At 51.2% G+C, this 69,563-nt stretch overlaps 3 protein-coding genes across 7 annotated transcripts; 1 reads left to right on the top strand and 2 right to left on the bottom strand.

Annotated features, from left to right (window-relative positions):
- Positions 1-14,386: 14,386 nt before the first annotated feature.
- On the bottom strand, positions 14,387-25,728 carry TMEM249 (transmembrane protein 249). The gene is given in 7 exon segments (XM_081012860.1): positions 14,387-14,604; positions 16,822-16,907; positions 20,456-20,631; positions 20,633-20,646; positions 23,372-23,469; positions 24,888-25,070; positions 25,673-25,728. Coding segments are annotated over 6 exon segments (657 nt in total). The 5' UTR covers positions 25,015-25,070; positions 25,673-25,728; the 3' UTR covers positions 14,387-14,448.
- A 757-nt stretch (positions 25,729-26,485) lies between these two features.
- FBXL6 (F-box and leucine rich repeat protein 6) lies at positions 26,486-37,036 on the bottom strand. 5 transcript variants are annotated; one of them, XM_081012634.1, is made up of 10 exons: positions 36,994-37,036; positions 34,295-34,866; positions 33,864-34,019; positions 33,612-33,675; positions 32,903-33,034; positions 32,644-32,751; positions 30,638-30,751; positions 28,935-29,166; positions 27,873-28,122; positions 26,486-26,963 (listed from the first exon to the last, which is right to left on the bottom strand). In XM_081012634.1, the coding sequence occupies exons 2-10, from the start codon at positions 34,840-34,842 to the stop codon at positions 26,795-26,797; spliced, it is 1,773 nt and encodes a 590-aa protein (XP_080868760.1). In that variant the 5' UTR covers positions 34,843-34,866; positions 36,994-37,036; the 3' UTR covers positions 26,486-26,794. The 5 variants fall into 5 exon arrangements, with proteins under 5 accessions (XP_080868760.1, XP_080868761.1, XP_080868759.1 ...); XM_081012635.1 differs by lacking the exon at positions 36,994-37,036 and adding an exon at positions 36,353-36,710; XM_081012633.1 differs by lacking the exon at positions 36,994-37,036 and adding an exon at positions 36,100-36,264.
- Positions 37,037-38,954: 1,918 nt separating this feature from the next.
- Positions 38,955-67,732, top strand: SLC52A2 (solute carrier family 52 member 2). Its single transcript, XM_081014520.1, has 12 exons — positions 38,955-39,022; positions 39,337-39,478; positions 43,415-43,571; positions 44,189-44,274; positions 46,294-46,432; positions 48,520-49,381; positions 50,540-50,663; positions 51,002-51,210; positions 52,446-52,471; positions 62,003-63,020; positions 64,391-64,514; positions 66,296-67,732. Coding segments are annotated over exons 3-12 (2,802 nt in total). The 5' UTR covers positions 38,955-39,022; positions 39,337-39,478; positions 43,415-43,570; the 3' UTR covers positions 66,509-67,732.
- The last annotated feature ends 1,831 nt before the right edge of the window (positions 67,733-69,563 follow it).

Raw genomic sequence — 69,563 nt, 5'->3', positions numbered from 1 at the left:
CCGACCCCTGGCAGGGGACGTCAGGACTGGGGACAAGATGGCGGGGTAGGAGCAGGAACGGGGGTCCAGAAGCCAGGAGTCAGAAAGCCAAGAGTCTGAGGGTCAGAGAGCCGGGAGTCAAGAAGCCAAGGGTCCGAGGGTCAGGAAGCAAGGAGTCGTGAAGATGAGGGTCCAAGGATCAAGAAGCAAGAAGCCAAACACAGCAAGGCAGGAAACGTGTTGCTGTGGCAAAGAGCCGAAGGGAAAATGCTGACCTTATATCCTTTCCCGGCTCTTGCCACCAGGTGCTGTGAGTTACTAATTGACCTCACCTGTGAGGCTGTGCCTTGCCTCTTCCGAACAAACTTAGGAAGGCCCCAGTCCTGCAAAGTCCTATTGGTCACAGGGCCTGCCTCCTGCACACACACCTGACACACATGCTGGCCCAAGCGCAAGGCTCCACACGCTCAGCTGTGCTTCCTGCATTGCAGGGGGTTGGACTAGATGGCCCTTGGGTGTCCCTTCTAACTGTAAAATTCCATTCTATGGTTTTCCCGAGGGGCCACTAGAGGGCTCAAAGGTGGGCAACTTTCCCCCTCCTCCCCCCAACGCTCCCTGCCTCTCTCCTCCCCACAGCAGAAGGTGTGGCCAAGGCAGTGGACAATGCAGCAGCAGCCAAAGGAATAAACTTTCTGCACCCTCCCCAGACACCCACCCCAACCCACAATTGCTAAAGAAGTTGAATGGACTCAATTGCTAAAGAAGTTGAAGTGGACTCTCCTTCCAGAGGTCAGTTTTGTCATGGATGTTTTAGCTGCGATGCCTGTATTGTAGAGGGTTGGGATGGATGGCATTCAGGGTGCCCTCCTACGCTTCTGAGATTTTAAGAGAGCCCCCCTCCACCTCTTGGAACCTGCCCAGCCTGGCTTCCTGCCTGCCTGCCTTCCCTTTTCCACCGCAGGATTTCCAGAGTCCTCTTCCCCAGCTCCAGGTGGCATCGTTGCAGCCTGCCTGGCTTTGCCAGCTTTGCAGTTCTGCATGCGAACCAGGGCAGGCGGTTGGGGGGGGTGCGCCCCGATGGCAGGGCCTGTCCCACTCTGCCTCGTCACACATCAGATGTTGCTTTCGTTAATCAGTTTAATTGCTCCGGCTCCCCCCTCCTGCTGTGCTGTCTGCTCACTTTCTCCCCACACCTGCTTGGGGCATCCCTATTGCACCGGAGGAACACGCCAGTCCGTGCACCATTCTGCCTGCACGCACAAACACATATTTCGCGTCCCTGCAGCGCACGTATGGGGTTCGGGATCTGCCGCAAGATTTGGCTTCCAGGGAAACTTAGCTTTTCGTTTGCGAAAACAGGGAGCAAGTTTCTGATGCTTATGATCGTGGAGAAAATACTGACAAAACCTTGGTGAGGAAGGGAGCGACAAGATACAGAGCAATGCTGAGATCACAGGGCCCTGCCTCCTGTCCTCTGATCTATCTCCATTGATTGGTTGGTTGGTTGGTTGGTTGGTTGATTGACTGATTGATTGGGTTTACCTGCATGCTGCTTTCCCACAATGATCTGTGCCCAAAGTGCCTTACAGCAAACATTCAAAACATTAAAATGCAGTGCATTGGAAATACAAATAAAACATTGGTAAATTCAGAAATTGCAAAATTCAACAACTTGGCAAACACAGAATAAATTCAATATTATGATAAATAAATAAAGATAGGGTTAAGTACGGTTGTTGTTGTTTAGCCGTTTAGTCATGTCCGACTCTTCGTGACCCCCTGGACCAGAGCACGCCAGGCACTCCGGTCTTCCACTGCCTCCCGCAGTTTGGTCAAACTCATGCTGGTAGCTTCAAGAACACTGTCCCACCATCTCGTCCTCTGTCGTCCCCTTCTCCTTGTGCCCTCCATCTTTCCCAACATCAGGGTCTTTTCCAGGGAGTCTTCTCTTCTCCTGAGGTGGCCAAAGTCTTGGAGCCTCAGCTTCAGGATCTGTCCTTCCAGTGAGCACTCAGGGCTGATTTCCTTCAGAATGGATAGGTTTGATCTTCTTGCAGTCCATGGGACTCTCAAGGGTCTCCTCCAGCACCAGAATTCAAAAGCATCCATTCTTTGGAGATCAGCCTTCTTGATGGTCCAGCTCTCACTTCCATACATCACTGCTGGGAAAACCATAGCTTTAAAGCAAGTCAAGAGTTATCAATTATGGTGTCCAGTTCTGGGCACCACAATTTAAGAAAGACGTTGACAAGCTGGAAGGTGTGCAGAGGAGGGCGACCAAGATGATCAAGGGTCTGGAAACCAAGCCTGATGAGGAACGGTTGAAGGAGCTGGGTACGTTTAGCCTGGGAAGGAAGAGACTGAGAGGAGATATGAGAGCCATCATCAAATAACTTAAGAGCTGTCACATGGAAGATGGAGCAAGCTTGTTTTCTCCTCCTTTGGAGGGTAGGACTCAAACCAATGGCTTCAAGTTGCAGGAAAGAAGATTCCGACTAAACATCAGGAAGAACTTTGTAACCATAAGAACAGTTCAACAGCAGAATGGACTTCCTGCTGGACTCTCCTTCCTTGGAGGTTTTTAAGCAGAGGTTGGAAAGCCATCAGCCATGGATGTTTTAGTTGAGATCCTTGGATTGCAGAGGGTTGGGCTAGATGTTCTTTGGCGGTCCCTTCCAACTCTACAATTCTATGATTCTATGATTAGAAGAGCCTTCTGAGTCAGATCAAAGGCCGGTTACCTAGTCCAGTCTCCCATTTTCCACAATGATCAGCCACTATTGCAAATGCAGTCGACTCTCAACTTACGGTCCAGGGATAGCACATAAAGCCAAAAATTTGGGCGCTCTCCCAAGGTGAGTGCAATGGCAGGTAAGATTGGTAATGATACCCCCTGCAGTCCCACCCTCTTTCTTTCTTTCTTTTTTCCCCCAACCAAGTGCAAAGAGCTGAATTTGCACAAATTAAATGTGTGTAAGTTGCGAGCCTACTGTAATTTGAAAATGTTAAGCTTGGGCGGAAAATGAGGCATGAAAATTGTGAGCTTTTCGTATGGTGCTTTTATGCTGCACAAACCCCCTTGAGTGATGGGCCAACGAAGGCAGCAGAATTGGGGAGAGCAAAAAGAACAGCCCTTACCCTGTAGGACCTGTGGGCTGAGGGCAGCAGAAGGTAGCCGGACTCCTTACTAGAAAAGTCTGGAGGTGAGACTTTTCCAACACAGCTTGAAAAAAGAAAAGTATAAAGAAAATGAAGATTTACAGCAGGTGTGGGGAACTTTTGGCCCTCCAGAGGTTGCTAAACTACAACTCCCATCATCTCTGGACATGGACCATGCTTGCTGATGTCAATAGGCAGGGAGTTCCAGAGTGCATGTGCTGCCACACTAAAATATTGGTTTCTTACAAATTACCTGCAGCAGAGCCGGTTCTAAGTGGTCAAGGAGGTGCATGTGGGGAGTAGCAATGGGGAAACATCAATAAACAGAAAATAAGAGAATGCCGTGTGGGCGGCCCTGCACAAATCCACCAGGAATGGACTATTATTGCGTCAATGACAAGTTGCAGGAAATAGACCTGCAAAAAACAACAACCCATCAGATTGGAACGGGAGGCAGTTTTGCAGCTTTCCAGAATGGCTGTAGCCCCCACCCCCTTCACCTCATCACCAGAGAGGACCCAAAGCTGATTTTAAAAGGTGTGTGTGATCAGAGAGCACTGCAAATGCAAGCAAGCAAGGAAAGGATACGGTTCTTAGTGCATCTGATGGAGTCAGCAGCCTGCCACAGCGAACGAACGAACAGGAGAGTCTCTTAGGTGCAACCCTGCATTTTTATTCTCCGTTCTCTGCGATGGATTAACCCTGGGCTGGAACATTTCAGAAAGGCCGCTGCAACTACGGGGTGGGGGTGGGGGGAAGCCGGGCCAGCTGGCTCACAGTCCCCACCCCCACCCCTGGTCCATGACATGCCTGTGCCCCCGAAATGGAAGACCACCCTCCTCTGAGCAAAAGCTCTGGCTTCCAAATGCCAAGGACACACACACACACACACACTGCCTGTCCCAGCGGCAACAGCAGCTCAGGTTGCCAGCAGGCAGGAAGAAGAGACCACCCTCTGCAAAATCAGCTGCTGGGAGGCCAGAGGAGGTGCTGAGTGCCAGCACCTTCTCCCAGGTCAGGAGATGTCCCACCGAGGGCGGAGTCAGCTGGGCTCCCACCAGAGCTGCAGCTACTGGAGAGAGTGGCTCAGGCAGGGCCAACTTGGTCTTAGTTCAGCAGAGGCGGCAGAGGATGTGTGGGAATGTTGTGTGCATCCTATGGGGCGAATGCAGGCTTCGCGGACCTCTCCGCAAGCAGCGGGAGCCCAGCGCTGGGCTCCCGCTGCTTGCGGAGAGTTGCCTGCATGCTGAAGCCCGCGCGCGCTGAGCTCAGCGCGTCCAGGCTTCGCGGACCTCTCTGCAAGCAGTGGGAGCCAGTGCTGGGCTCCCACGGCTTGCAGAGAGCTGCCTGTTTGGGGCTGGGGTCGGGGGAAGCTCGGGCTTCCCCCGCCCCAACCCCGCGCCTGGGGGGGAAATAATTCCCCCCCCTTTATTTCCCCCCCAAAAAACTAGGTGCGCCTTATGGGACAGTGCGTCCTATAGGGCGAAAAATACGGTAGTTCACAGTTTAGCAGAGTAACATTCCCCTTTTTAAACTCACAGCGGATGCGTTTGCTCAGGCTCACTAAAGCCTCTATAATAACTGTTCTGGTAATTTCCCCTTATTCCCTCATAAAAGATAAGGCACGACACAGTCTTCTATAAAAGTATAAAAAGAGTTTACTCACACATCATTCTGTTCACAATAGGATCCCAGAAGGCAGACTTAGCTTAGAAAAGTAACATACACTTGGAAACTATTTCATAAGGAGACAGTCCCTTTGTCCTGTCTTGGCTGGAGCCAAGAGAGCATCTTTGGCTAAGCAGATGTTGCTTCTTCGACGCATATAGTCAAAAGAGAGAGAGATGGCTGCCCTGTCCTGTGCTTTTGTCGTTACCTGCACAGGTGAGGCCACGCCCACCTCTAGTCACATGCAGAGGAAGTCTGTCCCAGCCCAGAAGGAAACAGGAAGCTTACCTGCTGGCTGGACAAACATTCCTCCCCATGTGTAAATACGTTCACTCTAGGAATGTTGTACTTGACTGCTCTTGTGTTTCACATCCCACAGGATGGAGAGGGCCCTGTGGCCAGGTGTGCCCAGGGACACTGACCCCCTGTTCCCACTGGCCTGTCCTCCTGCCCTCAGCCTCCCCCGGAGGTTGCCAGGACTCTGCCAGGCTGGTTCCCTCTGAGGGCAAGCTCAGCTCCTGGCTGAGCCATTCTGTGCTGGAAGTAAATCTCTTCCAAATGTTTCCAGATTGAAAGGCCACGTGGTGACCATCTGTCAAAGGAGAATACCAAACTTCCAGAGCAGACTTTGTTTTAATTTTTGCTTGCGCAACAGGTCAGATGCCCTCTTCCTGCCCCACGAAGCCAGAGGCTCTCTTCTGCCTTGGTCAAACCCCACCTGGAGTCGGGTTTACTGCTCTGGGCACCACAGCTGGAGAAGGATATCGCCACCTGGAAGGTGTGCAGAGAAGGGAGACCAAGGGTCATGTAGCCCAACTCGCCGCAATGCAGGAATCTCAACCAAAGCATCCTTGAAAGATGGCCGTCCAACCTCTGCTTGAAAATGTCCAAGGAAGGAGAGTCCACCACCTTCCCAGGAAGTCTGATCCACCACCCAGTAGCTCTTACCAGCTACTCACAATTTGAATCCATGAATTCACGTTCCTGCCCTCTGGAGCAGGAGGGAGCAAGCAGGCTCCATCTTCCATGTGGCAGCCCTTGAGATAATTGGGGACCCTGCCCCCCCGCCCGCCTCCCTTCTGGCCCTTTGGTGGGGGCGTCCTGCAAGGGTCAGGGCAGAGGTTTGAGCTCACCTGGAGGCAGACCTGGGGGAAACACCTCCCCCCCCCAAAAAAAAGACATTGAGATGGCTCTAGTTACAGCTAGGTAGCCGTGTTGGTCTGCCGTAGTCGAAACAAAATTAAAAAAAAATCCTTCCAGTAGCACCTTAGAGACCAAAAAAGTTTGTTACTGGGACATGGGTGGCACTGTGGTCTAAACCACTGAGCCTAGGACTTGCCGATCAGAAGGCCGCGGTTCGAATCCCCACGACGGGGGTGAGCTCCTGTTGCTCAGTCCCAGCTCCTGCCAACCTAGCAGTTTGAAAACACATCAAAGTGCAAGTAGGTAAATAGGTACCACTCTGCCGGGAAGGTAAATAGCATTTCCGTGCGCTGCTCTGGTTCGCCAGAAGCGGCTTAGTCATGCTGGCCATGTGACCTGGAAGATGTACGCCGGCTCCCTTGGCCAATAAAGCGAGATGAGCACCGCAACACCAGAGTAGTCTGCAACTGGACCAAATGGTCAGGGGACCCTCTACCTTTTAAGGTGCTACTGGAAGGATTTTTTTTATTGAGATGGCTGTCACCTGGAAAATGGAGCAAGCTTGTTTTCTCCTGCTCTGGAGCTCAGGACTCGAACCAGCGGCTTCAGGTTACAAGAGATTCCGACTAAGCCTCAGGAGGAACTTTCTGGTGGCAAGAGCTGTTGGGCAGTGGAACAGCCTCCCACGAGAGGACTCACTCTCCTTCCCTGGAGCAGAGGTTGGACGGCCACCTGTCCCGGATGCTTTAGCTGAGATTCCTGCATTGAAGGGGGGGTTGGACTAGATGATCCTCGGGGTCCCTTCCAACGTTACAATTCTATCCTTCTTAGGGAGACCCCGGCACGCCTGGCTGGGGGAGAGCCAGAGGGTTGGGCGCTAGGACCCAAAGCAGTTCTCCTGCCCCCCCCCCCCCCCGCGCGCCTTTGTGCTCCGCTCCTTGTCACTGGCCGCAAATGAAGCGGTAAATAAAGAAACAGATCAGCTTCTTCCCCCCCCCCCTCGGGGGAGGCCGCAGGCAGCCGCCCGCCCAGCGGGGGGGGGTGGAGGGAGAGGGGGAGAGAAGGAGAGTTCATTAGTTGTGGATGGAGTCTGTTTCATTGTTCACTCTATAAAAGCAATTAAAGGAGGTCGCCTCGCACAGCCGTGGAGCTGAACGGCGGGGGGGGGGGGGGGCTCCATTACATGGCCTGCCACACCAGCACGGCTGCTGCTGCAGTGGGAGGAGTGGGCTGGGGGGGGGAGCCGGGAGTGGGGGCTCATCATGACATCCCTGTTGGAGCGCCTTGCTTCCCAACTTCAGGAGGGGCGCGTGGGGAGAGCCGCCAGGTTACTAGTCCCTGTGGCTTTCCTCTGGGTTTGCAGGGAGCCTGACAGAGCTCGGAGGGAGAGGGGTGAAGGCTCACAGACCAGCCCACCCGCGTTGCTGGCTGGCACCCACAGTCGGGCCCGCTTTCCTGGGTGCCGGGCAACCTGTGGGTGCTGGAGAACTGGGGGTGGGCTGGTGGGCTGGCTCAGGAAATGCTAAGAGGGGTTTTGGAGTCGCTGGAAGTGAGAGCGCCTTCTTGAAAGGGCCAGTCGCTGCCTCTCAGCCTCATCTACCTTGCAGGGTCGTTGTGTTGATGAAATGGGGAGAGCCGCGCACTGCAGATGGCGACAGCAGTCACGAAATTAAAAGACGCCTGCTCCTTGGGAGAAAGGCGATGGCAAACCTAGACAGCGTCTTAAAAAGCAGAGACATCACCTTGCCAACAAAGGTCCGTCTAGTTCAAGCTCTGGTTATCCCTGTAGTGATGTATGGAAGTAAGAGCTGGACCATAAAGAAGGCTGATCGCCGAAGAATGGATGCTTTTGAATTCTGGTGCTGGAGGAGACTCTGGAGAGTCCCATGGACTGCAAGAAGATCAAACCTCTCCATTCTGAAGGAAATCAGCCCGGAGTGCTCACTGGAAGGACACATCCTGAAGCTGAGGCTCCAAGACTTTGGCCACCTCATGAGAAGAGAAGATTCCCTGGAAAAGACCCTGATGTTGGGAAAGATGGAGGGCACAAGGAGAAGGGGACGACAGAGGACGAGGTGGTTGGACAGTGCTCTTGAAGCTACCAGCATGAGTTGGACCAAACTGTGGGAGGCAGTGGAAGACAGGAGTGCCTGGCGTGCTCTGGTCCAGGGGGTCACGAAGAGTCGGACATGACTAAATGACTAAACAACAATAACACACGTCACCGGGAGCTCCTTGGGGGAAATGGCAGGGATTGACTGCAATCAATAAAACAATGCAAAACAACAACAACATCTGGTGCCCTCCATATGCTTTGGACTACAGCGTCCGTCATCTCCAAATTTCCTCACGAGCAGGCCCATATGCCAACCAGGCACCTGTGAGCCACTTGCAGAGGTCTTCCCTGGCGTCCACAGGGTATGCCTTCCTGCCCCCTCCCTCCCCAGCTGAAATTAGGCTTGAAATAAGCATCCAGGTGTTACCTGTAGGGGAAGGTTTGGGGGGGCACACAGTGCTCACACCTGTCTCCTCGTGTTTGCAAACGTGTCCAGGGCCCCAAAAGGTTGGAATGCCCTGCAGCGCCACACACCCCTCCGAGATGCAGGAAAAGGACATTGCAAGCGGGGGAAACTGGGAGAAGATGCTTTGCTCCCTCTGTCACAATCAGTCCCTTTTTTGAGGGGGTACACAGGACCAGCACCTCCTCTTTTGTTGCTAAAAATGTGACACTTAATGTAACAACTTCATGGTGTGAGGACCAGCACATGTTTTTCTAGGAAAAAAGCACTGCTCACAATACTAGATTCCAGGTTCACTCAGGGCAACTGATTGAGTGCATGGCAGATTTTATACAAATAACTTTTATCTGATCACATTCAGTGCTCCAAGTTGTGGCAACTGCAACCGAAGGGGTTTTTTTTTTATTATTAAAAAAAGTGTTAGCAAAGCGTACCACTTTGTTCCTGCTGTTGAGTCTGTTTGAAGGTCAAATGTCCTCCCCGCCCCCGCCCCCCCCCCCGGCCTTTGAACTTCTAGCTCTGAAATGGTGAACAAAAACCCTGTGGTTTTTAATTCAGCATTTCAGAGTTGCAAATTCCGGGAACTTTCTGTTCAAGGATCTTTAGCCGTGAATTAATAATCCCGAAGACAAGCTAAATGGACCCTCCATGGTTCAAGATAGTCTACCTCTGGACAGTAGTTGCAGGGAGACAAACAAGGGAGGGGAGGTTTGCTGACTTCATGCCCTGTGGACTTTCCAAGGGCATCTCCTTGGCCACTGGGGGAAAACAAGATGCTGGAGCAGGCGGCCTGCTGGTCTGGTGCAAATGCCAAACTCTCCTGTTGTTTGGATGTCCTGGGAGCTCCGGGCAAGATGGATCCTCCTGGAAGAGGCTTCTGTTGATAATGTTTTGCACACAGGCAAGAATTGCTTCCAACTCATTCCCCTGTGATATGGGACGCGGGTGGCACTGTGGGTTAAACCACAGAGCCTAGGACTTGCCGATCAGAAGTTCGGTGGTTCGAATCCCCGCGATGGGGTGAGCTCCCGTTGCTCGGTCTCTGCTCCTGCCAACCTAGCAGTTCAAAAGCACGTCAAAGTGCAAGTAGATAAATAGGTACCGCTCCAGCGGGAAGGTAAACGGCGTTTCCATGCGCTGCTCTGGTTCGCCAGAAGCAGCTTGGTCATGCTGGCCACATGACCCGGAAGCTGTACGCCGGCTCCCTCAGCCAATAAAGTGAGATGGCTCTCCTACGCTTTCACAGTCAGAGGCTTTCAAATGCTTTCAAATGTCTCTTGCTGGAAACCACAGGAGCGGAGAGTTGCTCTCGCGCTCAGGTCCTGCTTGCTGGTTCCCCGGAAGAGGAATCTTAGGTTTTTATGAATCACAGAAACAGAGAATTGGAAGAGTCGGAAGGGGCCCCAAGGAGGGAGAAAGGCCCTCGTGCTCGAATCCTGCTTGCTGGTTGTGGGATGTGAAACACAAGAGCAGTCAAGTACAACACTCCTAGAGTGAACATGTTTACACATGGGGAGGAATATTTGTCCAGCCAGCAGGTCAACTTCCTGTTTCCTTCTGGGCTGGGACAGACTTCCTCTGCATGGGACTAGAGGTGGGCGTGGCCTCACCTGTGCAGGTAACGACAAAAGCACAGGGCAGGGCAGCCATCTCTCTCTCTTTGACTACATGCATCAAAGAAACAACATCTGCTTAGCCAAAGATGCTCTCTTGGCCTCCAGCCAAGAGAGGACAAAGGGCTGTCTCCTTATGAGATAGTTTCCAGGTGTATGTTACTTTTCTAAGCTAAGTCTGCCTTCTGGGATCCGATTGTGAACAGAATGATGTGTGAGTAAACCTTTTTATACTTTTATAGGCGACTGTGTCGTGTCTTATCTTTTATGGAGAGAATAAGGAAAAAATACCAGAACAGTTATTAGAGAGGCTTTAGCGAGTCTGAGCAAACGCATCCACTGTGAATTTTAAAAGGGGAATGTTACTCTGCTAAATTGTGAACTTGTTTACACAAGTTGGAAAGGCTATAATCAAACAATATATCCTCTCCTGCATCCCTGAACATTCCCGCACTGGTTTCCCATTGAGGCATCTGGTTGGCCACTGTGAGAACAGGATGCTAGACTAGGTGGGCCATTGGCCTGATCCTGCAGGCTCTCCTTATGTTCTTATGTGCATGGAATGATTCCTAGGAAGGGAGTGGAGGTGGAGCTCCTGGGTCTTTCAATGAGTTAACTTTGACACCACCTTTGCTAGGACATGGACTGACGTTTTGGAGGTTCACAGTTTTCTAACTCCAACCCCTGTGCTCCATGTACGTCCAAACTCTCAGAGTCTGAGGGCTCATCCTCTGAATAAGCCTGTCTGTCGTTTGGGGACACAGGTGTCCACAGTAGGGCAAAGGGTCTTCCAGCAGCTTAAGCTGCCTAGACTGGGACAACCTGCCTGCAGCCACCACCTTTGCTTTGGTAACCTTGAGGTCGGATTCCTGCAATGCGCTTTCTGTGGGGCTGCCTTGGAAGTTGGTTCAGAAACTGCAAGTGGTGTGCAATGTGGCCGCCCAATCACAGGCAGGCTCAAGGCAAGCAGCTCCTATTTCACCAATCCTGCCACAGCGGAGCTTGCTGTCTGGAAGTTGCCAAACCCAATTCAAGTGCTGGTTTTGACATAAGAAGCCCGGTACGGATCAGGACCCCAGGATCTTCCAGGGCTCCTCTCCCAGTAGGAACCGACTTTCCTATCTTTATCTGAGACCTTCCTCTGGGTGCCTCCTCTGAGAGGAGTTGGGGGGGGGCTCGCTACTAACAGAATACCCTCTCCAGTGGGGTCCACCCTGGGCAGCTGCTCCCAAACCTGTTTCCCGCAAACCACCAGCTGGAGAAGTGGCACGTGGGTGGGCTCATGCCCTGCTCCGGTGCAAGGAGAAAATTAACGGGGGTGGGGTGTTGTTTGGGGTATCTCAGCTGCAGAGGAAAAGTTCACTGCTCTGAGCCCATTCAGAGCTTCCGCAGGCTGTATTTTAGCCTTTTCAACAAACCCCCTGTGCCCCTCTCCCGGTCCTAACCTTCAGTAAACTCCTTTAATCCTGCCTCCCACCCGCTCTCGTTTCCCACAATTTTTAAGCGCGGCGCACATGTGTCGGGGGCTGGGCTAGGTGTCCCTTTCGGTCCCTCCTCCTCCCGACTCTACAGTTCCCTGTGCAAAGCGGCGGGACTGCAGCTGGCAAGGCAGAGGCGCTTGGAGGACGCGCTGCGGCAGCGCGCGCGGGGATGAGATCCAGTTCAGTGCTGCTGCAATGGGCCGCAGTGGGAGAGCTGAGCAGGCGCCTCTGGAAGGTGCGCAGGCGGCCGCAGGGACACCCCACAACGCGCAGAAAGAGAAAGTTGCGCCCCTCCAGCCCCTCTCTCCTAAAGCCCCCTTCCCCACCACCCTCGCCCAAAGCCAAGTCCCCTCTGTGCCCGGAGCCTCTGCACAGCCCCCGTCCCTGTCCGCCCGCCCTTGGCTGGTCCCTGCCTTCTGCTGGAAGGGAGGAAGGAGCCGGGCTGGGGAGCCAGCAAGGAACTTTCCCAAATTCTCAGTGCTGCAGCCAGCGGCTCAGCAGAGGCCCCGAGTCGAAGTCAAGGAGCGCCATCTAGTGGGCGAAGGGGGGCAACAGGAGAGCAAGGAGGGAGAACACTCCCCCCCCCCCCGCCCCGAGGCTGCAGGGTTGGGGTCCGGCTGTGGGACGCCGGTTGGCGCAGGACGACGACGCCCATCAGCCCATGGCAGCCTGGCCAGCGCTCAGGGAGGACGATGGGAGTTGGAGCCCAAGAAGAGAAAAGTCCCACAATCTGGACCTCTGAAATGGGTGCAATTGGGTTCTGAAATCCGCACGCAAGCAAGCACAACTGGGTTCAGACTGAGGGCTTGGAATTCGAGCTACCGAAAGTTTGGCATTCGTGTTAGTGAAATGAGCAGGATGCTTTGGAGTGGGAAAAGGCGGCTGGAATCGAGCCCTGCTTTCCCCCAGCGAGTTGTGGGAAGGCTGAAGTGAGCATTGCAGAGTGCCCTGGCTCGGAGCCTGGTTTAAAAATCAATTCATTTGCTGCACCCCCAGCTTCTCTCCTTGTTTGGGGGGCTGTAGGTGACCAAAAAGGGACGTGGGTGGCACTGTGGGTTAAACCACAGAGCCTAGGACTTGCCGATCAGAAGGTCGGCAGTTCGAATCCCCGCGACGGGGTGAGCTCCTGTTGCTCGGTCCCTGCTCCTGCCAACCTAGCAGTTCAAAAGCACGTCAAAGTGCAAGTAGATAAATAGGTAGCGCTCCAGCAGGAAGGTAAATGGCGTTTCCGTGCGCTGCTCTGGTTCACCAGAAGCAGCTTAGTCATGCTGGCCACATACCTTTACCTTTTTAGGTGACCAAAAAGGACAAAGGAGATGGTGTTGGACTTTCGGAGGAAGAGAGAACTAGCCCCGCTGTACGTCGGGGAGGGCTGTGTGGAGAGAGTCTCTTCCTTTAAATTCCTAGGAGTTTATCTCAGTGAAGACCTTACTTGGAAAATCAATACAACCCAGGTGGTTAAGAAAGTCCAACAGAGACTCCATCTCCTCAGAGTATTGCAAAAAAACCCAAACACAATGTCAGTCAACATTTGATGATCTCCTTCTACCGGTCCACAATAGAAAGTGTCCTTTCCTACTACATCAGGGTGTGGGACGCTGGTTTGACATCATCTGATAGGAAGTGCCTGCAGAGGGTGGTGAATACAGCACAAGCTATTATGGGCTGTCCCGTGAATCTGCTGGATGAAATAGTGGAAGAACGTGAGAGTGAGGAAAATTCTCAGGGATGATTCACACCCTGGCCGGCACTTTCTTGATCTCCTGCCCTCAGGCAGAAGATATAGAAGCAGGATTAGTGGCCCCAACAGGGTAAAGAACAGCTTCTATCTGTGGGCTGTTAGGCTGCTGAATGAAAAGATAACAACAGGGCAACTGACTTTGGTGGGTGTGCGTCAGTAAACGAGAGGAATTAAGACTAAGAGAGCTGAGTGGGGGGTGCTCCTGTAATCTCACTGTGTACAAGTTGTACAAGTGACAATAAAGAGCCAGTGTGGTGTAGTGGTTAAGAGCGGTAGTTTTGTAATCTGGGGAACCAGATTCGATTCCCTGCTCCTCCACATGCAGCTGCTGGGTGACCTTGGGCCAGTCACACTTCTCTGAAGTCTCTCAGCCCCACCCACCTCACAGGATGTCTGTTGTGGGGGAGGAAGGGAAAGGAGATTGTGAGCCGCTTTGAGACTCCTTTGGGTAGTGATAAAGCGGGATATCAAATCCAAACTCTTCTATTTCAATTTCAAAAGTCGGGGATAGCAGCAACTACCAGAGAGTCAGACTTGACTGGCTGCTCCACAGGGCAGGGTTAAGCTCCTCTTAAAGAAGAAGAAGAAGTTTGGACTTGATATCCCGCCTTTCACTCCCCTTCAGGAGTCTCAAAGCGGCTCACAATCTCCTTTCCCTTCCTCCCCCACAACAAACACTCTGTGAGGTGAGTGAGGCTGAGAGACTTCAGAGAAGTGTGACTGGCCCAAGGTCACCCAGCAGCTGCATGTGGAGGAGCGGGGAATCGAACCCGGTTCACCAGATTACAAGTCCGCTGCTCTTAACCACTAGGAGCTGGGCAACAGATAGGCTTTCAGGATGAATTTGGGTGGAGTTCCTCTTGGACCACTCCAGCGCCAAGAGGTTTTTGGGTCTGGTCATGCTGGAACCATTCCTCCCAGTTCCTTTGGGCCACCCACCCTCCTTCTCCCATTCCATGGAGATCTCCCCAGGATTGAACCTGGGCCGTAGTAGACACAAAGCAGCTCAGAAGACATCTGCTGATGGACAGAGAAGAAAGGAACCAGCAGGGACTGGCAAAGGACACACTTTGGACACAATCATCACCCAGAACAGAGTGCCCGCCTTTAATAGCCAAGCACACACACACCCCTGGCCGCTCCCCTCACACACTCGTGTTCTCCCCGTAGTCCATGTCGTCGTCGTCGTCGTCTCTCTCCGGCGGAAGGTGTCTGATGACGTGACGCGTGGAGACATCCTCATAGTCAAAGAAGTTGAGGTTGAGGTTGCGGGCGATGCGGCGCCCCACGGAATCGAGAAGCTGGGGGGAGACACAGGCAAGGTGAGGCAGGTTGAGCAGGCCTGGGAGGATGGAGCGTGTTTTCACCCCTCCAACTCTCAAACGTGGGGAGAGCCGGGCAGTGAGCCCCAGGGGCCACCTGAGGCCTGCGGGGGAAGCAGAGGGAGCCCCCTAACCCTCACCACCCCTTTTGCTGGACCTCTGCGGTTACTTGACAGAAAGGCCCTTTTTACATACAGATGGGAGTCAGATCCAAAAGTGGAAATGAAGACAAGGTGGGTGCTAGGAAGTGAACTCCGTCAAAAGCAGTAGGAGTAGACTTCAGATAAAATAGCGGTCCAATAGCAGTCCATTTATTTATTTGATTTTATTTTTTGAATTTCTATACCGCTTTATACGTTTAAGAAAAATCTCAAAGCAGTTTGCAGCATATTAAGTCAATAAAACATAAATAAAACAACCTGGAGAAAGTCCAATATAGAGCATACAGTCAAAGCAACGTAACAGAAAACTAAAATATTACCATTGCAGGGGGTTGGAGTAGATGACTCTACAATTCTACGATTCCGTCATTCAGTGGGAAGGGTAATGTGAAACACACCACCCTTTCTCATTCAGAAATCTAACATATGGGCAAAGCCCAAAGCCCTTCAGAAATGTGGTTTGCCCCTTCTATACACACACACAGAGATGTTTATGATGGCTGACCAGAGGCTGCAGGTGGGCATTAGTGCTTAGAATTCCACATCTTCATCACAGGATTGGGGTGGGGTCAGTAAAATAGTAGGTCTTATCTGAGAGGGTTAATTATATTTGGAATGCAATCATAAATACAGTTGTACCTCCGGTTACGTAAACTTCAGGATACATAAGCGGCAAACCTGGAAGTATATTTCCAGGTTTTTGCCGCACGCGCATGCGCAGAAGCAGTAGACCGCTTTTGTGCATGTGCAGAAGCACTCTAACGCCGCACATACATGCGCAGAAGTGGTATCCCAGGTTGCGAAAACCTCAGGATCCAGCCGGACCTCCAGAATGGATCCCGTCTGCAACCGGAGGTACCACTGGACTGTTATGTAGTCAGCGGTCTGTGTTTGCCTGAGTTTGAGTCTGGACTAAGGGTTCTGAACTCCTGTGTTCTGAAATGATACAATGATATCCAATCACAGAGCATTTCAGGATTTGGGCCTCTGCCATTGGCCCTTGAACTCTGAGTTGTGATTTGCAGCTTGGAAGTTTAGACAGCCAATCAGGGTGGGAGTGGCCCAGGCTTTCAGGAATGTATATAAGCTGTTGCTTTGCCCCTGTTTCCCAGTTATGTAGTTCAAAAAAGTTTCTTGCTGTTATCTCTGTGCTTTGCCTTGTGGGAAACCACCTATACTTCAACTACCTAAAGAGCTACCCAGGAGACCGACAGGAGCAGCGCCCCCTTTAAGAACAAGGAAAGAAAAATCAACATGTACACACCGAAGCACACATGAACACAAGAACCAACCACCAGGTCAACCATGTTCAATGATCATAGAATAGTAGAGTTGGAAGAGACCCCGAGGGTCATCTAGTCCAACTGGCTGCAATGCAGGAATCACAATGGAAGCACCTGTGATGGTTTAGATCATACTGAAAAGGAAGTCGGGAAGCAGGTACTAGTGGAGTGTTGACGACAACCTAGAGAAACTTTGTGGCCCCATAGCTTTGTGAGAAAGCGTTGGATTTTTCTCCCAGGGTAGGGATTTTTCCCAGTGTAGAGATTTTCCTCCCATTGCAGAGGGATCAGAACATGGGAGAGGCTGGATCCATCCCTGGAATCGTGGGCAAGCAACTCGGAGTGTCTTGAGGGTTTGCTGCTGTAGTGAAGTTGGGAAATCTTGGTATGTCAAACGCTCTTGCCCTGGTACTTCGCCTGGGGGCGTTTGCCCAGTGAAAGGACTCGCTGTGTTTTGAACTGTTGTTACTGTGTGAGTATGGTTTTAGCTAGTTATATTTTACACTTTCCTAGAGGCAGAGACCAAGAAAAGGAGAACCATTCAGGTTTAGGAATCTGCAGGGCCAACGTCTTTACTGCAGTTACCATTCGGATTGTTTTGGAAGGTGCTCCAACCATTAGGAGAGGAAGCAGAGTATCTACCTGTATATCAAGCCAATAAATGCATCAGATATCCTTTGGTCCTCCATCTTCCATGCATCTGGTCAAGACACAGAGCCCCCTAACTGGCCCAGCAAGGGTCCACCCCATACCTCAAACTGGTCCGTCAGTGCAGCCAGAGTGAGCACCTCCAGGCGGTATCCATTGATAATGAGGCTGTAGTAGCGTTTTCCGTAGGCTGGAATAAGGAGGAAACAGAGTGTTACTATGGAGGCTGCCATTGCTGTGTCCCAGCTCTCCTGAGCCAATTCTTTTATTAATTACCCCACACAGGTGATCTACATCTATCTATTTTCCACCCCACACCCTGGACCCGGCAGTGGCGTAGCGTGGGGGGTGCAGGGGGGGCCGGCCGCACCGGGCGCAACATCTGGGAGTTAGGGTTAGGGGGCGCAAATCCACGGGTTAGGGGGCGCAAATTACTTTTTTTTTAAATGATATTTATTAGAAGTTTAAGAATTACAGAAAAAAGAAGAAGAAAAACAACAACAAAAAATTTGACAAAACATACATTACAATACATAAAAAGAAAAGCCTAAAAAAAAATACGACAATACAGCAAAAAAGAACAATAACATTAAAACACACATCCAATGTTCCATATCTTTATCTTTCATTTACTTGTTTCATCGACCTCCTCACACCTCCCTTTTTGTATTCTAATTTAATTAATTGTTTCAGCAAATTCTTTCCATCTTTCTCAATTTTTGTTGTATAATTTATCTTAACGGTCTAACCTATTAATTAACTCAGCAAATCCTTTCCATCTTTCACTATATTCTGTCATTTAATTTACCTTAATTTATTTTAACCTTGTCTTACCATAAAAAACCTTAAAACTTAATACTTATTTATACATGACTCCTTATATCATTTCTACTAAAGCCAAATAGTTTCATTCCAACATTTTTCCTAATACTCATTAATTTTACACTAATTCTCAAAATAATTTTTTTTTTTAAAAAAAAACTTTCTTCCAATCTTCATCCAACGTCTCTTCTTCCTGGTCTCGGGTTTTGTCAGTCCTTCTTGTCCATTCCATCTAGTCCATCAACCTGGTAATCTTATGTCCAAGGCTCTAAAGTCTTTTCCATGTCCCTTCTGCAGATCTTCTTCTTGATTATACCTGCACTTTACTTTGTCTTTTGTTGATCTTTTTCTTAATTTCTTTCCTTTCTCATTGGGGAATAAGTCTCGGGGGGACTCCAATCCAAAAATATCTCCATCTCCCCTCAGCAGGTCAGCCCATTCCCCACAGTCCCATTCCCCACAGTCAACACTGTAATCCAGAAAGTATTTAAGAGCATGTTTCAAAGTCCCTTCAAAATTAAGAGCCCTCACAACTCCAGACCCCCCCTGGTCCACTCCAGATTCAAACTTCAAGAACAGCGGCTTATGCTCCTGCAAGGCCTCGGGTCTCTCCATTTGTGTTACTTGAGGTTCAACAGCAACCTCCTCCATTATCTTCTGCACTTGCACTTGCCCTGTCAAAACAGGTTCCTAGGTTGGTTCCTGAATGGTTTCTATGTGGGTATTCGCCGTTTGTCCAAAGTTTTTGACTGCAACAGTCATCAAATCCATCTTCTCAGGCATCTGCTCCAGCAAAGCGCTTGTCTTGCAAAAAGCAAGCACCAAAACTTCTTCTAAACACATTTTTATTCAAGGTCAGAGTCTGGTCCCACGATCCTAATCTCCACAGCTGTGAAATCCCCAGATCAACTCCAGCAACAGTTTAACAGACTCCCTCTAGAGGAGACAATTTCTATTTGTATCCATCTTTTGAAAGCAGGACCAACAAAAGAAAATTACTTTCATTTTTCAAATATTTTGTTTCTTTTGAATGCAAAAGGCAACATTGGAATCAATTTGTTTCTCTTTTTTAACCATCTGTCAAAAGATGTTCCATTCACAGTCAATGAACTTCCCTGTGAATTTCTGTCTCTGACACCCCGTTCCCAGGTTTGAGACGGTTGGAAATTTATCTTTCTTTACTCTCTCTCCTGCAGGCTTGAACAATCAAACCCCCCCCCCTTTCTCCTGCTTCCAAGAGGGGTTTTGGTGGTAATAACTGGAGGAAATTTAGACCTTCATATACGACTTTCCAGACTTTAGCTTGCAAAGTTTTTGCTTCAATCTATTTACAAAAATGGGAGGCGGACTTCCTGTTTAGAACCTTCCCGCTTCAGTGCCAAATTAAAATGTTTCTTAATCCAATTTTCCGTTCTACTCACGGGTACTTGTTTAGAGTCCAATTGTCCACAGGAAAAAGTCAGCGCTCTCCGGCAACGGCTATGCGGCTTCACTCCGTGAAAGTAGCAGATGATTCAAAACACCGCACCACTCACCCCACGTCGCTTCGGATCCCCGAAAAAGGGTTTCCCTGCGAGTAGGGGAGGCGCTCCTGGTGTCAGCCAAATCCCACTTTCCCAGGCTTCCTCCGCCTGGGATTTTTAAAGGGTCTCCGCCTTCGCCACGGTGGCAAGACCCGATTTTCACGGAGCGGGTTCCTCTCGGTCAGAGGAACTCCGCCATTGCCGATGGCACTAACTCGGAAGTCATGGGGCACAAATTACTTGCCTTGCCCCGGGTGCTGACAACCCACGCTACGCCACTGATTGGCTGGATCCCTAGATCCAAAGTGTGGGGCTATACACACTTTAGAAAGAGACCGCAGCAGAGTATTAAAATCACAGAATCATGCAGCGCAGTGAAGCATGAGGAATAGAGGCTGTTTGACGTTTTAAATATCCTGCTTACAGGGCTCCCCCTCTCTACCCCTCTCTCAATAAACAGACCACACCGTTAGTAGGTTTAAATTATGGGTAGGCAAACTAAGGCCTGAGGACCGGATGCAGCCCAATCACCTTCTCAATCCGGCCCGTGGACGGTCCGGGAATCAGCGTGTTTTTACATGAGTAGAATGTATCCTTGTATTTAAAATGCATTTCTGGGTTATTTGTGGGGCATAGGAATTCGTTCATTTCCCCCCCCCAAAAAAAATAATAATCCGGCCTCCCACAAGGTCTGAGGGACAGTGGACCAGTCCCCTGATGAAAAATCTGACCCCTGGTTTAAATGCTTTACTTACAAACTCTAAAGGTCAGTTTCATGTGTTATTCCATGCAGCAGCAAAAAGAACAGAGGCTCTTCTTCAAACATCAGGAATAACTTTCTGGCAGTAAGAGCTGTTTGACAGGTTGTGAATTCTCCTGCCTTGAAAGTTTTAAAGCAGAGGCTGAATGGCCATCTGTCATGGATGCTTTAGCTGAGATCCCTGCATTGGAGCGGGTTGGACTAGAGGACCCTCAGGGCCCCTTCCAATTCTATGATCCCTCTTTGAAAAAAGTTTGACAGCAGTCTGATTGGTCCTAGAACAATAGGCCCCAGAATGCAGCAGTCTGATTGGTCCACAGGAGCCACCCAATCCAGCTCCAGGTGGAAGTGAATCCGCAACCTGATTGGCCTACAGGAGAATCCCGGAATTAGCCAAACATGTGGGGCCCATTGTGTAAATAATGTATATAAGGCAGACATTCTGGGGGAACTTCCATTCCTCCTCACTACTATGAGCTGAATAAAGAGCATGAAATCCACTCTCAAGTCTGAGTATATTTCAAGAGGGAAGGAAGGCCTGGACGTAATGGGAGAGGAGGAGGAGGAGGAGTTTAGCAGAGGAGGCGACAAGGGTGCCTTCTACATGCCCCCCCCCCGCCATGCTGGTGGTACCATCGGGCTGCGCTATCAACCGCACGTAGATCTGATGCAGAGGTCCCTCCTGCCAGAGGATGCCTTTGATGTAGAACTGGTAGACCTCCTTGATGTGGTTGATGATCAGCCGGCGCTTGTGGATGTTGCTGATGGACAGCCAGAGTCCGGTCAACATGCCAAAGACGAAGAAAACTGAAGTCTTGAGTGCCCTGAAAGGAGAGCAAAGGGTCCAGGCAGAGAAGGTTAGGGGTGCCAGGGGGAAAATGAAGCTTAGAAAGAGGTCCATCAGCTGGAGAACCCTGCTCCTCATCAGGGTCAACCCGTTGCCTCCAGGAATCTCAAAAACAGGGGAATCGAAGGCAAAATCTCTGCCCTACAGCTGCTCCTCGGAGCCAGGTGTTCACCTGGACCAGCGTTCCCCAGCCTGGTGCCATCCAGATGTTTTCAACCGCAACTCCAGTCAGGCCTGAGCCAAATGGGACTGATGAGGATTGCAGTACGAAACATCTGGAGGACACCAGTTGGGGTATATTGGTCCAACCAATATGTTTTCTTCATCCCCACCAAAAAAACAACAACCTGGAGAATCTCCTCCCCAGCTTGGCCGATTCCCTTGTCCAGATGTGGGAGATCTGAGATAAGTCAGCTCAGAAGGACTGAGCAGGGACGTCTCCTGATGGAACGCAACACAAGTAGTGGACGGGAGCAACCTTATCTGTGAAAAAGCTTTGCACGCTCTTTGCAACCCTCCCTTTCTCTGTAGGGTTGCAGAGGGCCTTTACTGCTACAAGGAACCGCTCTGTTGGAAGGCATTTTTCAGACATAACGTGGAACCTATTGGCTGCCATCATGGACCTCACACTGGCCTCAAAATGGGCTCCAAGTGGCATTCGGTTGGGTGTGGCCTGTTTTCCTACCGCTGACGCTCAGGCCAACTTCTCTGCAGCTTTGATGACCATAACTGAACCCCCGAGACAACCGGCTCCATTCACTGCTAGGCATATACGTATTTTTCGCCCTATAAGACGCACCAGACCACAAGATGCACCTAGTTTTTGGAAGAGGAAAACAAGAAAAAAATATTCTGAATCTCAGAAGCCAGAACAGCAAGAGGGATCGCGGCACAGAGAAAGCAGCAATCCCTCTTGCTGTTCTGGCTTCTGGGATAGCTGCGCAGCCTGCATTCGCTCCATAAGACGCACACACATTTCCCCTTACTTTTTAGGAGGGGAAAAGTGAATCTTATAGAGCAAAAAATATGGTAAATGTGGGGCCAGCTAGCAAAGGAGCCTGCTCCCAGGGGGGCAGGGGAAGTCCCAGCGGAAAAAGCTTCATGGCAAGTTCAGCAGGCGTGAGAGTTCAGCAGCAGGGTGAGGAGGCCAGGGCACCCCACTCTGTCCAACGAAAACCCCAAGCTCTCAAGAAAGTCACAAAAAATGCAGGTGAAAAGCCAGCAAGCATAGAGGGGGGTAGGGAGGGTCATTTTAGGGGGTAAAATCTAATTTTTCCAAAATTTATTCAGTGGCAGGTCTTTAAAATATGTTCTAGGGTGTTAGGAATTGAAATCTGTTATTCCTTTTTGTGACTGGACAACATTTAGCTCGGTAAGTCTACGTCTGATGAAAAAGCACATCAACTGCTTTCCGAAAACCAATGAATGTTAATTTTACCTCCTGAAAATGTCATGTAATGCTATAAATAAATAAATAAATAAATAAATAAATAAATAAATAAAATGCAAGCGCTTGGCAACCATTTTTTATTATTTCTATGCAATTTTACACACCGTTTACTTACCAAGCAAAATCAAATTATATTAATTTTACCAAAATATCTAATTTTTGGAATTTGAAAGTTGAAAATTTCAACCCAGCGTCCCGGTGTTTTGCACCGTCTGTTATCGTGAGCTTACAGGTCAGGTGAGCCAGAGGGGTCCTGATGACTGAGGTGTTTAAAATTAAGCAGGACATGGATATAGTTGGTACAGAAACACTAGAATTTGTGGACATACGATGAAGCTGAATGTCTGAAGATTCAGGGCGAATAAAAAGAAGTCCTTCATGCAGTGGCAGAGTTAAACTGTGGAGGAAGGGATGGCCACAAACTGGGGTGGCTTTCAATGGAGAAGAGGGGTTCTTGATGGCTCCTACCTAGCCAGTGCTTTTTTCTGGGGGTACACAGGGATATGCATACCCCTAAACATTTTGTGAATCTAAGTTTGGCCTCATTGAAGGGAGAACAGGATGCCTGACTAGATGGGCCATTGACCTCATCCAGCAAGCTCTTCCTAATACCAATTTGCACAATCGCACGTGCAGACCCTCAACTTCACAGAAGAAGCACAGTTGAGGCTGTGTACTTGATTGCATCAGTTCCCTAGACGCAAAATGGGAGCAATGATGATCTGCCTTACAGGACAACTCCCTTTTATATTGCTGTTCAATTCCATGAATGTACAGTGGAACCTCAGGTTGTGAACGATCCATGCGGGAGGCACGTTCACAACCCGCAGCGTTCGCAACCCTGTGCGTGCGCAAAGCACGATTTAGCTCTTCTGCGCATGCGCGAGCACCGAAACCTGGAAGTAACCCATTCCAGTACTTCCGGGTTTCAGCGCATCCTTAACCTGAAAATGCGTAACCTGAAGCGTCTGTAACCCAAGGTACCACTGTACCTGGTAGTTTGTGGAGGAATTAGCTGGTGCCCAACTGCAAAGCGGTGTCAGGAGAGACAACAGAAAGAAGGCAAAGTCAAGAGAGCAGCGAGGGAGGAATGTGAGTTAGCGCAGTCGCACAGACCCTTTGGGGTGTGGGCCAAGTGACTAGCTCAATACTTTCAGGGGAAATCTGTGTTCCCACAGCGGGGGAATTGTGGCAAGACAACTACATCTCGTTGGTACCTGGTTCTCAATAGTGGCAAGAATCATGTGCCTACCCGTGGTGCTTTGAAGTGAAGTATGCTGAGCCCCAAAGAAAGCAGGAAAATCACCAGTCCTTTCCAGATCATGTCCTTGTAATATTCAATCACAAATACTGTAGGGGGGGAGGCAGAAAGGGCAAGATTCAGGACTAAGCCCCGCGGAGCTGAGCTACAGGCCACCCCAGCCCAGGCTGAAATGGTTAGGACTGACCCTTCTTCCCAAGTCCCCAACCTCCCTCCCTCAGCCCAGGCCACAGAACCCAGCACTGAAAACACAAAAATTAGAGCTCCTGATGTGCATGTAACTGAAATTGTGTTTCATATTTCAATGACACAAAACATGCAACAGTGGAGAACTGTTTAGACACCTTTTTCTTTGGGTGAGCAAGCTAAGACACAGACTCCCCCTTGCTATCATGAAGATATTCTGAAACACGGGAGTTTAAGCCGCTCAGCTTCCCTGCCCAACCCCAGACATGCATCTTGTATGAGAATAGCTCCCTCTCCTGTCTTCTCCCGTGTCAGAGACAGGAATAGGGCTGGGTTTGTGGGATGAAAATAGATCTGAACCATGCGTGGGTAAATTAACAAAAGAATCGGCTGGGTGCCAGGATTCAAAATGTGGGGCTTTGCACACTCCCAAGAGGGAGACAGCCCCCAGCAGGGTTAAAAACACTCTTAAGTTAACCAGCAGCATAGTGTGGAATATGGGTTATTAGACCCTTCAATGTATCCCGTTTAGTCTGCCTTAAAACACATGTCCCCTCCCTCTACCCCTGTAGCAATGACACACACTGTTAAGTACGTTTAAAGGCTTTCCTTACTAAATCCAAAGGTCTGATTCATGCACTGATCCATGCAGCAGCAAGGATAGCACAGGCAGATTACTCTTGGGTGCAAAATGCACAATATAGTTTCAAACATGCAATCTGAACTTGCTGCAAGTTCAGACATGTCCATACTGGTTGTTTACATGGCTGGAAGAGGTAGGTAGCCATGTTGGTCTGCCGTAGTCGAAACAAAATAAAAAAATTCCTTCCAGTAGCACCTTAGAGACCAACTAAGTTTGGTATTGGTATGAGCTTTCGTGTGCATGCACGAATCTGAAGAAGTATGCATGCACACGAAAGCTCATACCAATACCAAACTTAGTTGGTCTCTAAGGTGCTACTGGAAGGAATTTTTCTATTTGGTTTTGATGGCTGGAAGAGAGTGTGAGAAAGGAAGAGAAGCACTTTCACTTCCTCCCTCACAGGGGAGGCATGACCTAGCTCAGTCTAGGAACATGGCTCTGTTGTCTAAACTCCTTCATGCATGAAGTAGCCCTCATGCACAGTTATGTTTGACTGCAGTTTCCAACACTGGGGGGGCTGGGGTGGGGGGAGGTACCGTTTGATGGTTCCCTACGATATGTGCAATGGTTGCTAGAGCAGACTTCAAGTATAACGGTGGCCCGTCTCAGGCAGTCCTCCAACCGTCCTCAGCACAATCAAGAAGACCCAAGAAGCCTTCCTAAGGCTTCGCTCCTCACCTTTGGGCTGCTGCACTTGGAACGGGAAATACTTGTTCTCCTTGAGCAGCTCAGGGAGGTTTTTCTCTCTGCTGGCAAAGCTGCAGTGCCAGAGGACCAGGGGGCCCTTGAGTATAGCCTTGGCCATCCTGCTGGGTCTTTAAGGGAGTGTCTCAGCACTTTCTCCTTCCTGGAAAAGAACTGCTGGGGAGAAGAGTGAGGACCCTCGTCACGTGCCGGACAGACTGTGGCTGCAACTCCTATCAGCCCTTTTTGAATGGTAAGCATTTGCAGATTCTTAAGGTAAAGGTAAAGGGACCCCTGACCATTAGGTCCAGTCGTGGCCGACTCTGGGGTTGCGGCGCTCATCTCGCTTTATTGGCCGAGGGAGCCGGCGTACAGCTTCTGGGTCATGTGGCCAGCAGGACTAAGCCGCTTCTGGCGAACCAGAGCAGCACATGGAAACGCCGTTTACCTTCCCGCCAGAGCGGTACCTATTTATCTACTTGCACTGACGTGCTTTCGAACTGCCAGGTTGGCAGGAGCTGGGACCGAACAATGGGAGCTCACCCCATTGCGGGGATTCGAACCGCCGACCTTCTGATCAGCAAGTCCTAGGCTCTGTGGTTTAACCCACAGCGCCACCCGCGTCCCCTTTGCAGATTCTTACTTACCCCTTAAGAATCTGACTTCCTTTCCTTATAAAGACTGCCTCTGTCTTTCACAGAAGGCGTTGCTAAGGAAAAGCCAGGACCAAGAACCAGGACCAACCAGTGCCCAAATTATTTCTGTGCACCTTTTCCCACCTGGTCCTGCAGCAGGTGTGGGACAGTCATGGGACAGCTTCCGTAGCAACGGTGGCCAACAGAATCCCTCATCCCCATGGAAACCGGGCTTACACCGCAGACAAGACCACAGCTGCTGCCCTCTGCAGAATCACGGAGGAAAGTGCTTAATTCAAGGAGTGCCACACACGCACCCCGTGCCTCCCTCTTCACTTTCTCCTCCCCAAGAGCTGAACATAAGACCACATCTCACCAACCTGAATGGGAAGCTTGATACGAGTTAAAGTGGAATGTCATTCATTTATTTATTAAAAACAGTTGTATACCACTGTGCCATAAAAATACGTATCAAAGCGCTTTAAAGCAGTAAAACATAAACCAGTAGAATAAAAACCACATTAAGAAGATAAAAACAGACATCCATTGACTATTGTGGAAAGATGTATTCTTAATTGCCTGCACAGGCCTGGCAGAACAGGAAAGCTTTCAGCGGACATATGAAAGTTGGCACAGAAGGCACTCACTGAATCTCTAGTAGGAGAGAGTTCCACAGGACTGAGCCAATGACACTAAAAGCTCGCTAAAGGATCTTCTAAATCACATCCCTGACATGGGTAGGCAAAACAAGTCAATGTTCAATGGCAGCAACTTCCCCCAGATGTTACGAATAGCAGCTCCCCCTTATCTTCCTAGTCTAGATTGGACAAAGTGTTTTTTTAGGGGGTCCAGATGCAAGGATAAGAAAACATCCAGAAGTTGCTGGATAACTCCTGTTTGAGCAGCCAGCTTTCTACAACCCAGGCCCAGAGAGAACACAGAGTCACACCCACTGTGCAAATTTTAAAAAACTCTTTTATTCTGGTAGAGTTTGGAGCTACAAACAATAGAAAAGACAACAGAAATAAGTTACAAAAAAGGTGGGGACAGAGCAACTAGAATGTTTCCCCTCCCAGAAGTGCAGACAGAACATCACAGTCTCTTTTCTCCTTGCAAGGGACAGATCCTGCACCTCTGCTGCCTTGAGGAAGGTGTAAGACCCCTCTGGGAAAGGTGTCGGTGCTGAAAAGGACAGGAACTTGGCCTGCTGAGGCAAGGAGAGACAGAACTGATCCTCCTATTACGGTATTCCTGATGAGGCAGCTGCTATGAGGCATCTCCTGGTGTGGCTGGCTCTTCTGAGCTGGTCAGGAGCTGCTGCAGACACTGCCGGATTTCAGCGTAACCCCGGTACACCTTCTTCATGCCCCGTGGCAAATGGCGGCAGGATGACAGGTTGAGGTAGCTGAGAGCAGGGCAGCTGGCAATCAGGGTGCTTATGGGGAGAAGGAAAGGAGATCAATGTTAAGCAGTGCACCTTGCTTGCTCCCTCTCAACCTTGCTGGTGTGGGGAATTGGCAAAACATTAGATTATCACAAGGCCACTTGTAATATAAAGGTCAGTAACAGGAGGAAACACCAAAATGTCCCAAATGGATTGAAAACAAGAGATTCCATAAATGTGAAAATAGTGCAAAGTTCCTCCCAACTACTCGGGAATGTGGCTTCCGTCCCATCGGGGACAGGGGGCTTGTGGATGGGAAAGCTGGCCTGAAAAGCAGCCATTATTCGGGCCAGGCCTGCCAACAAGTGAATTCTGCCGGGCCTGGAGCTCAAGCCAATGGACTGTGGTGGGTCTGGGCATTCCCAGGGCAGACTTGCCTGCCAGGCAAACCGGAGCCAGCACAGGGAGCAACATTCAGCAGAGGTCATGTTGTGAGTGCACTTGCTACTTTTTGGTCTAACCATAATCCTACACAAACCAGAAGAAATCCACCGCCTCTGCTTTTGTACTGCTGGCAGTCATCTACACAGCTGCCTTTCAGCACCAGACAGAGGGTGTTTTCATTTCACCAAAGATCCAGATAGTGATGAAACTGTTTTTGACTATTGCTGTTTTATTTTCTTAAAAAAATTATTAAGATGTATGTTTTAAGCCATAGTGAAATTGTTTGCTTGTTTTTACTTTGAAGGTTTATGGATATTAAATGATTATATAGATATATTCAACAGTAGCAAGACACAGCCCAGAAGTGGTTCTGTCCAAAGATTCTCACCTTTCCTCTAAGGAAGGTAGCACCAAAGTAGTATATAAGTGGCCCCCACACTGTTTTCCTCAAGAGTTGAAGAGAGCTGGGTTGGAGGAGGGGGAAAGATGATATCAGGGGAAACCCCCGCGGCTCACCTGACTGTATGGAGGGAAGCCTTGGTTCCCGTGAGGTTGAGGGAGCGCAGGACTGGCTCCCCTCTGGCGCTGTCTCCCTGAGTGAAGGCAGCCATTGCTTGCTCCAGATCACTTTCGCTGAAGCTCTGGCCGGTCAGATCCAGCTCTCTCAAGCTATGGTTCCACTTCCAGGTGATGAGGGGGCTGCCTTGGAGGGGCAGGTGCAGGTGGCTGGCACTGCAGTAGAGGCCCAGGTAGAGTTGCTCTAGGTCTGCGGAAGACAGCTGGCGTCAGGAGGGATAAGCGTAGTGACAACAAGGAAACGTGCAATGATTAAATAATAAAATCACGTGATACAACCGCCACGGGGATGTATCTTACACCAAACAGGGTTGGAAGGCCAAACTCATTATCCAGTGATACAGCCATGTTTCACTGAAACAAATATCATCGCTACCGCCACTGCTTTTGACTGGGGCAGTCCTGTTTTAGATAACTTCTAAAAATCCCATGCACCATCCTCTTGCCATAAACTGCAGGCCGGACAACTCTGCTAAGGGCCCCTTACGAGGTGGCCAAGAGGACCTCCCTACACCCAAGATCTGTGTAGTCTCAACTTCATGTGCCTAAGAACTCTGAAACGACACACGACAACAGCAGAGCTGTGTGCTCCACACACACAATTTACTTCACTGTGGTTTTGCATACAAACTCCCCTTTCCCCTCGCTGAGTTCTTTTATCTTTGGGGGGAATAAATGCCTGAAAGGATGGCTGCACAGAGATAATGGACGCATAGGGGGAAGGCTCAGCTTCCTCCACAAACAAGGCACCCATATTGAAGAGGAGACCTTATTCCCTCAGGCAGCAGCCCAGCAGTATTAGGTAATGATCCAACTCAGCCTAAGAGAGCTCCTAAAAGGAGGAGTCCCAAACCACATGCTACAAATGACTGAGCCAGGCCCTGCTTTAAACAAGCAGATTTGCCAACAAAGGTAAGTATGAGCATGAGTGATGGGATGACGACTAGGCTGCCCAGAAAGTGGCCTAGAAAACACAGAGGTGACAGATCCTTCCACACCCACCTGGACAGGGCAGCAGCTCCAACCCCTTGGGGGTGACACGGAAGCAGCCGCGCAGGTCGAGCACACGGAGTCGGCTCGAAGTGCACAGGATCCGTTTCAGCATGCTGTCGTCGACAAAGGAGAAAGAGGTTGTGGCCAGGCACAGCTCCTGCAGCTGCGGGAAGCCAGGGGAAGTGGGAGCCGAGCGGGGAATGGGCTTCGGGTAGCAGATGAGGTTGAGCAAGCGCAAGACCTGGAAGGAACAAGCAGAACAGGAGGGTGAGGAGGGCAGCCCTGAGCTCTGAATTACTCATCAGCCACAGGGCAAGGAGACACCAAACCCAAATCCCTGCCCCGAGGGAGAATCTTCCCGCATGAGTTCCTCTCTCAGACATACCAACAAATAAAGCCACACCCACCGTGCAACTGTGGAGCGGTTAAAAACTCCAGGTGACTCAAGCAAGAAAGCCAAGCCACACCATCTGTTACCGGATAATTGGAAGGGGGGAGACCTCCCCCACCCCCCCCAGGCTTGCCTCTCCATACCACAAAGCAAAGACAAAGAGTCTCCGCTGCACATTACCAAACCATTCACTCACTCGCATACGATACAGAGCTACCATATTTTTCGCACGATAGGATGCACTTTTTCCCTCCTAAAAAGCAAGGGAAAATGTGTGTGCATCCTATGGAGCGAATGCAGGGGGGAGGCAGGTGAGAAAAGCCCCCAAGAGCCGCACACAAGCTTCGTGCGCTCTTGCGGGCTTTTCCCCAGGAGGGAAAAAGTGAGGAGGGAATCCGCTGCAGCTTCCCCCACCTCCCAGAAAAGCCAGGAGAAGCCGCGCAGCCCCTTTAAAGAGCTCACGGTTTCTGCGGGCTCTCCGGGAGGTGGGGGAAGCTGCAGCGGGTTCCCTCCTCCCCGGCTCCCTTTGAAGCAGCAAAGTGGGAGGGGAGCAGTTTACACTCGTGTAAGCAGCTCCTCTCCCACCTTCCTGCTTCAAGCAACCACGGAGGAGGGAAAGAAGGGCACCATGGATCCTCCGCTGCTCGTGGCTGCAGCGGATTCCCTCCTCCTGGGCTCCCTTTGAAGCAGCAAAGTGGGAGGGGAGCAGCTTACACTCGTGTAAGCAGCTCCTCTCCCACTTTCCTGCTTCAAAGTGGAGGGAATCCACTGCAGTTGCGAGCAGAGGATCCATGGCTCCGCTTCCTTCCCTCGAAGCAGGGTGCGGGGGTGCAGGGGGGAAAGAGGGCAGGAAATAGATGCCGGGCAGGAAGACACAACCACACTTTGACCACTGAAAGTCCACCCCAGCCTCCCCAGATTTCCACTGAGACGGCCAGGCTAATCTCGATGGCCATAAGTCAGTCTCAGCATTATTAACTGGACTTAGATAAGCCATGGTTCCCCTTCCTACCCTCCTCTGAGGCTCAGTTTAAAGCAGCAAAGCGGACAGGAGCCGCCCGCTTTGCTGCTTTAAATAGTTTAGTGCAACATTTGATTCAGAATATTTTTTTGTGTGTTTTCCTCCTCTAAAAACTAGGTGCGCCCTATGGTGCCAAAAATACGGTATTTCCCTGGCCTGGCTGAAGTCTCTTGCTTGTGACCCCCGACCTGAACCCAAGGGAGTCAAGGTTAGGCGACTGTGGGGTGCTCCAAGGGCTCCCTGTTACACATCTCAGAAGAAGAGAAGGCAGCCCCGCAACCCCAGTTAATCCAGACACACCTGCAGCTGTGGACAAGCTACTTGAAGCTGTTCAATCGGAAGCTGGAAGTGCTGTGTACTTTGCTCTATCTCTGTGTTCACCTCTAGAAGCTGCAGTTCTGGGCAGCTGCCATTCTGGAAAGCAAAGTCAGATATCAATGACAACCGAAAATGGCCCTGGGGTCCAGCAGGACTAGTTAAAACCTAGATTCCATGAGAAGGTCTGATCCTGCATGCCCACCAGCCTAGCTTCAGACAACAGTGGGGTATGAAGTCAAGCTTTCTCTAAAGATCTCAGCTGGTGATCAGTCTTGCTTGGACTACTGCAATGCGTTCTATGTGGGGCTACCTTTGAAGGTGATCCGGAAACTACAACTAATCCAGAATGTGGCAGCTAGACAGGTGACTGGGAGCGGCTGCCGAGACCATATAACACCGGTCTTGAAAGACCTACATTGGCTCCCAGGATGTTTCCAGACACAACTCCAAGCGTTGGTGCTGACCTTGAAAACCCTAAACGGCCGCGGTCCAGTATCCCTGAAGGAGCGTCTCCACCCCCATCGTTCAGCTTGGACACTGAGATCCAGCTCCGAGTGCCTTCTGGCGGTTCCCTCATTGTGAGAAGCCAAGTTACAGGGAGCCAGGCAGAGGGCCTTCTTGGTAGTGGCACCTGCTGTGTGGAATGCCCTCCCACCAGATGTCAAAGAGAAAAATAACATCTGAAGGCAGCCCTGTTTAGGGAAGCTTTCAATGTTTAATAGGTTATTGTATTTTAGTGTTCTGTTGGAAGCCGCCCAGAGTGGCTGGGGAAACCCAGCAAGATGGGCGGGGTATAAATAATAAATTATTATTATTATTATTATTATTATTATTATTATTATTATTATTACCATATGCCAGGAAGTGTTGCTTCAGACACCCTGAGCCAAAGCTGTTCTTAATACAGTGGTACCTCTAGTTACGAACTTAATTCATTCTGGAGGTTGTACATGATTAGAAGTAAAAAACAGCATTTTGAACTGGGGCCGGAAACTGACTGTGAGCCAATGCAGCTCAAAAAGAATAAGGGTTCACAACTTTCTTCTCCGGTATCTCCCCTTATGATAAAGAGACATTTCCTACCTTGTGAACCCATTTAGTCAATCCCATTCTGGCACCTTTTTATTTAACTCGTGGCACACCAGATGTTGGACATCCAACTCCCATTGGCTTCAGCCACATGGCCAATGGTTAGGGTTGATGGGAGATGCAGCCTCTGCGCCCCCCCCCCCCAATTCCCGGTTTAAGAATAAATACATTTACACCCAGTGTTTCCATTGACAAGTTCATGGGAGGGGGGCTTGGATAAACTAAATGCTTTAAGCTGCTAGGGTGGACAAGAGTCAAGCATTCGGGTGGTTTGCCTCAAACTTTCCTAGGATCTTTTTCACATCCTCAAGCTGAACAAACTGAAAAAATATGCACCACAAAACCTCCAGAAGGGACTTCCTTTTTGGATGTGAGCTGCAGTACTCCAACTACACATCATTAAAATCATTACATTTTTATACAATGCTCCTAATGGGCAAAGTTTTTGTGCACATTGCACCCCCTCATCAGTCTTTACAACTCTATGGAGTTGGCCACCCAGGAAGAGAGGTACATGACAAATGCAACAGGACCCTGAGAGTCCATTGGATAAGCAATTCTGTTACCTTGGTTCTTCCAGATCTACAGCCAAGGCTCTACCCCTTGGACCACACTCTCTCTCCAACCCTAACCTTAGGAACAAAAGTGCTACTATGAGGCCAACTGAACGAGAGACTGCAAAGCACTTTCTTTCCAAAAAATGGAAAGGTTTTCAAGCACAGCCTAAGGATTGCATCTGCTGGGGGTGTTTCAGTTCTGCATGTCCTGCACTGAGTCCCAGGGGGCTGAACTAAATGCACTATGCACCCTCTCCAACTCCCCAGCCAGAGATTCAACATTGTTTACAATAGCTATTCTGTGACAAGCCAACCCCTCCATGGGGTTTCAGCTAAGTTTACCAAAAGCACAGAAAAAATGGCATTCAGCCGGCTGCTGTACGTTAACCATAAATGGCGGATCCGAGAGCCAGCAGCTTCCAGAAAGCTGACCACGGCCGAAGGGTCAACCTGGAAACGCAGAAGAGAGACATCGGTTATGGAGCTCAATAGTGCAACCAATCTGCAGCTTAACATCTACAAGAGAAGGCAGTGGGATCCAGGAACTCTGCCCTCTCCTTGAGACACTACCTTGCAGTTGCTGAGCACAGCCACCACTCACCTGAGAATTCTGCAAGTTCAGGCTTTCCAGTTGCAGGCAGCATCCAGCCAGTGTGCACAGAGACTCCGTGGTCACCCCACGGCAATGGGACAGCTTGAGAGATGCAAGGAGTGGGCAGGATTTGCCAATTGCCTAAATAGTCCGGGACAGGAAAGGGAGATTAGCTGGCAGAATATACCTTGCCTCCGGCATCAATGTGCTCTATACATTAAGGAAAAACACAGCACTGTATCACAAAAATTAAACAAAACGGTAGCAGTCGTCTTGTTTTGCATCTTTTGCCCGCTTCCAAAATTCGGGTTTTTGCATGCCAGTAAAAAGGACGCGGGTGGTGCTGTGGGTTAAACTACAGAGCCTAGGACTTGCCGATCAGAAGGTTGGCGGTTCAAATCCCCGCGACGGGGTGAGCTCCCGTTGCTCGGTCCCAGCTCCTGTCAACCTAGCAGTTCAAAAGCACGTCAAAGTGCAAGTAGATAAATAGGTAGAGTTCTGGCGGGAAGGTAAACGGCGTTTCCGTGCGCTGCTCTGGTTCGCCAGAAGCGGCTTAGTCCTGCTGGCCACATGACCCAGAAGCTGTACGCCGGCTCCCTCGGCCAATAAAGCAAGATGAGCGCCACAACCCCAGAGTCAGTCACGACTGGCCCTAATGGTCAGGGGTCCCTTTACCTTTACCTTTAAAAAGGCTTAAGATTGCAGTAGCCTCACCCACCTTCAGGACAAAAGGCACATGGCTTTTCCAGTGGCAAAGAGCAAAGTCTCGGAGGTGAGAAAACCTGCAAGGAGCAAGAGCATAAAATGATTCTGCGTTCCGGACCTGATGCATATAGGCTCCAGAGGAGCAGGGAGACGGATAGGGAAGCCACAGAGTCACTGCCAAAGAAAAGGCGGTGAAATCTGGCAGGTGACTTATGCTCCTCACATACAAAGACTGTATCCCCCACAAAGAAAAGCAAATACTCACCGGTTGGCAACCAGCCACCCCATTGTGTCTAGGACTTTCTTCTCTAGAACAGAATGTTTCTGGCCTGGGGCAACCCAGCAGTGGCCAACAGTCACCTTCTGCCAAAGCACAGGGTTGGAAGCCGCTCCATACCAGAGACGGCACACGCGAGCCACCCTAGAGATAAAACCAGTAATGACTGTCATGTCTCACAGGGCCACTGGGCATTACAGGTACTCACTGTGAGTAATCTGGCAAAATAATGCGTGCTCTATGGCTGCCTTTGCCAAGCTGGTGCCCTCCAGATGTTTGGGACTACAACTCCCATCAGTCCCAGCCCGCACAGCACAGTCCAGCACCAGGTTGACAAAGGCTGCTCTGTGGGACCTCTTGCTTCTCCTCAGGCAAGATGCTTTCCTGCCCCTTGGCTGTGGCCCCAGCGCTCCATTTACCTACAGAGGAACGGCACTGAGCCTTCCGATGCCACAACATGGTGGAATATCTGGACCAGGATCTCCACTGGGAGGCACTCGCCCCAGGAACTTCCAGTTGCTGGCTGGGTGCTGAGGGGGAGTGCCTTGCTTTCTTCTCCTTGATCCTCAGCAGCCACATGCCGGTTTGCCAAAGTCTCTCCTTTTACGCGTTTCCTCCCGTGTGGAAGCGCCTGCTTCTTCAATCCCTTCTTCTGCTGCTTCTGCTTCCCTTTCTTCTTGGGCACTTTCCGGAGCGGCCGCTGCCGTGCCTCCTCCACGTTGGAAACTATCAGCAGCATGTCATTGTCCGTCTCGTGCACAAGGTAATGAGGCGCAACTCTCCGAGGGGCTTTGCGAGCCGCCTTCTTCTTCTTCTTTGCTGGGGCCTGGCCGGCAAGCCCCGCCTTCCCACTCACTTCTGCCCCCCTCTTGCGGGGAACCCGTCGCAGAGAGGAGGGGGGCATCCCTGGAGACAGCTCACTCCCTCCAGGCTTCTCATCCATGCTGGCCGTCTCATTTATGATCATAAGGGGGTGTCCAGTGAATTCTTCCTGGGGAAACGTGAAAGAACAACCATTGTGGCAAGAAGGGATAACAGAATTTATATACCCCTGGTGGTTATACAGTCATACCTCGAGTTGAAGTAACTTCAAGTTAAGTATTTTCGGGTTGCGCTCCGTGGCGACCTGGAAGTAATGGAGTGCGTTACTTCCAGCTTTCGCCGTTCACGCATGCGCAGATGCTCAAAATGACATCACGTGCATGCGCACAAGCGGCGAAACACGACCCGCGCAGATGCGTCTTATGTTTACTTCAGGATGTGAACGGGGCTCCGGAACGGATCCCGTTCGTATCCAGAGGTACTACTGTACAGTTCTTTCCCCCAAGTTATCCAAGTCCTTGAAATGTACTATTTCAGTAAGTCATAAAGCAGGCCTGTCTCATTATTCCCACGCTGTGTGTGCGCGCACAAACACACATGTGTCCATGGCACTTGCTTAAGGCCACATCATGAGCTTATGGCTCAGCTGAGCTGGGGCTTCCACCTCACAGCTCCTATTTGCAACTAGAATCTTCTCCACATTCAAGGAAGTCTAAGGTCTGACTCTGACCGGCCTTGCCTAGAGCAAGAAGCCACCCCCTTCTTTATTATGGTCACACCTGAACCACCGAGAAATACAGGCTTCCTGCTGCCATGGCACAAGCGGGCTGAAGCCGCCTTCCAGAGCCACCTTTCCTGCCGAATGCCAATGGAGTGGCTGGGAAAACCCAGCCAGATGGGCAGGGTATAAATAAATATAATAATAATAATAATAATAATAATAATAATAATAAATGCCTATAGGGCATGAGAGAGTAGCTCTTCTTCTTCCCCCGGTGCCCAGACGCTGCCTCATCCAAGCCCCGTCCCTTCACTCCTGCCATCAATGCTCAGTAGTGGTTAAGAGTGATAGACTCGTAATCTGGTGAACCGGGTTCGCGTCTCCGCTCCTCCACATGCAGCTGCTGGGTGACCTTGGGCCAGTCACACTTCTTTGAAGTCTCTCAGCCCCACTCACCCCACAGAGTGTTTGTTGTGGGGGAGGAAGGGAAAGGAGAATGTTAGCCGCTTGGAGACTCCTGAAGGGGAGTGATAAAGCGGGATATCAAATCCAAACTCTTCTTCTTCTTGCTTTGGCTGGGGAAATCGCAGCCGCCAAGGGAGCCAGGTGCTGGGGAGTTTGGCCCTGTTATAAGAATTTTAAGGTCATATATATATATATAATAAATGTTCATAAATGTACCAATGTCTGGAGCAGCACAGGGAGACCTTCCTGAAACCATTTTGACTCCCTGAAACCATTCTGACTCCCAAACTGACCAAATGTTTTCTCTGCAAAGAGGGAGGGGGTGAGGGAATCTCCCCATTGTCTCAGGAATTGGGTAATCACCATCTCAGAGGAATGGCCAGACTACCAGGAAAGGCAATCAGATAAGGCATTCTCAGAGAACCTGGCAGACAGGAAAAACAACATTCACATTTCTGCTGTAGACCACCTTTTCTGTGACGTAGGTATGATGTTTGTGGAGGGTGGTCTTGAGCTCCAGGGCAGGGAATTTAAAATGTCTATTTCGGGGCGGGCACGCCTTGGTTCTGGGTCCTCCTCCCTCCTGCGTGTGGTGAGTGAGGACCCTGTTGCAACAGATCCATAAAGATCAGGCTTCCTAGCAATGTTCTCTGCTTGGCCTCTGTTATTTTCTCTGACCGATGGGAGAACCTCCAAAGGGCTCTATAGGGCCTCTTGGACACCCCATGAGGGGGAAAGGGCAGCTCTTGTTTCCCACAGCCCCCCAGAGATGGACCAAGGGAGCCCGGAGGACTCTGGGAAGGAGGAGCTGCTCCCTTGGCTCCCGGGTCAAGGGCGCCGCAGGGCATTGTGGGAAGGCAGCCCGGGCTGAGAGGCGCGCAGGGGATGCTGGGAAAGGGCCGCGGAGGGGCTGGGCTGTTCCTGAGGGGAGCGACCCAGGCCAAGGCGCCGCGGGGCATTGTGGGAAGGCGGCTGCGCTGCCCTGCCAGGCGCGCGCGGAGGAGCCTGGGAAGGCGGCGGGTGGGGGTGGGCGCGGGGCATTGTGGGAAGGAGCGCGCCGGCGCGGGGGGTGCCGGGACAGGGGCCGAGCGAGGCCCGCCGCGCGCTTACCTGTCCGGCGGGGCTTCCGGCGCGTCCCCTCAGGCGGGGCGGGGCTCCGGGAGGAAGGGGCGGGGCTTCCGGCGGGGGCGGGGCCTCAGGCTGCGTCCCGGTCGCCGCCAACGCCGCCGGCAGCACGTGAGTCGCCCGGGAGCGCGGGGAGCTGGGGGGGGGGCTTCCCGGGTCAACAGCGCCGCTCCTGGAGGTCTCCCTCCCCCCCCCGAGACCCACCTTCCCTCGGGGCGGGAGACTCCGGCTCGTGAGGAGACCCCTTGGAGCCGCAGGGGAGGCGAGGGGAGTCTTGGCTTTCCGGCAGGCCGGGACCCCTCGAGGTCATCCAGCTGGGCCCCCGCGACAGCCTCCGAGTCGGGAGAGCCCCCCAGCCCTGCGAAAGGGCTTCGCGGTGTCCCCTGAAGCCCTGGGTTCGGGTCCTGCCCTGCGGAGCGGGAGGAAGCCGGCCGGCTCCGCGGGGTCAGGCCGGGACAGGCTCCCGGGGAAGGTCCTTCAGGAGGGAGGCCGGGGAAGGGCCGGATCAGAGGCAAAGTCTGCCTGGCGCAGCGCCCTTTGGCCCTCAGGGACCAGGCAGGATAGAAATGTCATGAATAATCATAATAATAATGATGACTGTTTGCTTTCCCCACCTGACAGCACAGTCATCGATATTCAGTGGTATAGTTCTTCTGAACATGGAGGTTCTGTTTAGACAGGACGGCTCATGGCCAGTAATAGTTCTGCCACCCTCCGTGAATTTGTCTAATCCCCTTTCAAAGCTGCCTAAGCCTGTAGCCACTGCCTCTTCTGAGGGCACCGAGTTCCACAACTTAATTCTGGATTTTGTCTGCTCTGAAATCAATTTTGCTGGCCTGAATTCTAAAATTATGAGAGAGGGAGAAAAACCTATCTCTGTCCGCCTTCTTTACGCTATGCATAATTTTGCAAGCAATCATGGCTTTCCTTAATCTTTTTTTCCTTTTCTAAACTAACATGAGGCACACATGCCAAGCGCTTTAATCTTTCCTAGTAGGGAAGGTGTTCTTTGCCCCTGGTCACACTGGCTGCCCTTTCTGCATCTACAATTCATTTTTTGACATGTAACCAGAACTGTACACATTATTCCCTGTGTGGTCACACCGTAGATTTGTGTAAAGCCAAGATTCTGACCGTCATGTTTTCGGTACCTTTCCTGATAACACCGAGCACAGAACTTTCCTTCTCCCTCACCCTGAGCTATTGCATATTAATTTGACATTTTCATTGAGTTACCCATCTCTTTCCTGGTCAGTCACTGCCTGTTCAGACCCCAGGACTGTGTACACGAAGGGGTTGGGGGGGTGTTTGCCCTTTTAATGCCCATTCACCCACTTTAGAGAGGGGCTTTTGGAGCTCTCTGAAGGCCACTTGGCCTTTTGCCATCCTGAATAATTTGTTGTTATCTACAGACTAGGTCACTCTGCTGCTCACTCCTGGCTCCAGATAAGTTACATATAAGTTCAAAAGCACAGAACCTCTAGGCTAGAGGCTCAGCTTCTTACTTCCCTCCATTGTGGGACCTGTCTGCTTACTCCTACCATCTGCTTCCTTTTCTTTGCCCAGGTGCTAAATCATGGAAGGCCCTTTTCTTTCATCCCTTGTGTTGTGCCTCTTAGACTTCAAAGTGTAGAAATATTCTTTGTTTTTGCTGCAGCAGACTTACTCCCTTTCCTGTTTGGAAGCTCTTGATAAAGTTCTCACTTGGAGTTGTAAAGGGCAATGAGTAACTTAAGGGATGAGGAGCAAAGTCTGCTGCTGCTGTTGTGCTACTGGGGAGCTTGCAACTGCCTGGTTTAGAGAAAGACTGATGGGAGCAGGGATGTCCTGATTTAGGTGCTGAGGATATTAGAGAAATTAGCTTAATGGCTTGTTGGAGGTGGCAAGTAAGAGAATTGCAGAGGGCATTAAGAGAATCTGGAGAGATTGATGAGAACTCCTCTGTTTTGTAGTACCCCACAATGAAGATTTGGCTGGAGGAGAGTGCAGGGGAAGGAGGACATGCATTGGAAGAGTGAGTTACCCTTTTGGTCTTGCGTCTTACATTTGCATCTTAGCCTTATTCTTAAGGCAAGTATAAGGAACATACGTGGCCCTCCTGGTATTGATACACTCCAACTCCTACCTGCTCTGACCATGGACAGTTCTAGCTGAAGCAGATGGGCGTTGGAGTCCAACAACACCAGGAAGACCACTGTTTGTGCAGAAGGAGACAGGGACCTGTCCAAGGCCATCAAGCTGAGCAGGAATTCGACTCTGGTCACCACTTTCATTCCAGCAGCACATGCGTGCTTTCAATTCTGCTGCTGACAGGCTCTGTGCTTCCAGGTTCCTTGACCCAGGAGAAGTCAGCCGGTGTTGCTGTGACATCGCTTGAACTTTCCGTCCTCTTCCTTGGTTGCTGACCTCAGAAGTGATGCTTCTCCCTCTGCAGTCTCCCAGAAGGGTTTGCGCCTGAGACTGGTGGAAGGTAAGGTTTCTGTACCTCTTCTCTTTCTAGTTACAGGTAGGTAGCCGTGTTGGTCTGCCGTAGTCTAAACAAAATAAAAAAAATCCTTCCAGTAGCACCTTAGAGACCAACTAAGTTTGTTGTTGGTATGAGCTTTCGTGTGCATGCACACTTCTTCAGATACACTGAAACAGAAGTCGTCAACAAGTTTACCACACCTATCAGCCAATCACCCATTCCCACCACCCTTCTGAGTAATACCCCTCTCACTATATATAAGGGTCTGGTGACTTCTGTTTCAGTGTGTCTGAAGAAATGTGTATGCACACGAAAGCTCATACCAATAACAAACTTAGTTGGTCTCTAAGGTGCTACTGGAAGGATTTTTTTTTCCCCTTTCCTTTCTCTTTCTGCCTCTCTCGACGTTGGCAGTTGGGAATGTTTCAGGCAGGAATGCAAGAGAGCGTTGTTCAACTTATTTATGCAGATGAGGCCCATCCCTAGAATGTGCAGAAATAAATTTAAAAAGTGCCGTGGGGTGGGGGCAGCTTCTTGCCTGTTGGAGCTGGATTTTGGCAGGGAGAGCAGATGTTTGTGGTGCCATTATGGAATTGGACATACTCCCAATTTCTGTTCCTTTCAGGCAGGATGAAACGTGCTCCATGGTAGACGAGGCAGCCTACCTGCCATTTTCCCTTCTAAGGCAAACTTGTTTTGGTGAAGGGAAGCTGTGCTGGAGCATCAGCTATTCCTGAACAAGGGGCTTCTTTGAGCAGGCCAAGGTCCTCCTCTGCTTTCATCTGCAAATCCAGGTGCCTCATACCAGGGTCTGAAACTCCCATTATTCTAGGTGCATTTTGCCACAGGGAATTTAGTGCAAGCAGTTTCTGAGCTCTGGGTGCAGTACTGCGACTGAGATTTCAGAGTAAAACTGCAGAGTGGAAGGAAAGGAGGACCTTTTTCTGCCTCCCTATTTCCAGCTCCTCTCTGAAGACTGGAGAAGAGACCCTCTTAGGAATATTAGGGGGGTGGGCAGAGGAATGACCAGACCATGTGAAAAATGAACACAATATTTTAGCTGCAGTTCATTGATTTTCAGCTGTGTATTCTTGATATAAAAATGCACGCCTAGACATTCCGTTGTGGTGTCCTTAACCTTGGTTTAAGGTGCCCTTTAGCTCCTGGCTTTCGTGTCTCCGTTTCTAACACTGCCTGGTACACATCACTTGGAGAGCACTGCGCTGATTAGGCAGGGAACAGGTGGTGGTTCTGGAACGGTAAACAATCATGGAAAATGGAGGGGAATTACATTGGGCTGTGCCAACATGGGAGTGGTGGCATTAACGTCCCAGCATGCATTTTTGTAAAGTTCGGAGGGGGTTTTTCTTATTCAAGTTGGGGGGAAACTGAGGGGAACATTTTGGTTCCTTTGAGACCGTTGCTTTTGCAAGAACAGCTGGAACGGTCTCTCTTTAGCAATCCGTCTCCTTGGCTGAAGGGAACATAGTTTATTCAGAGAGTAGGAGCATTTGCCTTGACATGTTCTCAGAACGTGTGGTGAGAGGAGCGAGGCCGCATGCACAAGTCCTAACCCCACCTCAACCAACTCCACCTCCAACCTTTGCACGTACAGAAGGGAGATCTGAAGCAAGGATCTCTGCAGGTTCAGCTTGCCATCCTCCCATGTCATCAGAAACCCTAGTGGATTTCTGATGCAATAACTTCCCTCTTCAGACCTTCCCACTTTTCATGCAGAAGTCTGAAGCTATAGACAGTGGGGATGCCTAGTCCTGTTCCTCCCTCTCCATGTACGCACAGGATGCTGGGGGAAGGGGCTGTTAGCGCAGGAGAAACTCCAGTTGCAGGATCCTATAGCCTTTTCTGGCAGACAGAACTGGAACCTCCTGACAATAAGGACAGAACTCAGGATGCCACAGGCCTTTAAGATCAAATTGAATACTGAGTGCATGGCAAAGTGATATAAACTCAGATCAACACTTGCTTTCTTTCCAGCCGTTTAGTCTGTCTGTCTTTTACTCATTCAGAAGTATGTCATCCAACAGGGGTGGGGAACCTCCAGCCACCAAGCCAAGTATGGTCTCATGTGGGTCCCAGTTTGTCCCCCAAGACTGTTTCCACCCTTCCCACAACTTTCATCAAGTTCCCCGAGATTGCACAGACAGTCACTACACAAAGCAGGCTGGAAGCCCATCAGCTGATAGTGGTGCCTTCAAGCCCACAGGGTCAGAGGCTTTTCAAAGCATCAAGCAGGGCTCTTTGGGCTCTTTGCAAGCCCCGTGATCATCACCGTGCTTGAATTCTTAATCACAGGTCATTGAATCTGACCCTCGCCTATCAGCCAGATCAGGTTCCCAACCCCTGCGCTCAGAGGTTAGGCAAACCCTACAGCCGCCTTGTCTTTAAGCAGAAGCCCGGAAGCCAGGAATTGGATGCAGACAAGTAAATGGAGGAGGAAAGGAACTCCCTGCCCTTCCTCTGCCTACAAACCAAGCAGGTTGTTGTTGGAGGAAAACCCAGCATCAAAATGCAGCTCTCTTTAGGGAAGTTTTTAATGTATGAAGTTTTGTTCTGTTTTTAATGTTCTGTTGAAAGCCGCCCAGAATGCCTGAGGAAATCTAGCGGGGTAGAAATAATAATAATAATTATCTGTGTTCCCCTCTGCCAGCCACAAGCAGTCTAGTAAATTAAAAAATCCGGCTAGTAAGGTTTGTGAGCTTATTTACAAGGCTAACCTAGAGGGTTTGAACTTAATTGTGCATCATGTCATTGCATGTTAGCATCTCCTGTAGTGATGCCTATGCATGTAATTAAGGGGAATTGCAGCTACCCTTTAGTTTGTTACACCATTAAGTGCCATAATTCAGAAGTAAAGTTCACTGCAACCACTGCTCTGCCTGTTATATTTCCAAGTAAGGCACCTTTAATGATTTCCACTTATGTAAGTAACTACAAAATACATAACAGATCATTAGCTGCAAGTCAGTTGCATGGAATAGACTTGCAGAGAAATCTGCAGTGTCATGCTCCTTGGCAGAGAATTTACAATTTCATGCTCCTTGTCAGAAAATGATGCTTAGGAGCATCACTTCTAGATAAGGAAAGTCAAGAAACGCCCCTCTTGTCTCTTCATTGCTGATTACACACCCTCCTCAAAGGTAAGGTTTTATTGGGGTGGCAAATCAGGGTGTGAGTGGGCAGGAAAGAACCCTGCTTTGTGCTGCATTTTCGTTCAGAGCCTTCGCTTAAAATGAGCTGAGGCTTTTTGAACTTCTCAGCTATGGATTTTTCACTCCTGTTATTAAATGCAGGGTGTTTGATCACTACAACCTTATGGTAAAAGTGAAGCCATCTTATCAGTTCTTATTTTTAAAATATTATCCAAGGAGGAAACTTTGTGTGTGTGTGTCTGAAAGGCAGAGAGAGGTAGAGGCGCACAGGATTGCAATTCACTGGAGGAAGGGGACACATCAAAACCAGAAACCATGGTGGTGCACCAAACAGCAAACGAGGGCACCTTCCGGAAGGGAAAGGGCCATAGCTCGGCGCCAGGGCATCTCTGCCTTGCATGCAGAAGGTCCCATGTTCAAATCCCAGTGGTATTTGTAGGGAGGACCAAGAGAGCAGAGCCTGAAATCCTGGAGAGCCATTGCTTCCAAGTCAGTGTAGGCGAGATAACTGAGCCAGACAGACTGCAGCTTCCTATCTTCCGCCTGCCTCCTTCGACTCACTGGAGGCCTTGGAGCACCTCATTGCCGTGGGTGACCCAACTGGTCAGACCAGCCAGGCAGCAAAGGACAGGAGCCCTTTCTCGTGGGCGCAAAGGGCTCGGCTTCTCTTTTCCCAGGCAGCCACTGAGCCGCTTTTCCCCTTCAAGAGCTGACTGAGCAGTTCAGAGCAGTCCTCTGACTCGGACCCCTCCTTACTCTGTCCATGCAGCCTCACGCCCAGGTGGCCATCTTCATCTTCCCCCACGCCGACCACGGAAGGACACGAAAGAGAGAGCCGCTAACTGCCAGTCTGTGATTCTTTCTACACAGAAGCTGATTCCCAGCACATCATCTTTTGTTTAATAATAATAATAATAATAAGGTAAGTGGTGTACATTCAGTAACATATTTGGAAAGACAGAAGTACTAACTGGAAGCTGGATTTGTTTCCAGTGGTTTTGCTTGGTTTCTGTAGAGAATGCGTTATATTGTCTTATACTGATTACTTCGTTTTGTATTGATTTTATGTTTTGCTTGCTGGAAAATCTCAGATAAGGAGGGAGATCTTGGCTACCTGAGTTTTTATAGTATCACTCTGGTTGTGGCCTTCTGCTCTTTCAAACAACTGCTCTTGAAAAGTAGAATACGCCGCCACCTCTTAATGTTGGATTCAGAGTGCAGCCGCAGGCAAGCGAGAATTCTTGTCTAAATTGCATTTGTTTGCTTGATTTATTTTGGGTGCAGAAACTTGGGAATCCTTCCTGCATGCAGCAAGCACCACATTCAGCCCCCAGTTTAAAAATGGGTTGTAGAGGAGAGGAGGTGGTGCCAAAGTCTCTCTGCCCATTCTCAGCCCTGGTAGGGCCACTGCCAAACTGGATGTTCTCAGACTAGATAGGCCAAGGCTCTGGCTCGGCTTAAAAAGGCTTCCGCTCATCATCTGCGCATTGGGCCTCTGATTAAATAGAGGTTCATTTCCTCCCCTCCCTCTAGGGATGGCTAGTGTTGTCCCATAAAGTCTCCTGGCATTGCTTATGCTGCAAGATACAGCCCTGCTTCAGATTTCCGGACTGGCTGTCTTCACTCAAGGTAAAAGCTGCGTTGCTCTGGACTTTCCATTCCTCTTGGTTCCAAAAGTCAGTTGTCCCCACGGAGCAGGCTCGCACGTGCTTCCTGAAGCAGGGCATAGTGTGCCCTGCCAGGCATTCTGCAGGCCTCTGAGTATCCTATGTGCAAGCAGGCAGGAGGGATTCACACAGTGCCCTCCCTGCCCCATGGTGCTTTACTGCAGCGTAAAGCTGTGTGCTTGGAGGGAGGCTCTGCCCCAAGGAGCTTGCACTCTAAACCAGTGCTTCTCAAACTTGGGTCTCCAGCTGTTGTTGGACTACAACTCCCATCATGGCCAACCAATGGTCCTGCTAGAGACCCAGGTTTGAGAAACGCTGCCTAAATCTTCCTTCCCCAGCCTGATGCCCTCCAAATGTTTTGGACCGCAGCTCCCTCCAGCCCCAGCCAGCCTGGCTGAGGCCATCAGATTTAGTCATTCCATTTATAACCAGAGTCAGCGTGGTGTAGTGGTTAAGAGCGGTAGACTCCTAATCTGGGGAACCAGGTTCGCGTCTCCGCTCCTCCACCTGCAGCTGCTGGGTGACCTTGGGCCAGTCACACTTCTCTGAAGTCTCTCAGCCCCACTCACCTCACAGAGTGTTTGTTGTGGGGGAGGAAGGGAAAGGAGAATGTTAGCCACTTTGAGACTCCTTCGGGTAGTGATAAAGCAGGATATCAAGTCCAAACTCTTCTTCATACCCCACTCTTCACATCCACACCCTCTCTAGGTTCTCCCATTACATGTTCTGATGTGTTTCTTGTTTGTTTGTTTGTTTATTTATTTCATTTCCATACCACCTTTCTCTCCCAGGGAGCTCAAGGTGGTCTGCATGGTTCTCCTGCTGCCCATTTCATCCTCACAATCACCCTGTGAGGCAGGTTAGGCTAAGAGATAATGACTGGTCAGCCAGTGAGCTTCAGGGTGGAGCAGGGTTTTGAACCCTGGTCAGTGTGGTCTAGTGGTTAAGAGCGGTGGACTCATAATTTGCTGAACCGGGTTCACTTCCCTGCTCCTCCACCTGCAGCTGCTGGGTGACCTTGGGCTAGTCACACTTCTCTGAAGTCTCTCAGCCCCACTCACCTTGTGGGAGAGGAAGGGAAAGGAGAATGTGAGCCGCTTTGAGACTCCTTCGGGTAGTGATAAAGCGGGATATAAAATCCAAACTCTTCTTCTTCTAACCTGCCCTTCAACCTCTGGTCTTGCAGGGCAGTACACAGCTAAATTACTTTCTTTTTAAAAACAAAAAACTAAAGCTTAAAGTATGACACATTTAATGGATCTTGTGAACCGCCCTGTGGCTGCTGCTGCTGCTAATAGTAATAATAATAATAATAATAATAATAATAATAATAATACTACATCAGTCTTGCATTAGAAGAGAGCAGTTCTTCAGCTCAGCCTTCCCCAAATGCCAGGAAAGGGAGGTACGTCATTTGCTGACTCCAAAAACAACAAGGCGGAAACGCCACCCCTGGGTTCCATGACCATGGAGGCCCCTCTCCGGGCTCTTAACTGTGAAACTACGGTATATTGGTTGGTCACTGCTGCAGACCTGAAGGCATGAAGGCCAGCAGATTAGAACAGAGGCACTCCGTCCCAGTCCGCCATACAGGCCTTTAAACTCCAGCATCAACACCTTAAATTGGCCCTGGTAGCAAACAGCCAGTCGCTGTAGATCTTTAAAGATCAGGGACACCTGTCAGCATCTTGGCTGCCACATCTTGCACCGCCTGCAGCTTCCGGGTCATCTTCCAGGGCGTATTGCAGTCGTCTGGCCAAGAGGTTACCAGAACATGCCCTGCTGTGCTGGTTCTCATCCAATATATCCCTCTTGGGGTGGCTGCTCTAGTGTTTTCCAGTGAGGAGAGAACAGAAGGAGGGGAGGGACCAGCGAGGCCGGGGTGGCATACAGGGGGTGCATGTGGGCAGTTTGGATTCCTTTGCAGGTGAAGGTGAGGATCCCACTGAGTCATCTGTCCTCCCTCCCTCTCTCTCCCCAGGCAAAGAGGATGTCGGCCTCGCTGAGCAGCCGGGCCATCGTCTCCCACGTCCTCGTGGCCCTCTTTGGGATGGGCTCCTGGGTCTCGGTGAACTCCCTGTGGGTGGAGCTCCCCGTCGTGGTGAAACTGCTGCCAGAAGGTGAGGAGCAGGGGCTGGGGGCTGCCTGGCCCCTCTGGCGGGAGGGAAGGAGCCTTGGCTGCAGCAGGAAGGAAGCTGCTCCTGTGGGGAGGCAGGAAGGGGCGAGAGGGATCAGCCAAACTCTTGAGGGGCAGGACAGAGGAGGAGAGCCCGGAGGAGTGTGCTCGGACAATACCACCTCTTTCCTGGCCTTGGGAGGGGCTTTGGTGTTCTAGCTGGGGAGGCTCCACAGGCTGCAGCCCCTGCTGGGCTCTGGAAGCATATGGCAGGGCCCCACCCACTTTGGCTGGACCTGGAAGCAGACGTTCTAGGTGCCTCTCCTCCCCCTGTGGAAAAGTAGCCAGCTTCTCGCTTGCAGATGCTCAGAGGCACCAGAAACTGCTGTTGCCATGCTTCTGAAAAGTCTAGAGTGAGGGGCCGGCCCCTCTCCGAGGCTGCCTCCATGCAAGCCATAAGACTTGGGACGGGTTTCTCCTCTTAAAGACATGCAAACAGAGTGTGCGTAAGAGGCAACACGATAGAAGCTTAGAAAACTATGCACACATGGAGAAAGAGGATAGAGAAAGGGTTTTCTCCCTCTCTCACATAACGCTGTAACTCGTGGGCATCCAAGGAAGCTGTCAGGGGACTGCCATCAGAACCGGGGAGGGAGGCAGGGGGGCCGTTGGGATACAGAGAGCCTCCGAAACTCCTGAGGAGCAGTTCCTCTTCCAGCGATGGGAAAAGCCACACCTCCAGTGGAGAAGAGGGGGAAGGGGCAGCCGAGCGAGGAAAGGGCTTGCGGAGAGCCCTGGCACCTCACCTGGCCAGGAGGGACACACGCCCCTTCCGTCGCTCAGCTTGCACAGAGGGGTGAAATGCAAGAAGGGGAGAAGGAGGCTTGGGGTGCTGAAGTTCTTACGTTGGGGTAGAAGCCGGAAGGGGCCACTCCCGGATTCTGCAAGTGACTGAGACGGACATGAACTTGGTAGATCTGCACTGTAAATAGCTTGCACAATAAAACCTGTAAAAGCCAGGTCAGAGTCCTGCCTGCCTGGTTACTCATGAGCAACCACCCCCAGCATCTGACAGAAGCTGATAGTTGGGTGATTGAGGACAGATCCAAGTACTTTTTTATTCAGCGCATAAACTTGTGGAACTCCTTCCCACAGGAGGCAGTGGGGCCACCAACCGATTTGGCTTTAGAAGACAATGAGACAAACTCGCAGAGGAGAGGGCGAAGGGGGGCTCCTAGCCAGGATGGCTCTGCTCTGCCCCCACAGTCGGAGGCAGTGATGCTTCTGAATCCCAAGGGCTGGAAATCACAGGAGGGAGAGTTGCTCTTGAACCCGGGTCCTGGTTTCCCTTTGGGGCACCTGACTGGCCACTGTGAGAACAGGATGCTGGTCTAGGTGGGTCATTGACCGCATCCAGGAGGCTCTTGAAGAGCTCCAGGGAGACGCTTGGCTTCCCGGTCCTTGGGGAGCGAGTGCTGAGGCCGAGGGACTTCAGACGTCTCCACGGCAGCCCCTCCTTCCTTCGCAAGCTGAACCCAGGGATTGCAATGAAACGAGACTGTTCTTTGCCGCCTTGCCTGGGGAAGGGAGGGGATTATGCTGCTTTCCTTTAGAAAACAAAATAAGGCAGGGAGGCTCCCTGTGATAAGCCCTTCTTTGTGAGAACTCCTTGTTCTGGGCAGGAGCTGCCCTGCCTGGCGTCTGTGTGGAGGCATCACGCTTGCTCCCTCATGGGGGGCACAGGGCCTGGGAGACAAAGGAGGCCTTTCTTGCTCCCTTACTTTGCTCGACCCTTCGTGGCCGGGTCGGGGGACGTTCTGTAATTCCAGCAGAAAAGGAGAACGTTTCTCCACGTGTCGCTACAAATGTCCTGGCCTTGTGCTGCCTCCTTGAATGGCCGTGGTTGGGCTTCTGCAGAGTTCTAGCAGGGCGGGGGCGGGGGGGGGAGGCAAGAAGTGTGTCAGTTGATGAATGACTGGAGAGCAAGAGTTCAGCTGCAGAGAGAGGGTGCAGTAGCCAGAGTCACCTTGTTTCTGAGCCGCCCAGAAAGTCCCTAATGGAGCTGCTGCTGCTTCTTCTTCTTCTTCCCAGGCTGGAACCTGCCTGCCTACCTGACCGTCCTGATTGCCCTGGGCAACGTGGGCCCCGTGAGCGTGACCCTGGCTCACCACTTCGCCCCCGGGCGGCTGAAGGAGCGCTGGCTGATCCACGGGATCCAGCTCCTGGCGGTGGTGGCGGCCTTCTTCCTGGCCTTCTTCTGGGACCGCATCGTGGTGGTAGCCGGTGAGCCCCACAGCCTGGCCTTCCTGGTGCTGGCCTTCCTGCTGGCCCTGGTGTGCTGCACCTCCAACGTCTCCTTCCTGCCCTTCATGTACCAGTTTCCCCAGCCGTACATCCGCACCTTCTTCATTGGGCAGGGCCTCAGCGCCCTCCTCCCTTGCGTGCTGGCCCTGGGCCAGGGTGTGGGGCAGCTGGAGTGCCGCAACGGCACCAACGGCACCCAGCCGCACTTTCTGGAGGAGAACTTCTCGGCCACCACCTACTTCTGGATGCTCCTGGCCCTGCTGGTCGTCTCCGCGCTGGCCTTTGCAGCTCTGGTGCTCTGGCACAGCCGCAGCGGCCCTGCGGAGGAGAAAAGCTCTTCCCAGGACAGCGTGAAGACGGAGGAGTCTTTCCCGCTGCAGTCTGAGAGCGTGCCTGCCTCCAAGCATGCCACAGAGGATGCCGCGGCCGGAGAGCCCGCCAAGCAACCAGCTTCCGCCTTCTGGACAGCAAGAAACATTTACCTGCTGGTGCTGCTGGGGGTCTCCAACGCCCTGACCAACGGAGTCCTGCCTTCCGTGCAGAGCTACTCCTGCTTGCCTTACGGGAACATGGCCTATCACCTCTCCGTGGTGCTCAGCAACATTGCCAACCCCGTGGCCTGCTTCACCGCTATGTTCCTGCTGTGCAGGTGGGTGGGCAAAGGCTGGCCTGGGCTGGGGGCTCCCCTTGGGACGGGGGCCACTGGGCCGTTGGCTGTGAACCCAGCAGGAACAGCGGCCTCTTTCATTTCCCACAAAACAGGCATCTATCAGGCGGGGTTGTTTCTCATCCCTTGTCTCATGGCACAAGCACAAACACCCTAGCTACAGTTTAAGAGGTGCTGGTGCATCGTGAACTAATTTACTGTAACACAGTTTTTCTGGTCTTAGAAGATACAAGAGAGATCCACTAGCCCTTTAGCTCCCCGTGCTCTTCTGAACCAAACAGCCTGTTACCTTCATCTCCTCTTCGGAGCAAATCCCTCTCCCTCTTGCCAGTGCTGCTGAAGGCAGCCTTGGCTTTATCCCAGCTTCTGCACATACGGACATTCCTTAGAGGAGGAGTCCTGTTCAGGCCCTTTGGGGCAGCTGGTGTGATAACCCTGAACAGAACCCAGATGTTGCAGGGGCGCTGATCAAGACGTGGACCAATTGCATCAACAGTCCCAACACAGTTTTCTGGTTCAAATGATCCTCCCTCTCTCTCTCTCTCTCTCTCTCTCTCTCTCTCTCTCTCTCTCTCTCTCTCTCCCCCCCCCTCCCCGTCTCCCCACACCCACCCACACCACTTCCTGGTATGAGAGCTGCTAGAAGTTGCTTATCTGTATTATCTGGTCATGCTATACCATGACTAGAGTTCTGCGTTGAGAAAAAGGCCCACAAGATTTCCCCACTTTGACCTGCACCACCTCTGGGATGAGGAATGGCTTGGGGCTGTGATGGGGGGGGGCTGCCTTGCAGTCCTGCTTCAAATGCCCACCTGCCCAAGGCTGCAGTTTGGCCCTAAAATGGAGAAATTGCTCTAGGCTGAAATTCTTGGAGCAACTTGCGAACACTGAAGGTTTCTGTAGGGCGATGCTGCCCCACTGGACCACAAGGAGGCAGCATGTGGCCAATGTTTCAGTGGGGAAAGGCTCTGGCGAGATTTCTCCTGACTGCAGGGGAAAATTTGGGGTGGGACCATGTGTTCCTTTCACCAACAAATGCCTGGAGACGGGGAGAGCGTAACTTGGTGCTTGAGTTCAAGCCATCTTCTCTGCAGCAGCTCCAGATCTCAAGTGCTTCCCTGCTTCTCTGCCTCTTGCCAGGTCGTCCCTGGGCCTGGGCATCATCTCTGCTGTGGGGTGTGTGTTTGGAGCCTATCTGATGGTGCTGGCGGCCCTCAGCCCCTGCCCTCCCCTGGTGGGCAGCCCTGCAGGAGTAGCTCTGGTGGTGAGTATGGCTGAGCTGTTGATCTCTGGGCACAGGGGGAGGCGGTGACGATGCTGGGCCTTCCCCCAAGGAGGAGGAGCTGCTGCTGCTGCCGTGGTTGCTGAGCCCTTCCTCTGGCCAGGAGCAGATCCTGCACGTTCTTCCGCAGGCCCTTTTCCAGGTCAGGCTGCAGTGGCAGCAGCGTTGCCCCCAGGGCAAGTCTCTCCCCGTTCACCCAAACGAGGGTGAGCTCCAATTCCCAAGTCACAACCGCCTTTTAGTCCCCCTGCGTCCTCCGCCTTCGCCTCCCCAGCAGTCCAGGTGTGGCTGTTTCAGCCGAGGGTTTCTTCTCTTGGCAGGTGATCTCCTGGATCCTCTTCATGGGCCTCTTCTCCTACCTGAAGGTGGTGATTGGCAGCTTGCTGCACGAGGCCGGCCACGCCGCCCTGGTCTGGTGTGGCGCCATTATCCAGGCGGGCTCTCTGCTGGGGGCGCTCGTCATGTTCCCCCTCGCCAGCATCTACAGGCTCTTCTCGAGTGGGGAGGACTGTGTGGACAACTGCAGGCCGTGACGGCCGGTGCCGGCAAGGAGGAGCGGCAGGAGGCCGTGCTTCTGAGGAGCCACCCTCTGCCGCCCCTCTCCAGGGCTGTCAGCACTTGGAGGGGGGCAGTCCTGGCTGCTCTTCCCGGCTCCCCTCCAGCACTGCCTGTTGAACCATCTCATGCTCTTGCCCCCCAGGCAGAGGAGAGAAACTGAGGGGCGAAGCACACAGACCCCCAGCCCACCTTGCTTGGTCACAGCCTCTCTCTCCTCTGCTAGAGCCATCTTGGGGCAACAGGTAGCAGCTTCCTGTTTGGAGGGGCTGCGTGGCCACATGCTTAGGAGGGAGGGGTGCTGCTGCTGCCGACACAGAGGCCTTAACCACCATGCCTTAAGAACCAAGCTCTCCCGCCCCCCTTGGGACCAAAGCACTTCACCCCCCCCTCCCCACACATACTGACTCTGCAGACCCCACTTGCCTCCTCCCTGTTGGTGACCAGGCCCCTTTAACCTCTCAGGAATGGTGTCTTCAGAGGAGACAACTGGCTGCCATGGGGGGCTGCATTGTGGAAGTGGGGAGAGGGAGGGGCGCCCCCCTGTGGCTGGCGACTGGGGGGGAGAGTCAGGAATACTTTTATTTTTTAAGATGGGTTGACTACAGTTCCATTGGCTTTTAAAAACAAAACACCCACCCACCCCCTAATAGAAATAAATTAGGTAACCTGGACACGTTTTATGTACCTTGCATTCTGTGCAAAATCTGCACAATTGCTGTTGAGGTTTTACACTAAACCGGGGGGGGGGGTGTTTGTAGTGGCAAGAGTGTTGGACCTGGGAGTTAGTCCCCACTCAACCCTGAAGCTCTTACTGAGCGGCCTTGGAGTCAGTCCCTGCCTCTCAGCCTAGCCTACCTTCCAGGGGTGTTGTGAGGATAAAATGGGGAGAAGAATCCACACTACCTGGAGCTCCTTGGAAGAAAAGGGGCATAACTGTGATGAAGCAAGAGGGACAGCTAAGAAAGGGCTGGGACTCTTGGGGAAAGCAGGGGAGAGAGCAGAATAAGTCAGTAAGGTCCCAGGGTGGGGAACTAGACTTTGCCGAAAGTGGCCCACCCTCAGAATTATGGAGCCTCCCCTCAGGCCTGTTCTATGTAAGTCTCGGCTAGAGCAACTGGTCTTTCTTCATACTTCCCTGTGACACTGGAGAGGCTAGAACAGGGCAGACCACTGAGGCAATTTTGTCCCGTTCCCCCCTCCCTGCAGCCTTTGTGCCGCCTCCCCAAAGCCGGGTAAGTGAGGCGCTGGGCTCTGGGAAGGCGGCGCGAGGGCTCCAACAGGGTCTGAGCGTCCTGCCAGCTCCTTCCCAAAGCCTAGTTAGCGCTTTCCCAGCTTCGCGAAGAGCTGGAAGTGATGGGAAGGGTAAAAGGGCCTCCTTGGTAGTTATCCCATGAGAGGGACAAGAATATGGCTGGACTCCTTCCGACAGCTGGGTGCAAAGCCGTTTTGAGCAGTATAAACCAGGGTCGGCACCTTGAATTGGGCTCTGTAGCGAATGAGCAGCCGGTGCAAACCTTTCAAGACCAATGTTTTGTGATCTCTCACAGCTGTGTCAGTGAAGTCTCTCTGTTTTGCACCGGCTGCAGCCTCTGAAGAAAAGCAGGATACAACTGGTTTTAAGTAAAATGGCACTTGCAGTGCAATCTTGTACATGTCTTCTTGGAAGTAAGTCCCATTGCATTTGGTGGGGCTTACTCCCAGGAAAGAGGGTTTAGGATCGCTGCCTTGAACTGTATTGGTCGGCTAATTAACGCTGAGTAAGCCCTAGCCAGCCTGACAGCGGCTGTGGCGGGTCCTCCGTGGGGCTGCCCAGCGTGGCGGTTTGGGAAGTTCACCTGGCTCAGAAAACGCCAGCAGCCAGTTCGTTAAACGGGGCTTCTCAACCTGGTGACGGTTTGCCAGTCCTTGGAAGATCTGCCCCAGCTTCTGGCCACAACTGAATGTGCTGGTTTATTTATTTATTTATTTCAACCGGAAGCCCTTAAATGCAGGAAGCCCCCCCCCCCACTCCCTGCCAGATCCTTTTCTGGGGTCCTTCTTGGGGTTCCCCCTCTGGCTGGCTGGAAGCCACTGCAGACGGGCCCCAGGCACACGCAGCCGCCAGTCTCTCTTAGGCGTCCGTTAAACCTTCACTTGCCAAGCCCTGGGCAGCATGGAACCTCGATTGTTCTTTCAAGGATCATACAGATGGCTAACTTGTTGTAATTGATTGTTTCGTTCATTGTAAGCTGCTTTGAGCGGGGCTGGGGACCAAAGACAAGATATATATTTTACTCTTATTTTTTTTGTATTTTATTTGCGATATTTTTAGGATGTTATAAAGCACTTAGAGATCTTGGAAACCTGAAGCTTATATGTCTATTTTGTATGTGATGCATTTCTTTTACGGATGTAATTTTACTGTTTTTCTTACGCTGCACACTACTGGAATATATTTTTTCCTTAATGCTGATGGGGTAAAAACTTTTGCAAAGAAAGTATAAATTGCCTAAATGAATAGTACATTTTAAATGAATAAAATGAATCAGTGACAGACTTTACCTGCTGGTTTGTCTTCAATTCATCATGTCCCACATAAAATGGAGAATACACATCTCAGGGTAGATAGGTGGATCTTCAGCATTTGCCAAAAGCTATATATTGATATATATATATATATATATATATATCAGCCCTGAGTGCTCACTGGAAGGACAGATCCTGAAGCTGAGGCTCCAATACTTTGGCCACCTCAGGAGAAGAGAAGACTCCCTGGAAAAGACCCTGATGTTGGGAAAGATGGAGGGCACAAGGAGAAGGGGACGACAGAGGACGAGATGGTGGGGCAGTGTTCTCAAAGCTACCAGCATGAGTTTGACCCAACTGCGGGAGGCAGTGGAAGACAGGAGGGCCTGGCGTGCTCTGGTCCAGGGGGTCAGGAAGAGGCGGACACGACTAAATGACTAAACAACAACAACATATATTGACGCATCTCTCTGGGGAGGGACTTGCACAACTTGGGGGCTGCCACAGAGAAGGCCCTCTTAGGCTGCCACCACCCTGGACTTCTGTGGGAGCTGGAATTGTCAAGACAGCCCCTTCTGCTGATTTTTAATACCCAAAAGTGTCTGAAGGAGGCAGCTCTTTAGGTATTTGGGGCCCGAGTCATTTAGGGCTTTAAGCACGAGCTCCTTGAACTGGGCCCAGAAAGAAACTGGTAGCCAGTGGAGCTGTTTTGGAGGGGGGGGGAGTTCTGAAAGCATCCCAGCCAGTGATCTGGCTGCTGCAATTGAGACCAGCTGACCTTCCCCAGTCTGCCAGGACAGCCCTTTTGTCCTTCCTCTGTTGCGGACTCTGGCTGCAAACCACCACAGTTAGTGGTACCATCCCTTGAAGCCAATGGCCTTGATCATCTGCCACAGATTTGCAGTCCCTAAACTTTAAGAGCACAGGGCAAACACTCCGGGGCAGCATTTTCCCAACTTCTTCCTGCCAGGGGAATGTTCAGCACCTGATGAAGGTGTTAACAGAGAAATCTGAGGGCTCCCTTGGACAAAAAACAAGGACCCCAGCCAGGAATACCAGAGCAAAACAGCAGCCAGTAGGCTTGGTCTTTATTGAAGCCTGTCGCGACAGGACTCCCACCTGCCACCAGGTGGAACGAGATGGAAGCCCCGAACAAAAGACCCCCCAAACGTTTATTAGCTGCTAATCCCCATGTTACGCCCCCCCCAAACTACATCACTCATACATCACGGTTACATCAGGGAAGGTCTGGGAGCAGTAATCTGAGCATCCTGGACCCTGCCCCATGGTTCCCCTTGCCCTCCCCCAAACACCCATCAAGTGGAACAAAAGAGATATTTACATTTCCTTCTTTCCCAGCCAAGTTAATCATCTGGGTTTGTCATTCCTGGAATGGCTACCTGTCTGGCACTCAGGTATCAGGATGCCAGGGATTATCACTCAGGCAGAGGGGCTGCTGAGTAGCTGAGCTCACATGTCTATAGGAATTTCTGAAGTTTTCCCAGTGAGCCAGTACATAGATAACATTTATCAGTGAATTCTTACATTTGGTATTGTGCAGCAAAGGCCCTTTGAATAGATACGAAGAAACTGATGAAGTGTTTTGTGGGGACAAATCACAAAAGTCACAAAAGTGACTGTGCTGATTTTGGTAGTGGGCTGCATGTGCATGATATCTGCTGGAGGCGCAACGCCCACCCCCACCCCCACCCCCGACCATATACATAAATTCCTGCAACAGAGGAAAAGGAAGATCTCCCAGGGTGGGAAAAGAAAGGGAAGCTCCCAGGTGAGAGCCAGAAGGGATCACCTTTCACTGTGTGGGACAGGATCTACCTGTGAAAGAGGACTTTGCATTCTTTCTACTGTGTTTAGATGATGGTGGTGGTGATGATGATAGAATCATAGAATCATAGAGTTGGAAGAGACCACCAGGGCCATCGAGTCCAACCCCCTGCCAAGCAGGAAACACCATCAGAGCACTCCTGACATATGGTTGTCAAGCCTCTGCTTAAAGACCTCCAAAGAAGGAGACTCCACCACACTCCTTGGCAGCAAATTCCACTGTCAAACAGCTCTTACTGATGATTCTAATGTACTAGAAAAAGTTTTAATACCAACTAATTTTTTATAAAAAAAGGAACGTCCAGCACCGAACTGGTTAGCAGGACCCAGTGATGCTCTCTGCTCTGCCAGAGACTCCATCCTTTTCACTCCACCCTGATTTTCCGGAGGCTGTGGAGCTCTGGAAAGCCTTTGTGCCAAACAGACCCCCCTCTGTCTGGGGCCGCAGGAAGAGGGGTGGGGAGCTGCGTCACGGACCAACTCGGGACCAGAGGGCAACCCAGGGCCCGTGAAAGCAGGCGTCCTCTTGCGAGCTCTGTGGAGTGCCTCTGGGCCATAAATGCCCTCCCTGCAAGGGTGACCCACCAGGGAGGTGTTTACTGCTAAGGCAGGGCTGGAGCGTGGCCACTGCCCTGGTGCTGTTGTGTCTTCTGCTGCAAATCCACACCATGATCAACTCCCATCCGGAAACCAATGTCCCCACTGTGGAAGGACGTGTGGATCCAGAATTGGCCTCCACAGTCACGGACTCATTGTTAAAACTGTGTTTATGGAAGACCATCTTACTCGGCTACAAAGGAAAGAAGAAGGCATGCCTAAGACCATCATCAGAGCCCTGCTGGATCAGGCCAATGGCCCATCTAGTCCAGCACCCTGTTCTCACAATGGCTGAATGAGCAGTTGCCTGTGGGAAACCTGCAAGGAGGATTCAAACGCAAGAGCAACTCTCCCCTCCTGTGGTTTACAACAAGCGGTATTCTGAACCATCTCTGCCTCCAACGGACTACTACCCATTGTGGCCAGTAGCCACGTACAGTCTCATCCTCCATGAATTTCTCTAACCCCCTTTTGAAGCCTGTGGCAGGGAGTTCCATAGTCGAATCATGCGCTGCCTTGAATATTCCCGCATTCATCTTCCTGGGATGTTAGGAGAGAGGGAAGGGAACTTCTCCCCATCCGCTGCCTCCGGGCCATGCACGCGTTCTAACCTCCTGCCTCTACTCCAAGCCAAGGAGCCCCAAAGGCTGCAACCTTTCCCTGCCCACCACGCCCCCTGGGAAGGCAGGGTGTGACATCTGCAAGCTGACAGATGTGACAGATCTGTGGTGGGAAGGAGGAAGCCCATCATGTGCTCCTTCTGCTCAGTTCCGCGCGGCTCAGTGGAGCAGGGAGCCCCAGGGGCCAGGAGGAGGAGGAGGAGGATGAGCCTCCCTTGAGCAGGTAGGAGGTCAGCCTGGGGGGTGCTGGGGGGGGGTCTGGACGGGCACTGCAGGTGATAGCAGTGAGGGGAGGGAGAGACTGGGTAAATGCGGGGCAATCTGGCAGCCTCTCTGCCCCTTCTTTTTGGGAGGGTTGTTTTAAACCGTTCCTCACCTGCCAGAGAGTCTTTCCACCTTTTCCTCCTCCAGGCCCCCAGAAGTTAAATTTCTACAAAATGCAGTTTCGTAATGTTCCCTTCTTTAGCCATTCCCTGTAATGATTGATTCAGCATTCTTGAGTCAGGAGCTGGGGAAAAGGTTATGGATAGTTTACTTAGACTCCCGGCTTCAGAAGGCAAGCGCAACAGATGGAGCCAGGATGGTGCCTTCCCTGAACCACAGAATTGCAGAGTTGGAAGCCCCCCCCTCCCCCCGCAGAGTCATCTAGCCCAACCCCCCCTCAATGGTTCCATGGAATTCAGGGTGATCCTCTGGTTTCAGAGCAAAGGAGTTCCAAGTCCACAAAGGTGTCCCCATTTTCATCTACCTGGTGGGGGGACAGAGACACAAGGTGGGGGGGGGGGTTATTAGCAGCATAAGTCAGAGTTGCTCTTTAAGGTAAAGGGACCCCTGACCATTAGGTCCAGTTGCGGGCGCTCATCTCGCTTTACTGGCCGAGGGAGCCGGCGTACAGCTTCCGGGTCGTGTGGCCAGCAGGACTAAGCCACTTCTGGTGAACCAGAGCAGCACACGGAAATGCCATTTACCTTCCCGCTGGAGTGGTACCTATTTATCTACTTGCACTCTGACGTGCTTTGAACTGCTAGGTGGGCAGGAGCAGGGACCGAGCAGCGGGAGCTCACCCCGTCATGGGGATTTGAACCGCCGACCTTCTGATCGGCAAGTCCTAGGCTCTGTGGTTTAACCCACAGCGCCACCCGCGTCCCTGTTGCTCTTTAGCCACACCTTAATTCCCAGGCGGAGGGGTGCTGGGTCTTAACCTGATGGCAATTTCCCTGCCTGGAGGAATCGTGGGCTCCCCCGACCACCAGATGGGGTTGGGGCCCTCAGCTGTCACTCACTGCCAGGGGGAAATAATCTCTGCCATTCCCCACCAGCACTTTGCTGTGTGTGTGTGTGTGTTTTTGTGTCTACATCTGTTTTCATAGAATCTTAGAGTTGGAAGGGACACCAAAGGCCATCTAGTCCCACCCCCTGCGATGCAGGAATCTCATTTCTCTGTTCATTTTTCTGTCACAGTTGTGAGGAAGCTATTGAGAAAAACTGAAATTGAAAATTCAAAACAAAACGCTTCAGTGGTGCAATTTAACTCCCCATCCATCCCTGAAGGCAATGGGGCTTGCCTTCCATTAGGGAAACAGACCAAGGCTGCTAAGGGGTCTAATCTATGCAGACAGTAATGCCCTGGACTGGGCCAGGGGGTGGGGGGGGGCAAATGGCATCTTCTACCTTTTAAAGAGAGGTAAGTAGGCAGTGGAAGACAGGAGTGCCTGGTGTGGTCCATGGGGTCACAAAGAGTTGGACACGACTAAACAACAAGGTAAGAAAGAAGAAATAGAAAAGGTGAGAGCAGCAGTGGCAGTTCTTAATATCCAAGAAACTAGGAGGCAGCTCCTGGAGCATCAGCAGGTGGTGTTTTGTGGGGGGGGGGGGGTCAGAACTACTTCATTTTATAATACAACTAAACAACACAAACAGAAAAACAAACAATACAAACAAATTCTTGTCTTATCCTTATTTTTTCTAAACATTGTTAGGTGAGCTTCCCCAAGGCCCCCTATTTGATTTTCATCCCACCCGCAAATCCTACCTATGTTTCCTCCTCCCCCAAAGTTCCCCCATAGCTCCAGATTGCAGCAGCCCCCCTTTTGCAGAGTGCAACAATTCTGCTCTTTGGGAGGGGCAGGGGCAGTTTAAAATGAGGCCCCGGTGTGGGAAAAGTGGCAGGACTTTGCCCCTTCTTGGCCAAGTCCAAAGACTGTGTCTGCAAAAGGAGGAGGAAGAGACGGCTGCCTGAGAGCTCGATGGAGAGGAGGTTAAAGCCTAATTCTGCCAGGCTCCACAAGCACAATGCCCCTTTGCCCTTTAGCCTGTGGCCGACCCAGAACAGGGAGAGTCCTGGCCAAGAGCAGGAGAGATGGGAGGTATGGAGATTGTCCCTGGACATAAAGAGTCTCCGAAACTCGCTTCAGTGCACATTTAAACATGCATCTCCCTAATTCACGCTTTTCAAACATTAAGGGAATCAAAACACACCTAGCATCCAAAATCTGCATTTCTGTGAATTTTGCAGTGCAGTTCACCAGCCACATAATATGAGCAAAAATGAATATATTGGGGAGAAGTGTCACTAAGTACATACATGCTAGTGAAAGCAGCATAATTTTAGGGGAAATTGTGTAATTCGGGCAATGTTGCATACTAATATGCCCATTAGGAGAAATTTCTACTAGAAAGCTGGTGAATTTTCATGAGGACCATAGCTGTCAACCTTCCCTTTTTTTGTGGGACATTCTGCTATCCCGGATTGTTAGATATCCCGTAGACTGTCCCCGGGACAGGTGAGGCTGCTGATCCCTTATTTTTGAGGCTGCTGATCCCTTATTTTCAAATCTGAAAATTGACAGCTATGATGAGGACCTTTTAAAGAAATTGAAAACTGATGTGGAAATGTGAAGAAAGGAACTTGAGGGTGGAAAAGCGAGAAACCGAGAGAAACTGAAGTTGGCAGATTCGCCTCTCCCTGCCCCCCAGCAACACCTTGGGGGATTTGCTCCCCAGATCCTGAAAGACTTCTTTCTGCCGGAGGAGACAGACTGATGGATTCTGCCAGGGTAGCAGCAGGAGCAAGCCTGACCCACAGACACTCTCTGCATAATATCTTCTGGGCATAACATCACAGGGAGATTCACCTGCAGCTCAGGCTGCCTCAAGGCAAGGCTCCTCCGGCACGTCTTGACACTCCGGCTTTGTGTCACCCAAAAGGAGAGCCTGAGAAAAAAGCAGGCGGACGAGTCAGACCAACAGAAGAGGTGCATACAGCAGCAAAAAGGATATCAAGACCGTCAGTGATCACAAGCCCACCACGAGTCAGCTGTGTGATGCTGGAGGGAGGGAAAACTCAGGGGAGAACCGTCTTGTGGGGTGGACCCAGGAGAGGCCTGCTGTTGCCCTCAGCTCCTGCCTGGGGGCTTCCCTTGGAGCAGGGATCGGCACCCTGTTCAGACCCACTTTTAACCCAAACATTCATTGGGGAGCTGCTGCTTAATCCTAATCTGCATGGTGGTCGTGCTCCTGTTGTGACCCAGCTTGAGTTTGGCCTCCACATGCTAGTGGGTCCCGACCCACAGTGACATGGGGGGCGTCTCATTCTCTGCTGGGAGGGGAGAGGGTCCTGGGCCAGATGGGGCCCCTTTGGCCTGATTCAGCTGCTGCAGCTGGGCTTCTCTGATGCTCCCCAAGGCCATTTCCAGACCCATTTATCTGGATTTGTTCAATGTGGCTGGTGGTCTGATTTATTAGCAGGGAGTTGAGCTGGCCTTGGCACAAGCGAGGGGAGATTTTCCTGTTGCCAGAGGAACTTTAACCATGCAACCGGATTCGGCTGAGATGGACTTGAATCCCAACCCGGACTAGCAGCAGTCTGCAAGGACCACAAATATTTGACGCCCTTTGCCCGAAAGGCTCCCGGAAGCAGCACCCACCCCCAACATCTGCAACTGTTAAGCCTGCAGCCCAAACCCACCTCTCAAAAACGGAGGCGGATGGGCAGAGGGAGCCACCTGATGGCTTGCCTACCAGAAAAGGCCAGGCATTCACTCAGACCCCAGGGAATCTCAGGGCATTAACCACGTTAACCATGCGGTTAACCTGTGGAACTCCCTGCCACAGGAGGGAGTGATGGCCACCAGTTTGAATGGCTTTAAAAGAGGATGAGACAAATTCATGGAGGAGGAGGAGAGGGTTGTTGATGGCTCCTAGTCAGGATGGCTCTGCGAGGGAGCAATGCTTCCTGGAAACTACAGGAGGGAAAAGGGCTCTGGTGCTGGGGTCCTGTTTGCAGGTTTCCCTTTGGGGCATCTGTTGGCCCCCGTGAGAACCAGGTGGGCCCCTGGCCTGATCCATCAGCCTCTCCTTATGCTCCCCCCCCCCCCAATTTTTTTTTTATTCATTTTATAACATAACTAAACAACACAAAGAGAAAAACACACACAATACAATCAAATTATTGTCTTATCCTTATTTTTTCTAAACATTGTTAGGTGAGCTTCCCCAAGTCCCCCCATCTGATTGTCATTTTACCTCATCTTTAGCAGTTTACATTTATCATAATTTTTAACCATTTTTTTATCACACTTAATTTTACCATAAAAATCTTCACATTTTATCACTTACAAATAATACTGTTTTAAAATACACTATCTTCTGCTTCTAACCCTACAGCCTATATCCACTTCCAAAGCTATTCTAAGATTTAAATATTAACATATTTTTTCAGATATTCTTTAAACTTCTTCCAATCTTCTTCCACCATCTCTCCTCTCCGGTCTCGGAGTCTCCCGGTCAGTTCAGCAAGTTCCATATAGTCCATCATCTTCATCTGCCATTCTTCGATAGTTGGTAAATCTTGTTTCTTCCAATTCTTCGCTAATAATATTCTCGCAGCTGTTGTGGCATACAGAAAAAAAGTAACACCCTTTTTGGGGATTTCACCCCCCACTATACCAAGAAAAAGGCTTCTGGTTTCTTAATAAATGTGTTTTTCAACACTTTTTTCAGTTCATTATAAATCCTTTCCCAGAAGTCTTTTACCTTGAGGCACGTCCACCACATGTGGTAAAAGGTTCCTTCTTTTTCCTTGCATTTCCAGCATTTATTATCATGAGTATGATACATTTTTGCTAATTTCACTGGTGTTAAGTACCATCTGTCCTTATGCTCTTCTTAATCCGCTGCCTCCTTTTGCTCTTCCAGAAGTGGCCGGCAGCCGCCAACCCGCCCCCCTTGACCCTCCCGCCACAGCGATGAGCTTGGTGGTGCACGCCCTGGTCTGCCTGCTGGGCACCGGCTCTTGGGTGGCCATCAACGGCATGTGGGTGGAGCTGCCCCTCATCGTGCCCAGCGCCCCAGAGGGCTGGTTCCTGCCGTCCTGCCTGACCGTCATCACCCAGCTGGCCAACGTGGGGCCCCTGGCCGTCACCCTGGCGCACCGATTCCTCCCGGGGCGGCTCAGCGAAGTGGGCGTCATCTACGCCATCCTCTCCCTCGGCTCCCTGGCCTGCCTGCTGCTGGCCTTCTTCTGGGGGGAGACCAGCGTGGTGGGCGGCTCCCCCCGGAGCGTGGCCCTGCTCAGCCTCTTCTTCCTCCTGGCCCTGGTGGACTGCACCTCCTCCGTCACCTTCCTGCCCTACATGCAGAGGCTGCGGGCGCCCTACCTCAGCACCTACTTCGTGGGCGAGGGGCTGAGCGGCCTCCTGCCAGGGGTGGTGGCGCTGGGCCAAGGGGTGGGCACGCTCCGCTGCGTCAACGGGAGCCAGCAGGGCAACGGCACGGGCCTTCGGGCAGAGTACCAGCCGGCCCGCTTCTCCGCCACCGCCTTCTTCCTCTTCCTCTGTGCCATGACGGCCTCTTGCCTGGCTTCCTTCCTCCTCCTCAACCACCTGCCAGCCGCCAGGCGGGAGCAGGCCAAGGAAAAGTACCGGGTGCGAGTCCAGATGGAGGTGGCGGGCAGCGGGCGGGCCACAGTGGAGGAGCGGCCCAGGCTCAGCGACCCCGCGGGCAGCCTCTTCGGATCCGGAACCTACTCCTGGCCCCAGGTAGCCTACATCTTTGGGCTGCTGGGCTGGGTGAACGCCCTGACCAACGGTGTCCTCCCTGCGGTGCAGTCCTACTCCTGCCTGCCCTATGGAAACACCACGTACCACCTCTCTGCCACGCTGGCTGCCTTGGCCAACCCCCTCGCCTGCCTCCTGGGGATGTACCTGCCCAGCAGGTGAGTGGGCTGCTGGGAAGGGGGCAGAAGGCACACACAGAGCAGACGGTCTGGCTGAGTCAGGGCTTGCGTTGTCAATGGAGGGGCGTGGGGCAGACCTCTGGGATTTCCTAGAATTGGAAGGGACCCTAGGAGTCCTCTACCTGTAGTCCAACCCCCTTCAGTACAGGAATTGCAGCTAAAGAATCCCTAATCCAGAAGCCACCCAACTTCTCCAACAAAGGAGAACTCTGCCACCTTCTGAGGGAGTCCATTCCACTGTATAATAATAATAATAATAATAATAATAATAATAATAATAATTTATTATTTATACCCCGCCCATCTGGCTGAGTTTCCCCAACCACTCTGGGCGGCTTCCAACACAATATTAAAATACAGTAATGCCTCAAACATTAAAAGCTTCCCTAAACAGGGCTGCCTTCAGATGTTCTCTAAAAGTCTGGTAGTTATTTTTCTCTTTGACATCTGCTGGGAGGGCATTCCACAGGGAGGATGCCACCACCGAGAAGGCCCTCTCCCTGGTTCCCTGTAACTTGGCTTCTCGCAATGAGGGAACCACCAGAAGGCCCTCGGCGCTTGACCCCAGTGTCCGGGCAGAACGATGGGGGTGGAGACACTCCTTCAGGTCTACTGGGCTGAGGCCGTTTAGGGCTTTCAAGGTCAGCACCAACACTTTGAATTGTGCTCGGAAACATATTGGGTTTCTTATGGTCAGAAAGTTCTTCCTGACATTTAGTCAGAATCTCCTCCCTTGCAATTTGACTATGTTGGTTCGGGTCCTCTCCTCTGGAGCAGCAGAAAACAAGCTGGCCCCATCTGCTGAGTGGCAGCCCTATAGAAGTTTGAAGGTGGCTCTCAGGTCACCTCTCTCGCCCTTCCGTCTTCTCTTCATGCCCTTTGCATGCCCCCTTGGGGTCTGTGGGGACGGAAGACGTTTTCCAACAAGAAATGTAACCAATAACGAAGCTGGCCCATCAAGGGTGGCTGGCATTAAGGCAGCGTGCCCAGGTTGGCTCCAGCACCAAATCCCTCAACCCTCCCACTTTGAGCAGGACAGCCTGGACATACAGAAGCCATCCCAGTTCCCGAATGGACCTCAGGGTGTCCTATTTTTTGGTCCCATGTTCTCGTGGGAGCCGGCTGACTCATGCAAGAGCATGAGACCAAAAAACGACCCCCTCTGTTTTGATCAGAGGGGGGTTGGAGGAAATGCAGCTGCCCAGCAGAGGTGCCGCTGAACCTGGAGAGGGCAGGATGCCCTGGGGTTAAGCCTGGCGGCCTCCACCAGACCAGGGGGGTTGGGAGGGTCCTGAGCTGGGATCCTGAGCCATTTCTCTCCCCCTCCCCGACTTCTCCCCCCCCCCCAGATCCTTGATGCTCATGGGAGTCTTGTCCCTGGCCGGATCCCTGTTTGCTTGCTACATCATGGCCATGGCGGTGCTCAGCCCTTGCCCTCTCCTGCTGCATGGATCCCATGGAGTCGTCCTCATTGTAAGTATGAGTGGGGGGGCAGGATAAGGCCCTTGCACCCTTCCTCCCACTTCAGCTTCCTCAGGCACCTGGAGGCAATGCCTTCCACCACCATCTCCCAAATCGGATGCCAAGCTGCCTCACCGTGGAATACACACACACACACACACACACACACCCCGGAAGTCAGGCCTGCCCCACCAGTCCAGCATCAGCAAGCAAGCAAGCAAGTACAGGAGGGGCCAGGAAAGTGGGCAGGGGGAGAGAAACCCCCACCTCTCATTTATTATGGGACATCTAAACAGATGTAAGGGGACGCGGGTGGCAGTGTGGTCTAAACCACAGAGCCTAGGACTTGCCGATCAGAAGGTCGGCGGTTCGAATCCCTGTGACAGGGTGAGCTCCCATTGCTCAGTCCCTGCTCCTGCCCACCTAGCAGTTCAAAAGCACGTCAAAGTGCAAGTAGATAAATAGGTACCTCTCTGGCAGGAAGGTAAATGGTGTTTCCGTGCGCTGTTCTGGTTCACCAGAAGCGGCTTAGTCATGTTGGCCACATGACCCGGAAGCTGTACGCCGGCTCCCTTGGCCAATAAAGCGAGATGAGCGCCGCAACCCCAGAGTCGGCCACGACTGGACCTAATGGTCAGAGGTCCCTTTACCTTTTTATCCTTCTTTTTTATTACTTTCAGGACAGCAATAAGAAATATAAAACCAACATACAGTGGTACCTTGGTTCTCAAAATTAATCCGTTCCATAAGTCCATTCCAAAACCAAAGCGTTCCAAACCCAAGGCGCACTTTCCCATAGAAAGTAATGCAAAATGGATTAATTCGTTCCAGGCTGTTAAAAACAACCCCTAAAACAGCAATTGAACATGAATTTTACTATCTAACGAGACCATTGATCCATAAAATGAAAGCAATAAACAATGTACTGCAGTCACACGATCAGTCAATCAGTAGCTGAACTGGGTTCCACACAGTCACAAGAACAAAAAAAACAGAGCCACAAAAACACAAAATAACGAGCTAAAACAGACAGACCTCAGCGTAATACTCAAAATGGAAGAGTAACACTCAAATCAGAAGCATAAAACTCAAAATGGAGCATGTTCGGCTTCTGAAAAACAGTTCATGAACCAGAGCACTTATTTCCGGGTTTGCAGTGTTTGGGTTCCAAGTTGTTTGAGTACCAAGGTACCACTGTATTAAGGAAAATATTTTAGCCAGCTGAACCGGCAGAAGGCTTAGGTTGGCAGACATATCTAATGGGCTCCCATTTAACTCAGTATTGCCTGCATGAACTGACAGCAGTGGATCTCTGGGGTCTCGGTGAGGGAGCCCTTGTTAAGAAAGGAAGCAGCAGGATCAGTGGTGATCCAGGTGAGGCTTTAAGAGGCCAGGAGGGCGAAGAGGTCCTCGCCTGAGAGTCCAGGGTGTCACAACCAAAAAGGCCCTCCCTCCAGGCACTACCAGGCACATGACCTCATTGGGTGAGGGGCACTCAGGGAAAGACCCCTGGCAGCTGCTTTGGAGGCGGGCAGCTTCATGTGAGAAAAGGCAGCGCTTGATATCATGGCCTCCGAACAGAGACTAGTATGCTCTTCTCCCCAGTGCGGACTGCAGAGCCCCTACGGATCAATCATGCACAAGATCTGACACCTGAAAGTGGCCGAATGTCAGGGTGCTTCAATGAACCTGCATTTTGTGGCCTTGAGACCCTGTGCCTTCACCCACTGCTCATCGATAGGGCACCCAGAGGCCCTTGGCCACCCCCTGCTGACGCTTGGCTTCCTTTGCAGATCCTGTGCTGGGTGCTCTTCGTCGGCCTTCTCTCCTACGTCAAGCTGATGATCGGGGTGGTCTTGCGGGATGAGGGGCACAGCGCCCTGGTCTGGTGCGGGGCGATGGTGCAGCTGGGCTCCATGGTGGGGGCCCTCCTCATGTTCCCCTTGGTCAACGTCTACAACCTCTTCCACTCCGGAGACCCTTGCAACACCAGCTGCCCTGACTAGAGGGGTCTCAGAGGCCCACGGCTTTGCGAGCCAAGGATGGCCGCGCAATCTCAACAACCCAGAGGGAACTTGGAATCCAGCGCCTCGAACCCTGCACAGCTGCATCAGATCGGGTGGACCTGAGACACAGTGCTTGGGACCTGGGGAGATGCTATATCTGGACCCACCCCCATGATGGTTGCAATGGCTGTGTGGAAATGTGCTTGCGCAAGTGTCACGGGCACAGATGGTGCAACGTTTGCAGTTCATGGCAAATGGCATCAAGAGCTGCCCCTGCTGAGCCAACTCATGCGCAAGAGCAGGGAAATGAAGGTCTCCCCTGGGCAGCTGGACCAGCTGCTGCTGCTGCCTCGTTCTATCCCAGGGAGGCCACTTTCCTTGCCCTGACACCAGACAGGACATGGGGACCAAGCATTCCTGAACTACAGGTCGTCTCTATCGCTTGCGCAAAGCTGTGAATTACATTTTCACTGTGTTTTCTTTTTCCAACTTGTTGGAGGCTCTGCTGTTCTAACATACCACTCGGACTGAAAACGACTAAGCACCCATCTGCAAAAGCTGTCCCCCAAACCCTTAGGGTCCAACGTGGGTTCAGATAACTCATTGCCTTGTTTGCATGTCATGGGCAGCCCCACTTGATGGTTTCGCATCAATGCACCTTTCTGGGCTGTATCTTTCCTCCTCACTCACACTAGGAGGAAACAAACCACAGCCCCTGGGATGGCCTTACGCTTGGATTGGGAACTGTCCTTTGTTTTGCTCCAGCAAACCACAGTCTGCAACGCAACGGATTCTGGTTTGTTTGGAAAGAAACATGCTGGTCACGCTAAGCCAGAGGTGGTGGTTGGTTGCATGAACCAGGGAGAGCAAAAGGAGTGAGATTAATTTATGCACACTAAGCAAAGGTTTCTGGCAGGGGTGGGTAACCTGTGTTGCCCCCCCCCCTTATATTGTTGGACTCCCATCAGCCTCAGCAGGCATGGCCAATGGTGGGGGGGTGGGAGTGCTGGTCCAGCAACATCTGGAGGGTACAATGCGATGTGTGGACATGGGCTTCTCAGTGCCTCTGTTGGCAAAGCAGCAACTTCTCCAACTGCTCAGAATCCCAAAGCTATTATTCCCCCTCCCCTTTTAATTTCCAAGGCATTGCAGATGCTGCTTTGAAACAAATCGACATCACGTTTTCTTTTGAAATAAAGAGCAGAAGGCTGACAGTTTAGACAAGGTGTCCCAGTCTTGCCTGCCTTCGTTTTCATACCAAAGGCAAGTTGTTTTTCTTATCCATCTTAACTGATGGTTCTGTTTCTTCTCCCCACTGTTCAGCATACACACCCCGTGGCATTATGGTCACACCCGTAACCATTTCTCTATTATTTCTAATAGTAGTAATAATAATCCTCCTATATGTTAGGAGGGAGCAAAATAAGATCCGGCTGAATCTCATAACCTCAGACCCATGACTTGGTGCCACTCAAAATAGTCCTATGCTCAACAAATGAAACTGATTTGTAAAGTTTCCAATTAGCAATAAATTTGTAGAAATGATTTGTAAAAATGTTACATGGGGGGGGGGATACGAGAGAGAGACATTACACACACTTTTGTAAATCAACAAAATCTTCAATTAAAAACTAATAATAATAATAATAATAATAATAATAATAATAATAATAATGTCCTGTGCTACCAACATGGCAGGAGTGCCTGGGGTGCTCTGGTCCATGGGGTCACAAAGAATCAGACACGACTAAACGACTAAACAACAACCACCACCAACACAGTGTCAATCCAACCAACTCCCAGGGACTTACATCATGCACATGAAGAAAAACATACCCTTTTCCTGGAAAATACAATTCATGGGGTAGCAAAAGAGATTCTCTGTGCTCAGGGCCGGATTGAGGTTTGATGAAGCCCTCAGCTACTGAAGATGATGGGCCCCTTTATATGGCCAGCTGTCCTTTGTCAACAACAAATTGTTGCTGTTTTTTGTGTTCTGCAGGCTAGCAGGTAGGGCCCATTACTTACATCATAAGAGCCTACACAACACAAAACACTGTTGCTGTATGTAGCTTTTATTTTATTTGTTTTATATTTTGGAAATGTACATCCAGGTTTTTCCCCTTTCATTTTTTGGGGGGCCCAAGAGAGTGGGACCCTAAGCTATAGCTTGTTTAGCTTATACATAAATCTGGCACTGCCTGTGCTGTATTTAGCAGAAATGTAGAGCCCAGCCACGATCTGCAGTGCCGCACGGAGCTCCCAGGGGGCAGCAGAACCCCCCAAGAAGACACAGCCAGGCACCCAGAAAGATGTGCAGGGGGGGCACATTCCAGGCAGCAGGACTCAAGAGAGAAGGGAGGCAGCGTCGCTGGCAAGAGTGCTGAGTGTGCCCATTGTCCTGTGTGGGCTGTGCCACCCGCCCTCTAGAAATGGCCCCCCTCATGTCTTCCATAATCACTGGAATTAAAAGTGGGGGGGGGGACTGGGAGGCACAGCCTCCTTCTGCCTCTCAGTGGCAGCGGCTCACAGGTGGTTGGGTTTAATTTCATGCTGTGAAAACTCCACCTGAGGACCAGCGCTCTCACCTGGCGACACCAGCAGATCCAAGCGCAGCAACAGCGCTCAGTTCACAGGAAGCTGTGCAAAGGGACTGCGCTTGTTTCCTGAGAGCCTGAATTCCCACAAGGACAGCGTAAAGTCTTGGGCACTTTGAAAACTTCCAAGTCCTCTCTGGCATAATGACGGAAGCAGGGAGTGGGCCGTAGTCCACATATGTGTTAGCCTTCAAGGTCTCACAAAGACTCTTCATCATTGCTCTAGCAAAGGCTAACATGGTTTTGCTCCCCCTCAAGAAACTGGGTTCACATCTGCCTGTGCTGAGCCAGGCAGGCACCCCTCTTTCTTCTTCTTTGGCAATCCTTCGTAGCCAAGTAAGATTGTCTTCCATGAACATGGTCTTAACAGGGAGTCCATAAGTGACTGTGGAGGCCAATTCTGGATCCACACGTCCTTCCACAGTGGAGACATAGGTTTCCGGGTGGGAGTTGATCAT

This window comes from Podarcis pityusensis (genome assembly GCF_964106645.2).
Source record: "Podarcis pityusensis genome assembly, chromosome: 7".
Taxonomy (NCBI): Eukaryota; Metazoa; Chordata; class Lepidosauria; order Squamata; family Lacertidae; genus Podarcis; species Podarcis pityusensis.
Note: the sequence above shows the minus strand (reverse complement) of the source record. Positions and strands in the feature narration are given on the sequence as shown.

Excerpts from the sequence above, each read along its gene's own strand:
- FBXL6 (XM_081012633.1), bottom strand. The coding sequence starts at position 36,249 with ATGGTGATTACCCAATTCCTGAGACAATGGGGAGATTCCCTCACCCCC. Across the intron at positions 33,676-33,863 it reads GGGTGGCTGGTTGCCAACCG|GTTTTCTCACCTCCGAGACT; the intron begins GTGAGTATTTGC and ends TGCTCCTTGCAG. Across the intron at positions 30,752-32,643 it reads CCATTTTTTCTGTGCTTTTG|AATGGCAGCTGCCCAGAACT; the intron begins GTAAACTTAGCT and ends TTTGCTTTCCAG.
- SLC52A2 (XM_081014520.1), top strand. Across the intron at positions 44,275-46,293 it reads ACTGGCTGTCTTCACTCAAG|GCAAAGAGGATGTCGGCCTC; the intron begins GTAAAAGCTGCG and ends CTCTCTCCCCAG. Across the intron at positions 52,472-62,002 it reads TGCCGCCTCCCCAAAGCCGG|AAGTGGCCGGCAGCCGCCAA; the intron begins GTAAGTGAGGCG and ends TTGCTCTTCCAG.